At 44.6% G+C, this 63,137-nt stretch overlaps 2 protein-coding genes across 3 annotated transcripts; one reads left to right on the top strand and one right to left on the bottom strand.

Annotated features, from left to right (window-relative positions):
• The first annotated feature begins 11,800 nt into the window (after positions 1-11,800).
• On the top strand, positions 11,801-57,446 carry ASB2 (ankyrin repeat and SOCS box containing 2). 2 transcript variants are annotated; one of them, XM_066628604.1, is made up of 10 exons: positions 11,801-11,915; positions 19,066-19,357; positions 24,465-24,557; positions 27,952-28,118; positions 30,262-30,417; positions 31,838-32,083; positions 35,483-35,654; positions 47,548-48,109; positions 52,209-52,362; positions 53,206-57,446. In XM_066628604.1, the coding sequence occupies exons 2-10, from the start codon at positions 19,113-19,115 to the stop codon at positions 53,340-53,342; spliced, it is 1,932 nt and encodes a 643-aa protein (XP_066484701.1). In that variant the 5' UTR covers positions 11,801-11,915; positions 19,066-19,112; the 3' UTR covers positions 53,343-57,446. The 2 variants fall into 2 exon arrangements, with proteins under 2 accessions (XP_066484701.1, XP_066484709.1); XM_066628612.1 differs by lacking the exon at positions 24,465-24,557.
• A 4,478-nt stretch (positions 57,447-61,924) lies between these two features.
• On the bottom strand, positions 61,925-62,755 carry FAM181A (family with sequence similarity 181 member A). The gene has a single exon (XM_066612207.1). The coding sequence runs from the start codon at positions 62,753-62,755 to the stop codon at positions 61,925-61,927; it is 831 nt and encodes a 276-aa protein (XP_066468304.1).
• Between the last annotated feature and the right edge of the window lie 382 nt (positions 62,756-63,137).

Below are 63,137 nucleotides of genomic sequence, written 5' to 3'. Positions count from 1 at the left end.
GATATATCAACAGAAGGCAGACTCAACACTACTTCCTCAAGTGCATGGACCAAGAACATGGAACTCTTAACTGCATTTCAACCATTTTTTGCCATTATTTCCAACTGTATTTGGAGGGGGTAAGTGGTAGAATACATACAAAAGCCCCAGGTTCAGTTCCTAGAATTTCCATATAGGACAGGTTCATCTGAAACCCTGGAGAGCTGCTATCACTCACTATCGGCAGACTGAGCTACAGGGACCAATGGTCTGGCCCAGTATAAGGCAGCTTACGATAATTTTCAAAAGAAATATTTATGGATCAAATGTGAAACTAAGCTGTGTTAGTTTTCATGAGTTTTAATTTAGGAATAACTCTACATTAATTCAGACTTTTAATATGGGTCTGTACAGGTGTGTGCCACTTAACGACGGGGATACGCTTGTCTATCTCTGTTGTTATGCGATTAGGTCATTAAGTGAACGTTCCATCCAATGTCTTGCCTTTGTTGTGTCAACAGACACTCCCTGCCAGACACTAGCTGGCTGTACAGGCTACTGGAGATAGATTGCCTCTTCTTTGCTTTAAGAGTCTGTTGTGTAAACAGACACTCTGCTGCAGGCTATGGGAGATGCGATTGCCTCTTTGTTGTGCTTTGACCACCTTCAAATACTGCTAACACATACACATTCCTTGTTAGATATAAAGCCATTTTCAATGTTCCAGACCCAGCATTTTTGTTGGATGTTAATTTTTGTTTTACTCCCTTTTTCAGCAGCAGTAGTGCTTTCAGACTGAAATACACTATAGAATTTGAGCACAATTTTGCAGTACTTGGATTCAGGAACAGAGTATACCCACTGCATCCAGCTCCTTAAGAACACAGGATAAGATAGAAGATATAAGAAACCTTTACTGGCATATTTAAAATCCAAGCAGTATAAAACAAAGGATTGGATGGATACATGAATCAGACAGTTCACCTCCAGCCATGACCAACCAGGCCTTGCTGTCCCGTATCAACCATTTGAGACCATCATAGAAATACGTCTCTTAATTATCATGTTTATTTATTTGGCCACCACCCCAGAAAGCTCTTCATTTACCCCACTAAGCATGTGTATAATTTTATTCTGGTCATTCCAACCCAGAAAGCAGCCAAGATCGGCAAAAAGTAACTTATACGAAGATTCTGATATATAGGGAAATATAATAATAATAATAATAATAATAATAATAATAATACAGGTATTTATATACCACCTTTCTTGGTCATCAGATTTCTCCTCAGACTTTAATTCAAGGCGGTTTACATAGGCAGGCAATCCACTGTTGGCAACCTTCAGTCTCGAAAGACTATGGTATCGCGCTCTGAAAGGTGGTTCTGGAACAGCGTCTAGTGTGGCTGAAAAGACCGATTCGGGAGTGACAATCCCTTCCACACTGGGAGCAAGTGCAGTCTGTCCCTGGCCTGTCTCCCTGGCTACGGGCCTTCCTTCTTTGCCTCTTAGCCTCAGACTGTTGGCCAAGTGTCTCTTCAAACTGGGAAAGGCCATGTTGCACAGCCTGCCTCCAAGCGGGCCGCTCAGAGGCCAGGGTTTCCCACTTGTTGAGGTCCACTCCTAAGGACTTCAGATCCCTCTTGCAGATGTCCTTGTATCGCAGCTGTGGTCTACCCGTAGGACGCTTTCCTTGCACGAGTTCTCCATAGAAGAGATCCTAAATCCCAATAGGGATTTTTACAATTGAAGAAGGTTCTGTCTTTCAAGAACCACAACATTTCAGATGGATCTTTTATGATCTGGTATCACATTCTGGCCTCCATTTTCCTCCCACACAGGCTGACAGTGGCCAAAGAGCAGGTGGAAAAACTTGGCATAACTCAGCTAGGCTTGTCAGCTGCTTCAAGGTCTCGCCATTCACAGTGCCGGTGGCCTCGAACTGGTGATCTCCGGATGTTATCTTCAGGCAAACGGAGGCTCTACCCTCTAGACCAGACCTCCTGCCCTCTATAATATATGATAGAGTGTTCCTATATTACCCAGCCTGCATGGGCAAACTCTGTCTGCAGCTGGAATACCTCTATATCTTCCAAACAACTGCTCAGAGGGAATGACATTACATAAGAACCCAGGAAACATTAAGCCCAGAAGCTGAAACAAGTGTTTTGTGTTGTGTTGCACAGTGGTGATCCTGGCAGTTTTTCTACCAGGGGCCATACACCCATTTGCCGCCACCCTTCCCCAAGTGTCTAACTTCCTTTCTTTAAAGAGAAGGAGAGGAGGGTGGCCCTCAGATGTGGTTGGGAACTGTGTAGAATGGCTGCAGGAGCGCAGCCACTCTAGGCACTGTTCCCCATTGATTTGAGAGCTGCCCTCCTGTCCTCTCCTTTAAAGAAAGGGGAGGAGATAAGAACAGCCCTCAGATCAGCACCGAACCACAACAAAAAGTGGTGGCAGAGGGGAGCAGGTTGCGGTGCCACCCCTCCCAAGTGCCTAACTTCCTGGTGCTCAGGGCATTTGCACCCCTTGCCCCCCCTGGGTACGCCACTGGAGTTGCACTAGGCTGGGTTTTCCAGACAGTCTGCAACCATAAAAAATCTCTGGTTAAGAGCTGCAATATACTGATCGGTCAGATGCTCCTACCACACAATTATTACTACAGAACAACCAACAGCTCTGAGCAGCAATGGCAAAACCAATTTTCTGTATTCATACTGGGACCAGATAACGTCTTCAAAGGATTTCATGGCCAACTTGTTAAAAATAAGCTAGTTATGTGTGAGTCCAAAGTTGAAGCAGAGGTTACACTTCCTCTGTTCCAGAAAGCAGAAACAGTTCTGGAGAACTTTGCTGTTAGCTTAATGCTGCTACTTTCAAGTCCTCTACTGTCTTCCTCTTTCACTCGCCTGATTTCTTTTTTGCACATCCAGTTTGCCAGTTGCTGGTCTGTGCTCCATGCTAGTAGCCCTTGTTGTCTTTGCATAATGATACGTTTCTGCTTAAGCAGGCAAGGCTCTGGCAGCAAAAGTACAGCAACTGATTCCCCAAAGGTACTTCCAAAGTGATAAGAGCTCTTGAACTTATTTTTGCACATGATATTTTGCACATGCTAGATTAAATGCTAACAGCTACAATTGGACATGTTCCTGGGGGAAATTATGATTTTAGTCTCTGAAGAGCTAATAAATACTAATTATTGTCAGACAGTATTCCCAACTTGTTTAGTCAAGGCTTTGAGCTTTTGTCGGACTTTCAATCAGTGCAAAAGGCAGTGCAACTTATACACTGAATAGCAATTTGAATGATAACTTTTAAATGAGGAAATCTAAGAAAATGAAATTACTAATAATATACTCTGAAAAAGAAAACAAAGGTGTTTCATTGCAAGCCCAGGCAAATTTACTTTCAACAGAGCTATGAACAGACTGAATAATTTTTCCTGTATTAGAATTAATCCTGTTTGCATATTATCAAACCTTCGTATATGTTCCTGCTTTAGAAATTGAAATAATTACATGGTTTAACAACTAATAGCCCAATCCTACCAAAGTTTCCCCATGCTGATGCAGCAATGCTAGCACGGCTTGAACTGGATCCTGTGCGGGGAACTTAGCAGGCTGGAAGTCTCCTCAAGGTAAAAGAGACATTTGTCTTCATGCCTGGGGAAAAGCAGGAGGAGACAAGTAGGAGATAAGTAGCCCAATTGGGGCTACTCATACCCACATCAGCAATATGCTGGTGCAAGTCCAAGTTGATCTGTGCAAGAGGATTCAGGGCCCAATCCTGAACTCAGTCAGCGCCAGCACTGAACCCTAGTGCCAGTACTGGGTGTTATAAACGTGCCATAAAGCATGTTTACAGCACCCGATGAGTAAGGAGCACTGCCACTGGACTCATGCCAGTCAGGCTCCAGGCACAGCGTCGGCAAGAAGAGGATGTGCCAACGGCAGAGGTAAATGCAACCACCGGGTGGGGGATTGCCTCCAGGGGATGGGGGGAGGGTGGAAAAAAGGTGGGGGAGGGGAGGAGATGGAGTGGGAGGGGTGGGATCGAAGGAGCCCTGCTCCACCAGAACCTGAACTTTGTGTTGGGCCAAAAGGCCTGGCATGGAGTCTCTCATGTCTGCATAGGCAAAATAGCTGGCGCAGACTTGAGAAGCCCCATTGCAGGACTTAGGGCTTCCTAAGTCCCCTTGTCCCCTTTCCCCTGAGGAGTCCCACTGCTTCCCAGTGTTCGCTGGATATAGTGGTAGCCACTTTGGTATTGCTGTTCCAGCGGGCACCGGGAAGCTCAGGACTGGGCTGTAAGCACAGGAATGGGGATGAGATATGGCACATAATCTCACCCTTTCCACAGGCCTGATCTGCCCACCCTGCCACTGTCGCCACTCTCCCCCCCACCGTGTTACACCCCCTTGCCCCTGCAACTGACTGCTTAGCACAGGACTTATCTGCTCCAGCAGGCATCCTTTGCTATGTTGGCATATGCAGAAAGGCTTTGGCCTTCCTTCCAGCAGGCCTGGAAACTATGCTGTTCCAACATGCTTTACAGCCTATTTGTAACAGCAGAGTGACCATTCCACCAAGGAGAGGTAAGTATTGGATTGTGCTACAAACGTATAACACTTTCCAGGGAGTAAGTCCCATTGTATACAATGGTGTTTTCTTCTGAGTAGGCATGTATAGGATTCAGCTCTAAAGCTAACAATGCTACTCGGAGGGAAAGCCATTCATATTTATGTTTCCATTCCCTAAATTCCTTGGATTCAGACTCATCAAGCTATGGACATGGGTGGTGGAGGCTTCAATGTTGGGGTGGAGCCTAATCTCCTTTTCCTAGTTTTGTCAATGTGGTTGCTGTGAAATGATGGGTGATGGAAGTAGTTGAAGCCAGGAAGTTGAACAATGTGCACAGGTATTACAAACACCTAGAGTACATATTAATGTTCTGCTAAGGCTGCAAAACATGTTAAGGCCAACCCTGCTCCCAAGTGCACAAAATGAAATGGTGGCATTTGGGAGCAAGAGGCCAGATTTTCCTAATGCTCAGTAGTGTAGGTCAGTCACAAAAATGTTCTTTATCATTGCTCAAAGGTCTTGTATTGCATAAACAAATAGTTCCCATAGTCTGAGGTCTCATCACTGATGGTCAGTGGTATTTGATATTTCTGAGAAAAGCAATGCCTTTGCGTTCCTCGATACAACCAAAGAAGCCGTCACAGCCTGCAGAGTTCAAAGAATAGCACAAACAGATGCTCTCCTTGATAGATACATGCCTCGAATACAGAAACGATGACCTATATTTTGTTCCACTAATGGCAGGAAATGTCATTTCTAATTCACTGCAATGCAGCTAGACTGCTCAAGTTTTGCAGAAGAACAGGAAAGCATGTTAACACACAGAAGGGTATTCACACGTATTCACAGGACAAGGAAAGTGGAATTAATTGGCTCTCATCTGTGTGTTATCATGTTTCCCAGAGTCTTCTCTTAATAGAAGCTTTGCTCACATTATGAACCTGCATTGCAAACTTCATTGCAAGCTATTGAGTAGTTTGCAGAGTTGCTGTTCAGAATTTGCCTGGCTTGGCCATTTGCCTAATCCCTTTTTAAAATTAAGGCCACTGAAGTTCAGGTAAGAAGTAACAGACCAAGAGAGGATGTTGGCAAGCCCAATCCTACCCACCACCAGCCTGTCTGCCACCTGCTGGAGGAGTGCATGATGCATGTTGTTGGGGGCGGGGGTGACCAAACAGCCTGGGAGAAGTAAGTAAAATTAATGTTTACTTACCTCCCCATGAGCTGCCTGGCTGCAAATGGGTCTCATTTGACCTACATCAACTATTTAGCTGGTGCATGTCCAAAGAGCCTCAGGGGATGTGGAATGGGGAAAAGGGGGTAGTATCTTAACATGGTGAGATTCTCTGCTTCCGAGATCCTTCACTTCTCACCCCCATACGGCTCTGGTTCCTCCTGCTTCTAACCCCATAAGAACAGCCTCACTGAATCAGGCCTGTCACATCAGCAGGGGAGGATAGCCCTTGCTTTCCCAATAGCAGAATGGCACTGGAGCGTAGGGAGATAACAAAAGAAGCAGGCGATCCCAAACAGAGCCAAAGAAGCAGACACAGGCTTGTTTGTTGCAGAAGCATGTATTGGTAAAAGGAGCAGGCAGAAGAGTAGTAAGTCAAACGGTCCAGAAGTCAGATACAGCAGGTCACAGTCACGAGAAGGCAGTCCAAAATCAGTACACAAACCAGCAGCACAGCATGCAGAAACTCCACCACAACAACCCACACGTTGGTGTCTGTGCTTGCCCCATATATACCAGGGTCAGCCAATCAGAGTAGTGCAACCTCATAGTCACAAGACAGTCTTGTGACCCACTCTGATTGGCTGTCCAGTGGTGCATTGCACCATTCCTCCATAGCCTACGTGACTCAGTACACATCTTCCCAGGGTCACGTGACTCCCACCTGCAGTAGGCACAGTTGATTGCATCAGCTGTGCTGCCTTGCTGATTGCTTCACACCAGGCCCAGATATCAGGACCTCCCACCACATCCTGGCTAATAACAATCTCAAGCCTGGGATGCCAAAAACCTGACAAGGCCATAGGCCCATCTAGTCCAGCTTCCTGTATCTCACAGGGGCCCACCAAATGCCCCAGGGAGCACACCAGATAACAAGAGACCTGCATCCTGGTGCCCTCCCTTGCATCTGGTGCCCTCCCTGGTGCCCTCCCTTGCATTTCTAAAATCAGGAGGTTGCACATACACATCATGTCTTGTAACCCGTAATGGATTTTTCCTCCAGATATTGGTCCAATCCCCTTTTAAAGGCATCTAGGCCAAATGCCATCACCACATCCGGTGGCAAGGGGTTCCACAGACCAACCACACGCTGAGTAAAGAAATATTTTCCTTTGTCTGTCCTAACTCTCTCAACCCCAATCCTCCGTCAAACTGCTCCCGCCACCACTGTACCTGCTTTGGTGCAGGCTGGGCGAGCCAGTGCACAGGGTGTCTGGCCATTTGTGCCAGCGGCCCTGAAGTATATAATAGAAGTGTGGTTTTTGCAGCACTGGACCAAAACTTATGGAAACGCATAACAAGATTCACTGTAATAGGTCCTGGATAGAAGTTGTTTTCAAACCATTTCTGCTCAACGTTGCGTATACGCAACAGGGATCAAATGTGTACACCTGTGGGTTGGGCAGAAATGGGTTAAGTCACATCCTTGCAATTCTTGTTTCAGGGATTAGTGGGCACCCAATCATCCAAGGACACGTGTCCCATCATGCTTTTTTCTGTCCTAGCCCCCTCCAATGGGACTCAGATGAGCAGTGCAGTCATGCTCAGAAGCTTTCTTGGATGACAGGTCACAGATGTCACTGCACCATCCTCTGTGCACCATGAGAAAGTTAGGTTGCATTCCATAATTCCTAGTGGCTGAAGGTAAAAAAAAAAAAAAAAAGGTTTCTGAGTGGGGCTTAGGACTTGACCTCCCATTGTTAGGAAAGTGGCAATTCCTACTAGCAGAATTCTGCAGGCAGGAAAAGGACATCTCCTTGCTTTTTGCTAAATATAAGGGTAGTGTGACAGAAAGTCCCCTACACACTTGCTCCACAGTTGGACTGACCTTGCAAGAAGCAAGGAGGACCAATGGTCATATTTAAAAACTGTGCTTCTGTTTTAGAGCAATGCTGAAAGTGGATAAAGCCTTCATTTGTAAGAGGGGAGATCAGTCATTCTCTTTCCAATCCCAGATTTGCAACTCACAGTGAGGCAAAAGCAGCACCAAGAAAAAGCAAAGATGGGCTCAACTTTGTTTTTCTTTTTTAATAGATCATGTGATAAAAATGACCTCATTATTACACACCATCAGAATGATCAGAAAAAAGCCATTGGGGAACGTGATAGCCAAATGCGCATTTTGGGAGCTGAAAACCTACCACGTAGAATAGCCCTTCACGTCTCAGCTTTTGTCCTTTCTAGCCTAGTAATCTTGCTTCATTTGTATAGTATTTTTTTTCTTTCTTTAAAAAGTGTTTATTTTTAATTTTATAAATACAACATTTAAAATTGCTGAAAGAACAAAAAGCAAGGAGCAAGAAAGAAACACTTCCATAAAACTTGACATCCTCAAATTATATCGGATAGTATGCAAAAGCTAAATATAGAAGCCAACATCGATACGTCACAAAACACTGGTTAAGCACACCATCAACATTGGATTCCAATTTTATACAAGTTGCGTATAATGCCCAATTTCCCGACACTTTTAAATAACATAGGCCTGCAAATTTGAGATGCTTTTTGAAAATTTATGATGGTTCTATACGAATTTGAGATGCTGATTCCAAAAATGGCATCAATTTTGCCCTATCACATCTAGTCTCGGAGATACAGCTTTGTTAGCGAATGGTTCAAGCAGGTTCCTCGTGAAGAAGCTTATGCCATGGCTTCCTCTCAAGGAAACTGCTTGAACCATTCACGAACAAGGCTATGCCATATTTTTGAAAATAGAGATGTTGGGCTAAAACCAATGACATTTTTGGAATCAGCACCCCAAATAAACATAGTTTATCTTTTAAGAGAGCAGATTGTGTTGGCCTGTGTAATTTATATGTTGGTTTTTAAGTTGGCCTCGGTTTCCTCCTGTAGATTGTTCCTCATCTCTTTGTTTTTGAAAAGACAATGCTGAACTTATGTATTTCCATCAGATAGTAATAAATGCTGTAAATGCATCTTCTGTGATCTCCACAATCTGAATGGATTAAAAAATAAGCTTCTGTAGCTTCAGACAAATCTACTACCACTGTATCTTTAATAGTAAGGACCTATTTAGGCACCAATGATCAATCTGACCTTTATCATCCTATTTCCTTTTTATCACCTGACAAGTGACAAATGGGTGATCAGACTGTACTCTTGTCCAAGTTTCAGCTGTATGGCTTGCCAACTGAGAGACTAGAAAAATGTAGTCCATTCTTGAATGAATTTGATGTCTTTGGGGAAAAATGTGTCATCTGTGACAATTTTCATACAATTTTCACCAGACATCTACCAAGTTATGATTGTCTATTAATGCAAAATAAGAAGGTTCCCACTGGGCAACAGAGGAGGGAAGCTATTTTGACTTACCTTGAACTGGATTTATTAGCAATGGTTGTTACCCTTCATCCTTTCCTGAATTCATCTAGGTCAAGAAATACATTTTCCCAAAATGCTTTCTATTTCTACACTTGGCATGTGTAGAGTGCATTTAGTCAATGGCAAACATTGCCAGAACCCTGTAATAAAAAGATAACATCCTTGGTGATCAACTTTTGTTGCTGGGACCAGGAAAAAAAATAATGCAAAAATCAAACTGCTACTCTGAAACTGCTACTCTGAACACTTTATTTTTTTTTAAAGATTTCTGTACCACTTTTCTAACATTCAAAGCAATGTAGATGATCATAGTTTCTTAAGACACCTAGCATTCAGAGGTGAATATTGTGTTCGACTTCTCAGAGCCCCTGCAACCTTCTGAGCACAGCACTGTGTTTGGAGGTTTGCATGGGCTCTGCAGAAGTCAAAAGTCTCCTTCCTGGCTGCCTTTTGGCTTCTGCAGAGCTGAAGCAAACCTCCGAACACAGTGCTGTGACTGGAGGTTTGCAGCAGCTCTGCAGAGGCTGGCAGCTGGGTAGTTACTTCCCTGGCGGCCACCATCATGGCTGGCCTCCTGTTGTGACTGCCTCATGTGACACTCCAGGGTGACACCAGGGCAGCCCACTCCCACACCCTTTGCTAGCTACACTATTGGCACAGTCTGAATAAATTACATCCTCCTTTCCCACAAACTTAAAAATTAAATTATTTCTCTCTTATTTCAGTCCTGCCTTTTCCAATGGATTTTCTTAACTTTCTTAATTTCAGTTTGTTCTTATGAAGATGTTGGCAGGAGGCAGGGGGATCTTTGCCTAACCACTACAGCAAAGTGCAACTTTCACTCTTGTTATTGGCTATCACTAAAGTCCAGGGACCGCCCATCAATAAGGCCAACTGAAGTGGTTGCCTCGGATAGCAGATGCGCGGGGGGGGGGGCACCCATTTCTGTCCATCTACTTGCCTCTAGTGTTCCTCTTTCTTATTCTGCTCCCTCTGCCAGAAAAGGGAAAAGAGGGGAACAGAGAGGAAGAGGACATGTGGATGGGAGGACAGTGCTGAACATTGGAGAATGGGAGGAGCAGAGGCCCAACTTAAACCCTTTGGAAGGTGACCAGAGCTGTGCTCCTATTGCCTCCAGATGGTTTTCTGAAGCCCTTAGAGGCCATGCACATTCACCCACAGTCTCTGCAGGTTTCAGAATGACCCTGGATCACAAAAAAGTGACTTCCAGTTTCCCTTGGGAAATGTTTTTTACCCTTGTAAGGCATTCTGAGGTCTTCTCATTCTGAGAAGCCCTCCAAGGCCCAAAGGCAGCTCTGGATGCCTTCAGAGGGTTTAAAGGTGACAAAACAGCAGATTTTATTATCTGCAGTTTTTGGTATCCACAGGTGTGGGAGTCTGAGAACAGATCCCTCACGGATACCAAGGCTCCACCTGTAATATCTTTCATGCCTGCAGTGCAGCATTGGTGGTACAATATCTTGAAAATCATGATGACAGAATCCTTAAACTCTTGTGCTCTGTCTTGTGCTTCCTTGTGCAAGAGTCTAAGAATCTAGCAATAGATTCTTATATTGAGCATTAGGAATTGCATGGCACAACCTACTTGTTCTGGAATGTCGGTGTCTCAAAAACAAAGGGCAATACTGGTAGCACCAGATCTTCAGCTATCTTAATAACTATTGCTCAGCGATTTTCATCCACTGTGTGATGGCACATTGGTGTTCAGCAAATGGTCCACAGGTGTATCGCAGGATTTTGTGGGGAGGTTCATTTATTAGTAGGGCCATTGGGGGATGTGAGCTCCAGACCAGCAATTTGGTGTGCCTTGTCAATTGTCAAAAACCTAATGGTGTGCCCTGACAATTTCAGCACCTTGTCAGTGTGCCATGAGATGAAAAGGGTTGAAAATCGCTGCTCTAGCTAGTTGATCTCAATAGCTGCCTGTGATACTTTGTTACATAAACATGTTAGAGTTTTTCAAATAGAGTACTTGAAAGCCCTTAAGTCTTTTCACTCTGTACAGTTGTCTGGTTGTCTAGTCTAATACATTGTCTTGTTAGGATTTCCCAATTTGTGTTAAGAGCAGAAGCCTTAATATGATGAATGTTAGACTCACATTGGAATGACCCACGTTCCGGCCCTTGCTTGACTATGAAGCTTCTTAGTGACTTTAGGCCAATCCCTGTCTCTCAGCTTCTCCTACCTCACAGGGTTGTTGTGATTGTAAATGGTGCCAAAACCATTTGTGCCTCCTGAACTCTTCGGAGGAAGTATGGGATAAAAACAGATATTCTAAAAAGAAGCCTTGAGAAATTTCAAGTCCATTTTTTTCTTGTTTCCAAAATTATATGGCATTTTTTCCTCTATCCCCTTAAGTTCAGCAACATGACCATATATGGTTGACTTGTCCAGAACAATAAATAAATAGTGATGTAAGGAAAAAGGGCAAGTTTCTGTCATTTAGGGAAAGGAAGAGAAGTTCTGCAGATTATAATGCAGACAAGAGAAATCCTGAGAGGAGAACAAGTTACTTTGCCATAAACTTCACACAGGAAATTTGAGATTGGGAGCCACTTATATTTTGGCTGGTAATCGCTGATCATGGGGTGATCCAGATATAAACTCCAGACTTCAAAGAGCGACAGTTCAGAGCTGCTCTGCAGTTTATCAACACAGGGAGACCGGAGAGAGATGCATGCACAAGGGAACTATCCGAGTTAAGATTTCACCAAGAAAAGTAACTCTGAGTAAACTTTATTTGCTACAGAGACTATAAGGTAATGCAATTCTGCCTGCTTTAAATGTATTGCTTTGGTGCACAGCCTGAGATATGCTTACAACATGCATAAATGCTCCTCTCTCCAAATGTTGAAATGCATTTGAATTAGCTATGGAAGCAGCAGCCATGTCCAGTGTCATGGAATGCAGTGGTAGAACTTTTGCTTCTCTAAATGGCTTTCTCAAATGTAAACGTGGGATTTATTATTTCTCCACACAAGGACACTTATGCAGGCATATATACTGGGATGTTTTATGCCTTCACTTCTATAACATAAGATGCAGAGGTAGATGATAATGTGGAAAATAGTGCCCTGTCACTGAAGGGGGTGTTGCAGGGAAATGTTACAGCCATGTTAAAGCTACAATTCTATGCACACTTACCACGGAGTAAGCACTACTGACTATAATGGGACTTACCTCTGAGTAGACATGCACAGGATTGGGCTGCAAGTTGCACTTTCTCTCAATCAGAGTTCAATCCTAAGCATGTCTACTCAGAAATAAGCCCCCTTGAATCCAGTGTGGCTTATTCCCAGGAAAGGTCACAGAGAATTGCAGCCTCAGAAAGTTATAATTGTCTCAATGACTGTTACAAAGATGCTACAATTATGCTGATGGATGAAACCTGCTAGTGAAATAATGCTGGCACTCAAAAATCAAATGAGCGGAGTCAGGAACGGATGGTGGTGTCTGACTTGTGCCAAACTAACTTCATAAACAGTTCGATGTATCTAGACAGCTGGGGATGGAAGGGATTTGTTTACTCAGAAATGTTTCATCATCTGGAAACTTTGTTCCCTGGCTTTACCAGCTTTCAGAAATCATTACGTAAAAATATATTTACCTTCTCCTGACCTACATTTATATGTGGTCGATCTAGAAATCCTAGCTCTGGAGGTTTGCATGTTCATTAATATATTTGGGTGTCAGGTGCCTGGAAATTTACAGATGATGCAGTGGAATTCTGGACAACAGATATCTGGCCCAGGAAGAACATCAAGAGAGCTGAAACTAGCCAAAAAACCGAACTTGAAGATGACTTTACAGCTATGACTTTTTCGGCTCACTTTCCACCTGGGAGGACCCAGTGTTTGTGTGGGGGGGGGGGCATGAACACTACCTTAACTCCGGAGCCCAGGTCAACTAGGTGGGTAGACCTCGGCTCCCGGTTGAACTACCAGCTGAGTAGATCTGGGCTCCCATTCCGCCTCTTCCTGGGCTCTCGTCTGTTGTTGCCCATCCCGGCAGGCACTTCTCTGCTGGAGCAACAGTTTGGGGGGAGGCCATGCACCCATGGCCCCTGCTTTCCATTGAAATTTTCATTTAAGTCTAGATAACCACCGGACTCAGACGTACAATAAAACTTTTATAGTGTCCTTCCATTGGTCAATCTCTACTCAAAAAAGAATGTGTGCACATTTAATTTCTGTGCAAATGTATATATATTTCATCAGGGAGCAGGGAAGATATTTCGAGAACTTATAACAGTGGTGCATTGGAGTTTGTGTACCCTGACAAACATTGTGGTGTCTAGATGCAGTTCTGTTGCTTTAAGACCAGTTCCCTGAGGGCCTCTGTCTAAACCAGGGGTGTCAAACTCCTTTCATACAGAGGACCAAAGTTAGCATTCATGGTGCCTGCTAAGGGCCAGAAGTGACATCATTACGCAGGAAGTGACATCATTAACTAGCTTATGGCCAGAAATAAGCACTTGGTTCTCACAAAGAAACTCATTAGCTGCATATGACAGAAAAGAAAATGTGCAAACCTTGTTCATATTTTCATGATTTGAGAGAGCCCAATTATAATAGGGACTGGACAAATTGCTCCTGGGGCTGCATTTGGCCTGCTGGTCTTATGTTTGACACCCCTAATCTAAACAGTCTTATCACATGACCAGCAACTAGCAGTCCACATGGGCTGAGCCAATGAGTTTTCTAGCTGTGCTTTATAGAATAAATACAGATTTACAGTTGTGCTGTCTTCATTTCTGATTCCTGACCTAAAAGAAAACAATAAGTGTTATCTGCCAACAAGTTTTGATTGTCCTAAAAATCAAACAAGCTTGTAGTCTGACGGTAGTTGCAGACAACCATTTAACCTGCTTGCCACAGTGCTCATGCAGCTATGCAAAAGCAGTGATCAGAGAAAGAGCCCATTCTGTGGTGGCACCATGTGGCACCTAAAATTCCCTCTTCATAGCAATCAGCTTGGTTTCCACCTCCATTTGCAACTGGGCATTGAAAACCTTTTGGTTTCAAGGCTGTTAATGCCGCATAGATCTGCTTTTATGCCTGTTTTATTATTGCTGTTACTCTGCTGGGTTATTTTTGTCTGCTGCTTATTTTATATGTTCTGTTTTTGTGAGTTCAGTGTGATTTTTGTAAGTGGCTTTGTGATTTCAGGAAGGAAGCATAGGGTAGAAATATGGAGAAATACATAAAATCCCAGCGTAGTACCGGGTGAACAGCCAGACATATTCACAGAAAACCGACTTCCCACACGGCTACATTCAGATTGTGGAAAGTGACCATGGGTGAAATAGTCATGTGTAGTTACCCTAAGACTTCTCCTGGTGTGTGAGAAAAGAAGTATCCTGTTAACAAGCTACTTAAATAGCTATTAGAAACCAAATTTATTGGCAGGATATCCTGCCCTTGAGCCCTTCTGGAAATTGGGAAAGGTCAAGAGTTTGTCTCCAATTCCTTTGTCCTCAGTGCCCAGTGAGTTTAATCACTGGGCTGGGAGAAAAATTAATTAATTTACATTTAAAATTTGAATAAATTTACATAAATGAATTTATTAGAGATGGAACTTGTATGAATGAATGAAGCTCTTGTAATAGCTCATGGCCTATAAAAGGCCTTGCATGAAGCAAGGCTAGCCTTTCCTTCGTTGCCACTGCTGCATCACAGACGTGAAACAGCAAGTAGTGGAGGGAGACTTCGTCCCACAGCTCAGGTAAGAGATCAAACTGTCGTCCTCATGCTGAGAGCAGTTGCGTTGGGCCAGCACAGGCTCCAGCAAGTCTTCAGAGGGCCAGAGGCTCATTGGAGGCTGGGAGCTCCCCGAGGGCCGGATTGGGAGCTCTCGAGGGCCGCAAGTGGCCCCCAGGCTGGGGTTTGGGCTCCCCTGATATAGACACTATACCACATTCAGCCACTAGATGGGATTAATAATGGACTCTAATGGAATGAAATTATAATTATTTAACAGCACAAAGATGGGAAAATGGATTTTGGTGCTTTTTTCCTTGTTACAAGGCATTTAATAGTGGACCTCGGTATCAGTGGTGAGTCAAATCAGTGGATACCAAATCACTGGATACTGAGGTCCCACCTATAATCAGATTAGCACATAGTATCAGCATGGGCTTATGCTTCAAATCTGAATTTGCTTGGCCTAAAACATAATTTCCTGAAATTGACCAACCTCTCTTCCTTCTGTTCCATAATGCACATGAAGTTGGAAAGTGGCTAGAGAATGGTCAAAAAAATACATGAGTGCAAATGAAATGTGTACCTGGTGCAGCTCCTTGAAGCTGAAACACTGGTATGGATTTGAAGGCTGCTTAATGCATTAAATCTGCTAGATGTGTATGTTAAATACATATACCCTAAATCATATGATGTGTAAATGTGACAAATGTATGTCATATAGGTATACATTTTAGTGAACCAAAATACTGCAGCTCACTATTTTGTGTACACTAGGTCGGGGACCCAGGTGATGTGTGAAGCTGCATTTTAGCTGGAAAGTACATTGTGATGGGCGCACAGCTAACACCTTATTTATTTATTTATTTATACCCTGCCTTTCCCATGCTGAAACAAATGTCCAAGGTGACTTACAAAGCTCTATAATAAAGTATCATAACAGGTAAGAAGGGGAAAAAATTCAAATCAAAGCATTAAAAAAACATGAATTTAAACATGAAACAGTGAAACAAAACAAAAACAGACCTAACGCATATTGTTGAGCTATTGGGGGACAAATAAATAAATAAATAAATAAATAAATCCAGGGAGGCAGTCAAGTCACAGCAGTATTTCTAAGGCACAGCAGGCACTCAGCAACGAAATGCCAGATGAAACAGGTATGTTTTGAGCCCTCACCGAAAAGCCATGAGGGAGGGAGTAGTTCTCAATTCCCTGGAACGGAATTCCATAGTTCTGGCACCACTACAGAGAAGGCTTGCCCCTGAGCTGCCATCCCTCTCATTCGGGACAAAGGCAACACTTGTAGAAGAGCCCCCTCAGATGACCTAAGAGGGTTCCATTGGTTGGTTTCTTTCTGAAACTGTGTCAGTGACCTAGCCATTTGAAATTAACACACTGGCTTGCTTACTATGAATAGAGAGGCCGACATTTTGGGCTATGTCAGATGCAAGGGAGGGCACCAGGATGCAGGTCTCTTGTTATCTGGTGTGCTCCCTGGGACATTTGGTGGGCCGCTGTGAGATACAGGAAGCTGGACTAGATGGGCCTATGGCCTGATTCAGTGGGGCTGTTCTTATGTTCTTAAACTACAATTCCCAGGAGGCCTTGCAGGTTTCTTGTCATCTGGTGTGCTCCCTGGGGCATTTGGTGGGCCGCTGTGAGATACAGGAAGCTGGACTAGATGGGCCTATGGCCTGATTCAGTGGGGCTGTTCTTATGTTTTTAAACTACAATTCCCAGGAGGCCTTGCAGGTTTCTTGTCATCTGGTGTGCTCCCTGGGGCATTTGGTGGGCCGCTGTGAGATACAGGAAGCTGGACTAGATGGGCCTATGGCCTGATTCAGTGGGGCTGTTCTTATGTTCTTAAACTACAATTCCCAGGAGGCCTTGCAGGTCTCTTGTTATCTGGTGTGCTCCCTGGGGCATTTGGTGGGCCGCTGTGAGATACAGGAAGCTGGACTAGATGGGCCTATGGCCTGATCCAGTGGGGCTGTTCTTATGTTCTTAAACTACAATTCCCAGGAGGCCTTGCAGGTCTCTTGTTATGTGGTGTGCTCCCTGAGGCATTTGGTGGGCCGCTGTGAGATTCAGGAAGCTGGACTAGATGGGCCTATGGCCTGATCCAGTGGGGCTGTTCTTATGTTCTTATTTTGTCCACCCCATTGGGGGATTAAACATCAATTTATCAATTTTGATATCAATATCAAAATTTATCAATTTATCAAACATCAGTATAAAACATCAATTTCCTTCTCATCATGAACAGCTCCTCCCCAAGTCAGTGGTGGTCACCACTGGTTTAGAAAGTAAAATGGCTGCCATGAGTGTGTGTGTGGCTGCTGAACACAGATGTTCACCCCCTTCCAGTCTATTCTAGACAATTGTTCAGGACTGTAAACAAACATCCTTCATGAGTCACACTGTGCCCCACTGAAAGGAATGTTTTGCTTTGCAATGCTTCTCCTCACACAGTGACCTCCTGTAAGCTGTTTATTTTGTTTTCTGTGACATATGGAATACTTGGCTAATGGCAAGTGCAACCTGACCCAAACAGTATTTTTAAAGAGTGACAGGGGGCGGGGGGGGGGATGACAAGAAGGAGTAAGAAAGGTGGGAGCCTTGATATATGACAGCTCTGATAAAAGGTCCTTTCAGTTTGGTAGGAAGCATATAAAAGCCTGAAACTTAACACTGGTGATTTGAAATAATCTGTCTTTCATGATAAAAATCCCTCCAGGCTTTCCCATATACAGGTTTTCGTTTTTTGCTATTGCATGTTGTAACAGCTGCTCAAAGGGGAGAGTTAGTCTGACTTCTTGAGCAGAACTTCCTCCAAGAAACTTCCTTCTAAATCCAAGAGGCTTTGGAGCATTTAGAGGCTGTCGCATCTCACCCAAGGAACTTGGGCAAGAATGAATCTGGTGCTCATTTCTCCTGTAAGAAGGGCTGATTAATGAGGCACGTTCACTAAGAACATAAGAACTGTGTGGTTGGATGACACCAAAGTCCAGAATGATCTAACAAACCTAAATGCTGAAAAGCAGTAGCAAATGAGATCCTTGACGGATGAAAAAGCTCTAGAGCTAAATCTGGAAAAATGGGCCCAAAGGTAATTAATAATGCATACATTAACCTGCTTTCATTATAATTAATTTCTGCACGGATCGTGTACCCTTTGAGATTCTTTCTTCTTCCTTGCACCATATTTTTTCTGAATGTTTCTCAGCTGGAAAAAAATAGGAGTGATGCTGCTGATTTTATTAAAACCAGCTTCCCTTGAAATTCTTAAGACATTTTGCCCCAGTGGGAATCTCTAAATTCCTCAGATTTCATGTTAAGCAAAAATCTCTCAAAATCCTAGGGATGTGTGGAACTTTGCTCATTTCTCTCTGTAAAACTTGTTTTGCTCTCCACAAAATTTCTCAGACTTTTGGCACACCAGGGACACCTACAATTGCCTTAAGGTGACATTCAGCGACGATTCTAATTTCAAATGATAGTTTGGAGGATTAGAAGTGCTGGCTGAGAAGTGCTGGCTGAGAAGTGCATATCCTCACTCTCTGGATATGCAAGTACCTTATGCTGCCTGCTCACCTGCTGATCCACATAGTTGACTAGGATTAGTTTCATACAGAGCCTGCGTGACTACATAGGCTTTACATTGCCTGTCTGTCTGAGGTTTTTTTTTTTGTTGTTGTTGGTTTGTTTTAAAAGCAAGGTGACATGTGGACATTTTCAGGATTTCAATCTACCCTGCCTTTTGACTTCAGTGGGTCCTGAAGGCAGTGAGCATATATCACCAAAAAGGCAGTTTAGAACAGAATCAAACACATCAATATCATGGCAGAGCCCAGCAAAGGACATGATGGTACAACAACATATTCCCTCAGCAACTACACCAGAGGCTTTAGGAAGATGCTTAGATGTCCACCAGATTCCACCGGAATCTAGGGGAGAAGATAGCACACTGCTCTCAGCTTTTCTACCTTCTCCGTAATCGGGATGCTGGGAAGAAGAGTGTGATTTCACCCAGCTTCCCTTTTGAACTGAAGCATAGTGTCCATGTGGCTTATTTAACAACATAATCCTATGGATGTCTACTTAAAAATAAGCCCTATTGACTTCAAGGTGATTCACTTTCAGGTAAATGTGTATAAGAATGCATATATAAGACTGCAGGAATAAGTCTCCTTTGTCTCCAATTCAGGTTTTCAGTTTTTGACCATCTCTTTTGACCTCACCGGAAAGTGGGAGATGGCGACAGAGGTGACTGTGGCGAGGAATTCCCAAACCGGAACAATAGGCCATGAAGACTACAGTCTGTACAGCAGTATGAGTGAAGACGAGCTCATTCAAATGGCCATAGAGCAGAGCTTGACGGAAGATCCTCCAGAGCAAATCACGGCACAGAAGACGGCCACAGCAGCTCCCACAACCCAGGCTTTGCCCACTCAAATCTGCAACCACAATCCACCATTCCCGATTTACCCTTGGCAAAGGTAATTGAGCAAAGCAAAGCAAAAACTTGCTACGTGAGACTTCAATAGATCGTGTACATCAGTTCAAATTATGTGCTGACATAATTTGCTTGCAGTTCCTCTGTAATTACCTTGCAGTGATGTCATAGCCTCTTGTTTTATGTTCTGCTCCCAGATTTTGATATACCAGCATTTTTATTTTGGAGAGAAATTTGGTGGCAGCAGATCAGAGAAAAATGAACTTTTTACACAATCAGTTATCTTGGAGTTATCCTGAACACTGATTTGCTTGCACAGAGACTGAATCAGAAACTGAAGTGAGCTGAAAGAAATAACCATAAGATCATAGGCTTTTCAATGTAATTATACCTGCTAGGTGGAGTGCCCAGTCCTGTAAAAAAACACAGTTCTGTCAAGAGTGGAATGACCTAGAATGCTGCCTGATGCTGCCTCAGCGCCCCTTATCTTGCACTCAATATCCTGCCCCCTCCCCACACCCACTGCATCATTTTGTCCAGCGGTTCTCAAACTTTTTAGAGGCCCTAGAGGCTACTGCCCGATTTATAAATGCCATGGGGTGTGGCTATAATGGTGATTGGGCAGCAGTGCTCCCCCCAAGGAGCAGCTTGTTGAACCCTTGATGCACATAGCCTAATCTGCCCTGTCAGTTTTGTGGCCCAACAAAAATTGGGTCATGACCCACTGGTGGGTCCCAGACCCACAGTTTGGGAACTACTGATCTAGACCCATGGATGAGCCACCCATGCAGTTCTAAATGAACCAAGAAAGCATAGAAAGGAAATGTGGCTTAACGAGAGGATGTTATCTCAGAATTCAGAATTACAACTTGGGCAGTCCAATCTGTCCTGGAGCAGGCAGGCCTGTACATAAGAACATAAGAACAGCCCCACTGGATCAGGCCAAAGGCCCATCTAGTCCAGCTTCCTGTATCTCACAGCGGCCCACCAAATGCCCCAGGAACACACCAGATAACAAGAGACCTCATCCTGGTGCCCTCCCTTGCATCTGGCATTCTGACATAGCCCATTTCTAAAATCAGGAGGTTGCACATGCACATCATGGCTTGTAACCCATAATGGATTTTTCCTCCAGAAACTTGTTCAATCCCCTTTTAAAGGCGTCCAGGCCAGACGCCATCACCACATCCTGTGACAGACCAACCACACACTGAGTAAAGAAATATTTTCTTTTGTCTGTTCTAACCCGCCCAACACTCAATTTTAGTGGATGTCCCCTGGTTCTTGTATTATGTGAGAGTGTAAAGAGCATCTCCCTATCCACTCTGCCCATCCACTGCATAATTTTGTATGTCTCAATCATGTCCCCCCTCAGGCGCCTCTTTTCTAGGCTGAAGAGGCCCAAACGCCATAGCCTTTCCTCATAAGGAAGGTGCCCCAGCCCAGTAATCATCTTAGTCGCTCTCTTTTGCACCTTTTCCATTTCCACTATGCCTTTTTTGAGATGCGGTGACCAGAACTGGACACAATACTCCAGGTGTGGCCTTACCATAGATTTGTACAACGGCATTATAATATTAGCCATTTTGTTCTCAATACCTTCCCTAATGATCCCAAGCATAGAATTGGCCTTTACTGCCGCCTCATATTGTGTAGGACTGTAGGCCTGCTCCTCATTCAGAACAGGGTTGGAGGCCAAAAGCAGCTCAGCTCAGGGCAAGGGGAATCACTTCCTCTTACCCCAGGTAAAGCTGCAGCAGCCCCAATAGGGCTACTCAAATCTGTGCTGCCTAAAGAGGTGGTATAGATCTGAGCAGCCCAGAGCTGCCACGGTTTGCCCGGGACCAGGAATAGGATCCAGCATAAGTGCCAGATCCTGGCAACACCCCCACTCATCCACTGACCACCCATGGGCATGCCCACTACCCATCCTTCCCCACCCCAAAACGCCTTCTCCGCTCCCTCCCCATGCCCCCCCCAAACCCCCTTGCCAGCCTGGCTCAGATGGCACAGACTTACCTTGCTTCGGCCTCCTTGCTCTCCAGGTGGTGTGAAAGTGCTTTATGGCACTTTTATGACACAGGTTGCGCTGGCTCATCATCACTTCAGGATTGCACCCTGAGATAATAACCCCAGAATGTTGATTGTGTAAGGAAGCTAGCCTTATTGGATTACTGATGCCACCAGTTTTGGTACGGTTGTATATCAAATCTGACGTCGATGGCTGATGTTGCTCTGTCTCAATAGGTCAAGCAGATTTGGCTCTGGCTAGTAAATGGACTGAAGGCTGCTTAGGAAGTTCATGTATGTTACTCTCCAAGCTCCTTAAGAGAAAGGGCAGAAATGTTTTTAATAAAAAAAATTCAGGGTTAAATGCTGAACTAGTGGTGCCAGGGATTATCTTCCAATCCCAAAATAACTATTTGAATTTCAGATGAGAAATCTGACCAAAAATATATGCTCTTGAATATACTGATGTGGAGTCCAAGCTGGATTTAAGCTATCATAGTACTTTCCACAGGTAGTTTTACTCCCATTCCCAGTTTTTCACTGATTAATCAAGTAATGCTTTCATCCCTGGTCATCTTATTTTACTCTGGATTTGTTTTGTGACAAGGAAGATGAAAACAGTTCTCCAATACAATTTTTTCCCCTAGTAAAATAAACATTTGGTCACAATCCTGTACCCTTGATTCATCTTTCAGTGAGATATGCAAGCAGTTCATTATTGATCTATTTGTGCTAAAAACGTATACCATGAAAAAAGCTTATAAAAAACCCCAAACCAATTAAAACAGTAAAAGAGCAATGTTATTGATGAATATGATATCAATATAGCATAAAAACAATGGTGGAGCAGCAGATAAAGATTGATCAAGATATTTCACACAAGTCTTAACCCCTGTCTTTAAATGTTAGTTTAAAATGGTTGTGCATATGTCTATTTTACTGGTAAAAAGTACATTTGATCAGCCTATAAACCAGTTAGCAAAACACATGTCCTGCTGGCTTGAGCCTGTAAACACCTCCATAAGCCCTTTGATGGCCCAATCCTGTGCAACCTTCTAGCACCAATGCAGCTGTGCCAACAGGGCGTGTGCTGAATTCTGCTGTGGAGAGGTAGTCATGGAGGCCTCCTCAAAGTAAGGGAACATTTGTTCCCTTACCTTGGGGCTACATTGTGGCTGCATTAGCTTGCACTGGAAAGTTGGATAGGATTGGGCTGTTTAAATGTCTTTGCCTGGTACTCTAAGGGAGTGTCATGTTTATACTCCCCCCCCTTAGGTTAACAACAGAATCAGCTGACTCTGGATCAAGAGGGTAATTGCATGGATGCATGAAACTCCCCTCAGGGGAAATCTCCACTGAACAGAGAAAACTTGATCACTTTTAAATTACTCAGCAACTTTGCCATTGCTGAAATGGGAATCAAATATGACCTAAGCAATAGCTGAAAAAAAAAAATTGTTGGCTTTCTGTTTTCCAGACTCGCAAAGGCTAATGCCAGTCTAGCCTTGCAGAATTATTTGTATTTAATTCTGCAATGGCTCTTTTCAGTGGGTCATTTTGAGCAATACATCAGACTGCCCCGCTTACTCCTCCCTACCTGGCATGCCATTCCATTGCTGCATAATCACGTAGGGGTAAAACATTGGAATCATTGCACAGTACAACTTTATATACCACTACTACTTAAAACATGTGGCAAGGGGAAAATTCAGATGTTCTACCACCTACATGATTATGCAACAGTGGAACAATGTGCTGGAAGGAGACTTGTCTATATGATTTGGCAAGTCAGTTTGGTGGTATTATCCAAACTTGCCCAGTATATTATAGGTTTAGTAGCCTGGTTTAAATCAGGCTACTGATGCGTGTGTGTGTGTGTGTGTGTGTGCCTGTAAAATTTTAAGTATTTGAGTACGTATGTATTTATAAAACGGCTAAAATTTCTGGAAACTGCACAAAAGTTTAAAAACAACATCTCTGTTCTTTTTAACTTTTTATACAGTGCCTACAAATTGTAGGTGTGTATGTACAGGAAGGCAGATCAAGGCTGGGAAGGGGGATAGGATATTAGCAGCACTGCTGCCACCGATATCACCCCCTTCCAGGCCGTGATCCGCCCTCTTCCCTGCCCCAATTTCCTCCCTGTTCCTCCCCCTCCTGGCCTTGTTCCACTTACCACCCACCTACTCATGTCCCCTGTACTTACCGGCACTGGGGCTCTTTCTCATTCCGCTGGCACACAGACCTGGCCACTTAGCTCTTGCAGCTTCAGCCAGGCTACGCTATATGGTGTGTTGCACTTTGTAACAGCCATAAAGGACCTTATGCAGCTGGAACACTAGCATAAGGCCCGCTTGGGATCAGGCCACTAAGGACCAGGAGGTGTTTACCTTCTGGTCCTTAAAGATCTAAATGCAAGGATCAGAATGAGTTTCCTAAATAACTGAAAGCCCAATCCTAAGTGGGTCTACTCAAAAGTAAGTCCCATTACGTTCAGTGGGTCTTGCTTCCAGAAAAGTGTACATAGGATTGTAGCCTGTGAGGACCAATATATTATCACTGGGAGATCTGTGACAGAATCTCCTGACTTTTTATTTTGCTGGAGGAAAAACTGCAGAATTGTGATTTGGAAAGCTGCCTTTGATGAAATATGCATACCTTCTGTGCAAGTCTGAAATGCACAGGAGCTTCCTTAAATTTGGACCTGGCAACCCCCAAGATTTTATTTTTGTCTTTACTCACATCAGTTTCCTCAAGACGTTCTGCCTTTAGCTGCAGCAATATTCTCAAGTCTTTTTTAATCCGTGGGGTGAGGCAAGTCTTAAAACCTTTTCACTGCCTTCCACGCACTAGTGGTGGGATTAATCTCACTGTTGTCTTATATGGTCATTTGAATCCCCTGACATTTCCTCTGAGAGCCAAAAATAATCCAGAACTGAGAGAGCGGTTGAGACTAGGGCTGGAGCAAGCTGGGACCTTCTGCTTTTGTTCTACACTCTAGAGAGACCACAGGTTATTTCTGTGTCTCTCTGTCAGTGCCTTTCTACATCTCCAGGCCCTCCTTTAAACAACCCAACTATGACTGGCTTTTCTTATTCAGAGTATTTTTCGTTATTTCATTCGTGCCATCATCACTTCAGGCACTCTGCACAGACCGGAAGCCAGACTCAAGCTTCCAACTCAGGGGTCAGACGGAGGTATGATGGCAGCCTGTTCATCACACCCAAGCCAGAGTAAGTTCTCCCTTCCAGTCCCTTCCCTTCTGTTGAGAGCAATGTTGTGCTACCTGCTTAATGTGACTAGGCAGTTGGACATTATTTGGGGTGTATATATATGTGTGTGTGTGTGTGTGTGTGTGTGTGTGTCATTATGCTCTTCATGATTGATTCACATAACCAGCTAAGGGAAACTGCTAACCTCCTTTCCCTCATCCTTGTCACTCTTCAACCAGTCCTCCCAATCTTGAGACCTCCTGATCTTTAAAGCACTTTTATTAGCCCACGTGAGTATTTAAGTGATCTCTCCATTGAATGGAAATGTTCAGAGGAAACAGGATGCTTACAGTGATTTATTTAGACTGAGCTGTTCCCATGGCAAAATAGCAAACAGTTCTGCCTGGTGACAGCTTTATTGCCTTAAGTTCTATATTTTCAATGTGGTAACAATGAATTAAAGATCATCAGAATTATGGAAAAAAAGGGATCTGATTTTAGTGACATTTGGAACATAGAGACTTCTGTGTTCACTGGAGTTGGCAGTACAGGGCTGATTTGTTCAGGCCTTTCATCCCATGCTAATTGTGCTTTTCAGGAGAACAATTTATGAAGTTTACAATGTTTGATAGCCTGAAACATGTTATTGATATGACTGACAGTAGTTTTTGAAATGCTTAATTTCTCAGAATTGATTAGAAATAGTTCTGATCAATTAATCATAGCAATAAAGTAAAAGCACTTTTAATTGTCTAAAAGACACCCACAATTAATTGGGAAACACTTTTTTTAAGTGTTAGCTCAACCAAATAATGATGCTTTTAAAAACTGCAAATGTTGGACACCATCTTAGAAGAGGCTTTCCCCCTTCATACAGAAAGGAATGCCTCTTCTAAATCAGAGCTTGCTATGGCCTTTACATGTACCATCCAAAGACATGACTGAGTCCTCTTCCAATCCCAGAATGCCCTGCCTAGCCTGTGTGTTTGATTCAGCCGATCTGAGGGCCACCCTCCTCTCCTCCCCTTTAAAGAAAGGGCAGGAGAAGAGGGCAGCTCTCAGGTCAGCGCAGATCTGCTCAGATAGTGGCTGTGCTCCTCCAACCACTGTCAGTATGTCCTGACCATGCCAAAAATCCCCCCCTAAAAATTGGGGGGAGCAAGTCGTGGCAGCACCTTCCCAAGCCTGGCGCCTGGGACATTTGCCCTCATTGCTCCTCAGTTTTGCTCCACAAAACCTCATTGCTCCTCATTGTTCCTCACTGCTCCACAAGCACCACTGATTGCTTGTGGCATATTTCATTTTTAGATGATCTTTAGTTTGTCTGTTCAAATTTGCAGACTTGCATTGTCACAATGTTCCCTCCAAGTCAGAAGGGCAGGGTCTGTGGGCAGGGTTTGGTGTCCATGTTTTGGCTTTCCTTGTACCTTGTGGCTGGCTTCTTTTGCTTTAGTCTTCTCCAATTTTGTTTTATGTGCATTCTTGTGAACAGTGTTTCTGCTCTCTAATTCTGGCACATGTAACCCTTGTTATGGAATGGGGCAGGGGAAATTGGTTGGTGTTTGGTCCTGCTCTACAGCAGATGGTTGAACCTCATGCTCCTTTGAGCCTTTCCAGATCAAAATCAAAATCTCCAATCGAGAGTCATATACTCAGTTCTGCAAGTTTAGCCCAATTTTTGACTCTCCACCTTATAACAAAAGGCTCTACACTGCCTAAAATTCTAAGGGTTATTTCACACATTTCATTTTTAGATGGTCTCCTAAACTGATTTAAGTGTGCATAAGAAACGTGTGACGAACACATATGCAAATATGCGTATCATATATTTCCATGTGAACCCAAGATTGGTCATGGCTCTCTGTCAAGTATACACTTGGTGGAAAATATGAGTCAGCTTTTGTGTGAAATTGCCTTCAGCAGTTTGCCTGCACAGTACATGTATTTGCAAATATATGGTTATCATACTTTACATTTTGAGATCTGCATTTAAAAAAGGTGCACCCTGCATTTTAAAAAGATGCATTTAAAAAAGGTGCACCCCATAACATGTAATATGGGAAGTGGACCTAAAGCCAAAACAATTATGTATTCTTGAGCACTCAAAATAATTCTCAGTGTGTTTAGGGTTATTCTAGAAAATACAGATTTGACAAGTGCAGTTTTATTAAGTGTAACTCATCTCTTAACAATCCAGTCCTATCCCCACCACACATCTATGGGAGGGGGAAACAAGATGGCTGTTTTACTTACCTCCCAGGAGCCTGCCTGATTTGCCTATGGGTCTCTTGGGACCCACAGTTATTTTGCTGGTGTAAGTCCAAGGAGCAAAAGGAGATGGGGCAGGTTGGAAAATCATGGATAGGATTCAGTGTGCACTTTTGCTGCCAAGATCCATCCCCTCCAGCTTACTTGACATCCCCAGTCCTCTCCTCTCCCCTCTGAACCTCCTCCTCTCCACCCACAACCCACCCCCTCCACTGCCTTACCTGTTCCAGTTCAGAGTGGTTGGGCCATTGACTCGCATGGCAGCCATTGGTCGTTTTCTCTGGCAGCTCCTTTCCTCTTGACTGTCGTGTACCATTTATGACAACAGAATGTGAGTTCCAGGGTCCAAACTCCATGACAGATTCAACTGCAAGACTGGTAACTTTTTCCTCAATTCTTTGTGGTGCTGCAGGTTATTTCGTTGCTTCGATCAAATGAACCATCCTCCCTGCTTCACTGTGCTTCTTCTGAAGATTTCAGTCATTTCCTGCTTTCCCTCAAATGCAGAAAGAACGGTGTCTCCTGCTTCCTTTGATTTTGATTTAGACCAGTGTTTCTCAACCAGTGGTATGGGTACCATTGGTGGTACTTGAGGCAATGTCTGGTGGTGCTTGCAAGATCCCTAGACACCTGCCGCCCAGCAGCGAGACAGGAACACAATGCAACAAACAGCAGTAGGAGGCTTGGTTTGGCGGGTAGAGCTTCAAAGCATGCTTTTCCATGCTCAGAAAGGCCCTCTTGTCCACCCTGAGCTTCTTACTGGCGTTTGACGCTTCGCACCTGGCCTCCCAACCCAGATGTAACTGGCAGTGATGTCATCACCAGTTACTTCTGGTGGGACTCCAAATAGGTGGGTCATGTGAAGTGGTACAGTGGAGGACAAACCTTGAAAAATACTGGTTCAGATAGGTTTGAGAGGTGCATTTTATCTATCTATCTATCATTTTATCATGTTAATCATTTTATCTAGATTAACTATCTATCAGGTACAAATAATCCAATAGGTTGAACCATGGTGGACTCCATAGCAACTGGGACACAATGAATATTGCTGGGTTAACACAAGGGCCCCCTGGTTAATTCTATACTGTAGCAAATATCAGAGCATTTCTGTAAAAAGTGACCGGTTTTCAACTTTGTTTCAAAGAGTGGTGGATCCTCTGGAGTCAGCAATCAAGGCAGGAGATGTGGAGAAGCTCCGCAGTATGATCCAGTCAGGAAGAAACCTTGCACAGCCTAACAAGGATGGATGGCTGCCACTTCATGAAGCTGCTTACTATGGACAACAGGAGTGCTTGAAACTGCTGCAAAGAAGCAAGTATCAGAAAAAGAACTGATTACTGATACAATAAAAACTCAAAGCTGTCCCAGGGCATAGACTTACAGCTCAATCCTGTGTAGGTCTAATGCTGACAGATCTTGCAACCCATCAGCATAAGTCCCAAACTCTGGCATTCTGCTGTTTGGCAGGCTGTGGCAATCAGGGTAAATGACCTCCTCTGTACCCAATCATTGAGTCGGTGGCTGGGGCGATTTGGAGGAAGACTGTGAGTAGAACAGGATGGGGAATAAGCCAGGCTGGGTTTGGGAGTGAGTGGAAGGGCGAGGAACTCTGTGGGAGCTGCATATGCCGAGATTCTATCCCCCTTCCTGACCCAGACCTGTCCCTAGGAGTCTCCAACTAAGGAGCTGACATAGGTCTGAGGAGACCCATTGGAGACCAAGTGGCCTACAGAGAGATAAGTAAAAAAGATTTTTACTTGCCTCTCCTGGGCCATCTGGTTCCCTCTGCACCCATAGGATGCAGAATATGCTCCTTCAGCAGCGTTCCAAGTTCTGGGCTGGCAGGGGATAGGATTGGGCTCTAATCCATTAGATTCTATTTAATAGAATCTAGTGAATCCAGTTGTCAAACTGGTGGGTCATGACCCGCCAGCCCGGGAAGCACTGGCCCTTTAAGGGGCGGGAGTGATGGAAGGCAGCCACAATGGGATCCCCAAGATTGCGTTGCTGCCAGGGAAAAGGGGGGGTTACTTACTGACAGTCAGCTCCGGCCTCTGGGGAGCACCAGGAGCCCTCCACGGGGCTCTTCAAGCCTCTGGTAAGCTCCCCGCACCCCCTGGAGGCTGGTGCTGACTGTCAGTAAGTAGAACCACCACCCCCGTCCCTGGTAGCTGTGTGATCCTAGGAATCGTATCGCTTCCTTCCCCCCTTCCCTGCACGCACTTACCTGTTGTTCTATTTCATTCTTGTGGAACTCTGATGAATGGTCTGTTGGACTGGGCACCAGGAGGCCAAAATGAGAGGGTGCAATTGGCAGAAATGTGAGGTGTTCTGTCATAAGCATGCCTTCCCTTCCCACAAAATTCCAGTGATGACTTTGCTGCCAAATGTGGAACAAGAAAATCACATGAAATTGTGTCATGTTATGTATTTAGCTCGTAATATAGATACGTCTAGCCCATTCCATTCCTATTTTATTTATTTATTTTAAAAAATTTGTATCCCACCTTTCCCATGCCGGAGCAAATGCCCCAGGTGAATAACAAGATCCAACAATAAAATTTTACAATAAACCAATAAATAAAATTAATTTTAAAAAAAAACAACCAATAAAATCATTGAGGATGACTGTGGCTCTGGGAAGCTTACAGTTTAAAGCAATCCACATTTTAAAATCAGTACAAATATTTGTACCTTTGAAAACCTGGTCTTGACTATTTGCATTGTTTCTGAAAGATGTTCAGATAGGTTTGATGGTGTCTAAAGAAGGTTCACAGTGGTAGGTCATGAAGGATTCCTCTCTCTCTCCCCCCCCCCCCCATGGCCTTGCTGTTCAGAAATAGTGCAAAATGTGCTAGAAAGTTCTCCCAAGCAAGCACCAGAAGAATAAAGGCAAAAGGAGTTATTGTCCAGCCTCTGTTCATTTTCATGGGATTTAGTGGGATCAAAGAAATTTAGTAAAACCAGGTTAAATTATGTAAAACAACAAAAAATAATTTTTTTTAAAAAAACCACAGAATATGTCCTGGAGCACAATTTGGATTGCCTGGGCAATCTAAATTAAATGGAAATTAAAATTCTGTAAAGTGCAACATTTTATCCCTGATGGGAGTATATGAACTTGCCATATGAACATGGGTAGCTTTCGATCACATAAAAGTTTGACTTGGTAGTAGTAGAATTAGGGCGCAATCCTAACCAACCTTCCAGCATTGACCTAGCCGCAATGCAGCCCCAAGGTAAGGTAACAAACATGCCCTTACCTTGAGGAGGCCCCCTTGACTGCCTCCACACTGCAAGATGTAGTGCATACCCCATTGGCACAGCTATGTCAGTGCTGGAAAGTTGGTTAGGATTGCACCCTTAATCATAGAAAATTTGCAAGAGATTGATGTGAAAATTAGCTACAGGCACTACACACTTTGTTAATTGCAACTTGGTGCCTTCCCAACAGCGTATCCAGGGACAATTGATCAGCGTACCCTTCAGGAGGAGACACCATTGTATCTAGCAACCAACAGGGGTCACCTCGACTGTGTGCTTTCATTGCTACAGGCTGGAGCAGAACCTGATATTGCAAGCAAAACTAGAGAGACCCCACTATATAAAGGTAAGGTGCTTTATTTCCAAAGGTCTTGCTTGAGCTTACACAAATAAGAGGTCTACAAAATGCTTGTTTGTGTGTTCATATTGAGCAAAAAATATGTTTTACTTTCCTCTGCCCCCCAGTAGGCTGTCCACTTGCCTGTGGGTCTCCCTGAACCTACACCAGCCATTTTGCAGGCATATTTCCAAGAAGAGAAAGGGGATGGGGTGACCTGGGAAAGAAGGGGTAGGTTCTGGTGCATGCCATGCCACCAAGATCCACCTCCTGCCTCCCTCTCCCTAAAGTTTGTTTTGGAAAATCAGTTAGAAAAATCTCCTTATGCAACAAACAAGGGATGCAACAAATTCAAGAGATTTAGTTTCAAAAGAAGAATCTGAAATAAAATTGAAGACTGCTTGGCCATATGTGACCCATATAGTGGTGTTGTTAGCAGGGTGCGGGGGTGTGTGTGTGGGATGTAGCAACGCAATGCTACTTGGGAAGCACCCAGGGCTTAGAACCTTGGTGCCTGAGGGAGAGTGCTAAAAGCAGAAGCACTCTGAGGGTTTGAAAGTTAGAACTCGAGCAGCAAGGAGTCAGAGCAATGAATGAGACACAGCAGACATTCATTCAGAGGGTTGATGCAGGAAGAGCTGAGCCGGAAGTAGGATGGTATGAGATCGAGAGAGAAGTCCATCCTTCCAGCTAGCTTCCTCAGACTTTTATTCATTCTCAAAACACATGATACAAAGCTATGCAATAGGGAAAATTACTGAAGGTTGCTAAGATTATACTGGCTGCTTACTAGCTAGTTCTAGCTTGACCACAATACACATTCCTGAGATATGCACTTCTTCATAACATCCTCTGTTTACCGGCTCTGGGCGAAGACTCAGCATGATTTCCAAGGCTGCGCCGAGTGTGCTCTTTGCGCAGACGCAGAGTGTGCTCTGCCTTGTTGCCAATATACTGAGGCTAAGGCCAGCGCCTCTACATAAACACTACAGTGGGCCATACCAGGTGATGTGCACAGGGGGGTGACACCACTACTCATCAAAATGATGGTATTTAGAATAATAACATCATGTTATATATCAATCTATGTGTAATTTCATGCAGAATGAATGGAAACAAGCAGCGTTGAAATATCTCTTTTCTATCAAATGTTATGGCCAAAAAACTAACAGGGACAGGGCGATGGTACATCACCACCACCATTGCATGGGAGAAGGTCCATAATAGGAGTGATGCACTGCAACCCGCACAGGATGAAGCAAACTCTGGTGACACCACTGGGCCCATGTCATAGCTAGTGGACAATGTCTCACAGACATTGTTCATCGCTATTCATTGTGACGTTTTAGTTTGTTGACAGCACTTCAGCGTTTTAAATGATTGTCAAGATGCAGATTTATAAGCTTCACATCTTCTTTTCTCCCAACAGCTTGTGAACGCAAAAATACTGAAGCAGTTCGGGTGTTGTTGCAGTACTGTGCTGACCCAAACCACCGGTGCAATCGTGGGTGGACAGCTCTCCACGAAGCTGCTGGTCGGAATGATGTGGAAATAATAGACCTTTTGATTAAAGCAGGTGCAAAAATCGATGCTGCAAATTGCTATGGGATCACCTCTTTATTTGTGGCTGCTGAAAGTGGGCACTTGGAGTCCTTGCGACTCCTTGCCAAGTGTGGTAAGTAGATTTTGCACAACTATTTCTTGTGCCATAACTTAGGCTGCCATCCTGTGCACACTAATCTGGAAGTAATTCCCCTTGAACTCAACGGGACTCGCTTCTGAGTAGACATGCATAGGACTGCACTATTAGATTGCGACTGGCCTGACAAAGAACCCACCAGCCAGCTATAACAGCATGAAGTGAGAGATGCTTCCTGCAGTCTGAAAAGTCTGAAATATGAGGTTTGCAATAAGACACGCAATTGGTTTTGTGGAAAATGAGCAAATTTGCTTGCAATGTATCTGCTTATATATTTTGTACACACCTCTTTTTTACCAATAAAGTTGAGTTTCCCAATCACAGAGGAGTATGAACCCTATGAGGGCCCAATCCTATCCAGTTTTCCAGTGCTGGTGCAACTGTGCTAATGGAGCATGCACTGCATCTTGTAGTGAGGCAGCAGTCACAGAGGCCTCCTTAAGGTATGGGAACATTTGTTCCCTTACCGTGGGGCTGCACTGTGGTTGCACCGAGGCTGGAAAATTGTATAGGATTGGGCCCTGTGACTATGAACTGTCATCATGGATGGTTGAATAATGCTTGCTACCTATAAGGAAGGACAAAAGCACTCGGTAATGAATATTTTTACACATTTTGTTTAAGAAGGCGTAGAGACCTACCCACTCATTTCCAGTTAGTTAACTCTATTTTATTCTTTGCATTTGTAGTTTGGCTTAATTATCTTCAGGTTCAATATCTAAAACATTAAAGGTAAATTGAAAGAGCAACTGAAATTGGCTTTTAGTTTCTAACGTTCAATTACGGAAAGGAAAAATCCAATAAAACCCTTCAACCCTTCCAAACTTTAAAAGCCCCTCTGAGAATCTTCATAATAACGTCACTGCATTTGTACAATGCATAGTGTTTGCCATAAAATAGAGATGCCATTTTGTTCTTGTTAAGAAGTCGCCCAGCACTGGTCTCTTTAATTGTAGCTCCTAGTTACAGTTACAGTTGTAACTAGTTACTGTAGCTCCTAGTTACAGTTGTGTTAAAACTACTCAACAAAGAAGAGAGTTCACAGCTATGTGCAGAGGAGGAGCATGTTTTCCTTGCCAGAGTTCTGCAGCCCAATCCTATGCATATTCACTTGGAAGTAGGTCCCACTCAATTCAGCAGGGCTTACTCTCAAATTAAGGGCACAATCCTAACCAGGTCTACTGAGAAGTAAATCCCATTTTTTTTCAATGAGGCTTACTCTCAGGAAAGTGTGGCTAGGATTGCAGCCTTTGTTTGCATATGATTGCAACTTTTTAATCAAGCAGAAATGGAGAGAGAGAACTGACTAGCTGGTCAGGATTTCATAACACAGGATTTAATGGATTATAACTTCATTAAGGTACCTTTAAATGTAGGAGCAACATACCCATGACCACACACCTGGGAGAATTTGAAAAGACCTGCCCGACCACGTAGGCAGGGTTGCTCACATGGATCTTGCTCTCCAAAGTGGCCATGGTGATTCTGTGGGAAAACCCCACTCACACAGGTGGGCCATTTCAAAATTCTTCCAGGTGCTCAGGAGCTGTTCAAGAATAAGTAATTTCCACTTGACTGGGAGAGGGTGTACACAGTAGTGAAACAAATTGCTGCTGCAAGGCTGGAGAAAATGTGTAAAGGCCACCTTAAGATACATGGAGCACAGATGAAAATGATGTAGAAGAGGGCAACCATGAAGACATGCACACTCAATAGTGTGTGACTATGTTGATCCAAGAATTTAGTGAGGCATAAATATTCTGCTGGGCACATAGACCCCTTTCACAAAGGCTGCTTGGTTCAATTATAAGAGGGGCACTCTGTATACATAATGTGGCATGCTTTGTTGGTATAAATGTGGTGATGTCTCCTCTGTTTTAATGGACACAAGAAGGGCAAAGTGCATGATTTGCCCTGGCATCTCTAGGTAGGGCTGGATTAAAATAAAACAAAACCTGTTTGAAGACCTGGAGAACCCTTGGCACTTAGCACAGGTAGTACTGAGCAGTACTTAGTAATAATAATAATAATAATAATAATAATAATAATAATAATAAACTTTATTTTTATCCCGCCCTTCTCCCCAAAGGGACCCAGGGCGGCTTACAACATATTAAAAAAAAACAGATTAAAACATAATTTAACAGATAGAAACATATTAAAAACACATTAAGAGAAACCATAAAAACAGTAATCAGATAAAAGTCAGAATAAAAAGAGCATAAAACAGCAGTTCAAGGAGGAATCACGTCTGTAAAAAACTAAAAGATGTATAAAGATGTTAAAAAGGCCATAGAAGGCTTGTGTAAACAACAAGGTCTTCAGGCCTCGCCGAAAGGTCTCGAGGGAGGGAGCCATTCTCAAGTCAAGGGGAAGGGAGTTCCATAACATTGGTGCCACTACTGAGAAGGCCCTATTTCTTGCCGCCACCCCACGTACCTCTTTAGGCGGCGGCACATGCAAAAAGGCCTTCTCTGATGACCTGAGAGGATGAGCCGGATTGTACGGGAGTAGGCAATCTCTAAGATAGCCTGGCCCAGAGCAGTATAGGGCTTTAAGGGTCAAGACCAGCACCTTGAATTGGGCCCGGAAACGAATGGGCAGCCAATGCAGCCCCCGGAGAAGCGGGCTGACAGAGTCAAACCGCCTAGCTCCAGTGACCACACGGGCCGCCGCATTCTGCACTAATTGCAGTTTCCGAACCGTCTTCAGGGGCAGCCCCACATAAAGCGTGTTACAATAATCTAACCTCGATGTCACTGTAGCATGGATCACCGTGGCCAAGTCTGCACGATCCAAGTACGGCCGCAGCTGGTGCATCAGCCGATAGTACTGATAGTACTAAAGATAGTACTGATAAGATTTAGTATAAGGCATCTCCTATATACCTCTGAACAAAGCAGCACCTGATCTTAAAGGAAAAAATTCTGTGCGCCCATTGAAAACTGCAGTCCTGTGGCACCTTAAAGATGAACATGTTTATTGTGGGACAACTTTCATCCATGTCACAAGATCCTAATAAGATCAGATGCAACACTGATACTAAATTTGGATGTTTTATATGCTTACGTATTTTATGTTTTTAAAAACATTTTGTAAGGTGCCTTGGGCATTTGGCCTGGCAAGGGGAAGGCAGGATAGAAAAATTTAAATAAATAAATACTAAATTTGGCTACCCCTCTGGTAGTTGTGGGCACACTGGAACCAATAAAGAGCTCATGGTTGGCATGATGGCATATGCCACTTCACTTGCGTAGATAAGTCATGTGGTCATTTTATATTACTGGTTCTCTTGTTGTCAAAACTTCTGGAACGCCATAGAGACATTTGCTATTCCAGATCCATTGAAACTGAATATTGCTCGTATTTTTCTAGGTGCTGAGATCAATACTCAAGCTAGTGACAAAGCCACCGCCCTCTATGAAGCCTCTAAAAATGGACACACAAAGATTGTGGAGTTTCTTTTGTCCCAAGGTGCTGATGCAAACAAAACCAATAAAGATGGGTTCTTACCTATACACATGGCCGCCAAAAAGGGCTATTATGAGTAAGTTACTTTCTTCCTCAAGTTTGATGGTGGATTTGAATCTGTGACAATTAGTTTTCCACTGTACTAAAAGAGATCTTTAAGAGAATCACAGCTCAATGCTAAAGGCCATTTACATCAGCAGAACAAGCATTCTGGTGGCATAAATAGCTTTAAGGCTTTTACAAACGCAACAGCACCAGTGAGTGTGGCCTGGTCTGCTCCACCACATGTGGCAAATGGCCAAGTCCGTGCAACAACAGATCTGATGCCTGCCACTGTTGGTAAGTTTGTGCAGGTGTCAGGAGAGAGATGGGAGGGGTGGAATGTGGTGGTGGGTGCTGAAACTCCCCCCACAAGATACAGCTGAAGTAGTGTTGGCACCCCTGAATCACCACATGGGAAGTTACATGGGTTCGGGCTGCCTGACACCTGCATTTTGGGAACTCAAATTTTGGGAACTCAAAATCACCATCCATGTTCCGTCAAGGAACATGGTCGGTGAGGTACTGATAGGGTCTGTAAGCATGACAGAGTATCCAAAAGAATTAGTAGTATTTAAAAGATCTGGGAATGCAGTGTAGTTATATGGCCTGCTTCAAAACATTTTCACTCCATCATGTCCTCCATCCTTTCTTCTTGTCTTATGTCTGATATACAAATTCCTTTGCATCTGAAGAGGTAATGTTTTACTGTTATTTATACAGCAGCAGCAGCAGCAGCAAAAAAAAAAAAAATGTGCCTGCTCCCAAGGGGCTTACAAAGTGGATAAGATAAGACCTTTATTGGCATACATAACAAACACAAACACAACAACACAACAAAGAGAACAACAGTAGTGAGTACAAGCCTATGATATATAATTCATAACCACTGAATAAGTCAGGTATATTTGTCCCATATAAAACATAGTGGCCTAACATACAAAATATACTGGATCTCTTGGGTCTACTTGCCACTATCAGCTGCAGATAGACTGCCACCCTCTCAGTGATAGGACTGAACACATCATTCAGCTGTTATGGCTTATCACCACCATCATGAATTTTGAAACCTTTTTCAATTCTTATTTGATTTTTTTTCTGTAAACCGCTTTGGGAACTTTTTGTTAAAAAGCGGTATATAAATTATTATTATTATTATTATTATTATTATTATTATTATTATTAGTGCTTTTTTGTAAATAAAAAGGTGCAGGAACTCACAACTTGTTAATCTTTTATTTATTTATTTATTATTTTTAAACCATTTTTTATTGGAGAAATAAAATATTTTTTATGTGCTTCCCCCCTAAAGATGAACTTACTTCTGAGTAGACATGCATAGGATTGGGCTGTCAATCTCCACATCCCCTTCCCCCTAGCTATTTTTTCTACACATGGGGAAAAATACTGTACAGGTGCACTTGTAGCGTGTAGTATGTAGTGTGGCACTACTTCGAGGAGAGGAAGCGGTGAATGGATTCCGGAAAATGTCTTACATGAGTTCCATGTAGTGAAATTACTCTAAGCAACTGTGGGAGTAAGAACAAAAACGGAATTCTTACATGAGAGGGGTCCTGAGGTGCACATAGAAACAGCTACGTTTGCAAACAAGCGATTAAATGTGGTTTAATTCAGGTATCAGAATACTCTGTGTCTTTGGGAAGGCACTTGGCATGCAATTGTATGTTCTCTGTTGCCCTGAGCAGCTGCTGTGCATTGCTGGAGAGGAGCTGCAAACGCTGGCTGGCGGAGGGCATGCTTGTGGGGGAAGGATGAGGAGGATCTCTGGCAAGGCTGGATAGCACATTGTACACAAGGAGAATCCCTTTTCACCTGCCCTTAGCATGTGAAAATGGGTGCAAATATATACCTCTGCCAGGATTAAGAGCCCAATCCTAGGTATGTCTACTCTGAAGTAAGTCTTGTTCTAGTCAATGGAGCTTACTCCCAGGATAGTGCCTAGGATTACAGCCTAAGAGCCCAATCCTATGCATGTCTACTCAGAAGTCCACTTTAATGAATGGGGCTTACTGTGGATAGGATGGCAGCCTCAGGGCCCAATCCTGTGCCTGTCTACTCAGAAGTCAGTCCCACTAGAGGCAGTGGGGCTTCCTCCCAGGAAAGTGTGGAGAGGACTGCAGCCACAGAGCCCTTCCTCTGCCTGTCTACTCAGGCTGCAAGGCTATGACACTTTCTCGGGAGTAAGCCCCATTGAACACAGTGGAACTTACTTCTGAGTAGACATGCTTGGGCTCTCAGGCTGCAAGGCTATGTACCCTTTCCCAGGAGCAAGCCCCATTGAGCACAATGAGTCATACTTCTGAGTAGACACGCCTAGGCTCGTGCTGCAGATTGGCACGGGGCTGCACCAGCCAGTTTCCTTCCCCTCCTCCTCCGCCAAGCCAGTTCCTGGGCGTTCCATGGGTGCCGCAGCCCGTCCTCCTCCCCCCGCGCCCTCCACCGGCTTGGAAGCTGCGCTGGGAAAGCAGAGCGCGGGGGGAGGGGAGGTGGGCTAGGCTCAGGTGAGAGCTTGGAGATGGGGGAGGAGGGGGTCATTGTGTGGTCAGGCAGGGGCCAGGCACCCTCCCACCATGCACCCCCCCAGCACCCACCCAGCAAATGCCTCTGTTTTGCTCCCCCCCCGCCGGAATGCCTCCAAAGGGGAGGGGCCCCTGCAAAAAGGTGCCGGAACTCCATCCCCCCGCGTTCCATTAGAAAAAAAGCCCTGATTATTATTATTATCATCATCATCATCAAACCAAGAAGATGGCTTTGGATTCTTTCTATCAGTTGCTTACAAAGTATGATTGTGAGGAGAGAACAGAGGAAGAGAGGGCAGAAGCAAGGGTAACAACAGTTGAATGTGAACAAATTTAGGGCACAATCCTAACCCCTTATGTCAGTGCTTTCCAGCACTGGCATAGCGGTGCCAAAGGGACATGTGCTGCATCCTGCAGTTGCATGTCACTCATGGAGGCCTCCTCAAAGTAAGGGAATATTTGTTCCCTTACCTCAGAGCTGCATGGCCCTTATGTCAATGCTGGAAAGGGCCCTTAGGGCCCAATCCTATCCAATTTTCCAGCACCGGAGCAGCTGCACAAATGTTCCCATACCTTGAGGAGGCCTCTGTGACTGCCTCCCCCACTACAGGATGCAGTGCACACCCCATTGGCACAGCTGCACTGGCACTGGAAAATTGGATAGGATTTGGCCCTTTGTTGCCTATACTTGCTTTTTTGTTGTTCTATTGCTACCACTGACTAGTTTATCTGGTGGTTTGATTTTGCTTTGTGATTGATTGTGTTTTAATTTTACTATTGTTGTGTTGCTGCAGGATGCTCTGGGTCTTTAGGGAAAAGGGCAGCATAAAGTTAAAAAAAAATAGATAAATCATGTTTGGGAATTAAAGCTGGGGGCTTAAACAAGGATTATGGAAAAATCTGAGTGGGTTGGTTATTTGCCACTTCGGTTGCAGAGACAGTCATGAGCAGTTTTATCTCAGCAGTTTCTTTGTTAGCAGGGTGATACAGCCTTTTCTTTAGCTCGGACAAGTTAAGATCTCTCTGCCTAATCTATATCAAATGGTTGGTATGCTGATTGTCACCAGATGTAATGCCATCCATCCTGAGGTCCTGAGATAGGGCAGATCAGCAAATATAATGACAAATTCCTACCAAATTACTTAATGATTTCAACTAATCATTGAAAGCAACACTTGGAACTGGGTTCAGCTTCTTTCAAGTGCACTTATTTCCAAACATGTACATTTTGAGTCATAACCACAATAAATCATGCTGTGTTACCAGGCTGCAAGCAAATAGCCTGTACTGAGGCCAGGTTGCTGGGGTTCTAGGGAAACACCTTGCACTGGACTTTCTTGGTGACCCCATCTGCCTCCTGGTGGCATTTTGGATGCTATCACTGCCACTGATATTGACGGTTTGGGGGGTCGGCCTAGCCAGGTGGGCTGTTTGATTGGGCATGGGTCTCAGTCAGTGCCTGGCCTGGGCAGCCTCCGATGCCACCCCTGCAAAGAGCGCATGGGACTCCACAATAAGGGAGCACCAAACAGAAAATTCCATAGGCACATGGTTGGTTTCAATTTCTCCCAAAAAGTACCAATGGGTTTACTTGATAAAACCCCATCGGTTGATGGCAGCCTTGCCAGAAATTATTGCAGCAAAATTCCTCTTTATTTGAAAACATACAAAACTCATTCAGCCTAAATTTTACTTAGTACAAATTGGGTAACACTGATTGACCCCAGTACATGAACTCAGAATTAGGTTAACCATTTAACATTTCTTAATATTTAAAAATGAAGTACCTACTAAAATTGTGACATGGAAGTGTTAAAGGGCTTCCCATCTTTAGCGATTTGAACAAAATATTTATCCAAATGGCCAGCTTGGCTTCATGTGGTTAGTCATCTTTAATCCATTTGGTATTCTGAATAATAACACTCTTCACAGTGACCTCTCTTTCAGTGGCATCACTAGGGTTCGCGTCACCCAGTGTGGGAGGCCAGCACGTCACCCCCCTGCAGTGGGCGGAGCAACATGCCAGGTGGTGGGCGTGGTGATCTACCATCTCCCCGCCCCCACTGGTTTTTTGGCTGTACCTTTTGATAGAATAAAGATATGTCAATGCAGTTTGTTTCATCGCATTCTGCATGAAATTATACATTGATTGATATATAACATGATGGTATTTCTCCTAATCACCAGGATTTTAGCACATCACCCTCCCAGTGTGCGTCACCCCCGTCTCGTGTGTCACCCGGTGTGGTCCACATCCCCCGCACCCCCTTAGCGACATCACTGCTCTCTTTGTAAGCATTTACTATGGATTTACTAGTGGATTTACTATGTAATTCTTCAGGAATTCATACCCAGACTTACTGCCAGGACATGAAGGCTTCATAATCTCAGAAAAAGTCAAGGAGCTGTTTCAATTTTTTTTTTTTTCTAATCCTTGTTGCTTGGTGTTTGTTTATTGTACATGAAAGTCCCTCTCTGTTTGGGAAGATTTGTGTCAGTACAGTATCTTATTAGTCCCATGACCTTAGTGGAACACAATTTAATGCTTACAATCGTGAGCAGGTGTAGTTGTGAAATTGTTAGGATTTGTTTATGTATGCATTTCTGGGTGTATTACTATGAATGTAATTGTATTGGCAACCTTCAGTCTCGAAAGACTATGGTATCGCGCTCTGAAAGGTGGTTCTGGCACAGCGTCTAGTGTGGCTGAGAAGGCCAATCCGGGAGTGACAATCCCTTCCACACCGGGAGCAAGTGCAGTCTGTCCCTGGTCTGTCTCCCTGGCTATGGGCCTTCCTTCTTTGCCTCTTAGCCTCAGACTGTTGGCAAAGTGTCTCTTCAAACTGGGAAAGGCCATGCTGCACAGCCTGCCTCCAAGCGGGCCGCTCAGAGGCCAGGGTTTCCCACTTGTTGAGGTCCATCCCTAAGGCCTTCAGATCCCTCTTGCAGATGTCCTTGTATCGCAGCTGTGGTCTACCTGTAGGGCGCTTTCCTTGCACGAGTTCTCCATAGAGGAGATCCTTTGGGATCCAGCCATCATCCATTCTCACGACATGACCAAGCCAACGCAGGCGTCTCTGTTTCAGCAGTGAATACATGCTAGGGATTCCAGCACGTTCCAGGACTGTGTTGTTTGGAACTTTGTCCTGCCAGGTGATGCCGAGGATGCGTCGGAGGCAGCGCATGTGGAAAGCGCTCAGTTTCCTCTCCTGTTGTGAGCGAAGAGTCCATGACTCGCTGCAGTACAGAAGTGTACTCAGGACGCAAGCTCTGTAGACCTGGATCTTGGTATGTTCCGTCAGCTTCTTGTTGGACCAGACTCTCTTTGTGAGTCTGGAAAACGTGGTAGCTGCTTTACCGATGCGCTTGTTTAGCTCGGTATCGAGAGAATGAGTGTCGGAGATCGTTGAGCCAAGGTACACAAAGTCATGGACAACCTCCAGTTCATGCTCAGAGATTGTAATGCAGGGAGGTGAGTCCACATCCTGAACCATGACCTGTGTTTTCTTCAGGCTGATTGTCAGTCCAAAATCTTGGCAGGCCTTGCTAAAACGATCCATGAGCTGCTGGAGATCTTTGGCAGAGTGGGTAGTGACAGCTGCATCGTCGGCAAAGAGGAAGTCACGCAGACATTTCAGCTGGACTTTGGATTTTGCTCTCAGTCTGGAGAGGTTGAAGAGCTTTCCGTCTGATCTGGTCCGGAGATAGATGCCTTCTGTTGCAGTTCCAAAGGCCTGCTTCAGCAGGACAGCGAAGAAAATCCCAAACAAGGTTGGTGCAAGAACACAGCCCTGCTTTACTCCGCTTCGGATGTCAAAAGGGTCTGATGTGGAGCCATCGAAGACAACAGTGCCCTTCATGTCCTTGTGGAAAGATCTGATGACGCTGAGGAGCCTGGGTGGACATCCAATCTTGGGGAGAATCTGGAAGAGGCCGTCTCTGCTGACCAGGTCGAAAGCCTTTGTGAGATCTATGAAGGCTATAAAGAGTGGCTGTCGTTGTTCCCTGCATTTCTCCTGCAGTTGTCTAAGGGAGAATACCATATCAGTGGTGGAACTGTTGGCTCGGAATCCACACTGCGATTCTGGATAGACGCTCTCTGCAAGTACCTGGAGCCTCTTTAGTACAACTCGGGCAAACAGCTTTCCTACAACGCTAAGGAGAGAGATGCCGCGGTAGTTGTTGCAGTCACCCCTGTCACCTTTGTTCTTGTACAGCGTGATGATGTTTGCATCCCTCATGTCTTGAGGTACTCCACCTTCTCTCCAGCAGAGACAGAGGATTTCATGCAGCTCAGTGACGATGATCTCTTTGCAGCATTTTAGGACTTCAGCAGGGATGCTGTCTTTTCCAGGTGCCTTGCCAAAGGCAAGGGAGTCCAGGGCCACGTGAAGTTCTTCTAGGGTTGGTTCACTGTCAAGCTCTTCCAGCACAGGCAGGCACTCAATGTTGTTCAGTGCTTCTTCGGTGACTACATTTTCTCTGGAATATAGCTCAGAGTAGTGCTGCACCCAGCGTTCCATCTGCTGCGCCCGATCCTGGATGACCTCGCCTGTGGCAGACTTCAGAGGGGCAATTTTCTTCTGTGTTGGACCTAGGGCCTGCTTGATACCATCATACATCCCCTTGATGTTGCCCGTGTCAGCTGCTATCTGTATCTCGGAACAGAGCTGGAGCCAGTAGTCGTTAGCACATCTCCTGGCAGTCTGTTGGACTTTGCTGCGAGCAATTCGGAGGACCTGCAGGTTGCGCTCACTGGGACAGGCCTTGTATGCTGCTTGAGCTCTCCTCTTTTCCTCAATGACTGGTGTCAACTCCTCAGAGTGGGCTTCAAACCAGTCTGCCGCCTTGTTGGTCTTTTTGCCGAATATGGACAAGGCGGTGTTGTAAACGGTATTCTTGAAATGTTCCCATCTGTTGGATGCATTTGCGTCGGCCGGATGCAATTTGGATGCATCTGTTGCATTGCGTTGGCCGGATGCAATCTGTTGGATGCATTTGCGTCCATACATATTACATTGTATGAATGTAATACAATGGCTCATAATTAGCGAGAGTGATATTGGGCCTGGCAATGTGGGATTAGGTGAGGGACGCAATCAACCCATCATTGTATATACGTAGATGGTGAGCCCATCTATATGAAAGAGAGAAAAGAACATAAAGAACAAAACAGGGAGACACAATACGGACCACACACACAAGTAGAAAAGAAACAGGCATTTCCTCGCACTGATTCACATGATCACTCTGTGCATGGATTGTGTTATGCACATGACAAATGGATTGCCTGAATAGCTGATCACAAGCATGTACTGACACCACTGAATGCGTGTCGTGCAAGTTTGTTGTGGCACACCAAACCATGATGTATGACAGTAAATCCCAGTGGCGTAGCTAATGATTGTGTATCCCAGTGCCAAGCTCAAAATGATGCCCTGGAAGTGACGTCATGTCCAGGCTTTTTAAAAAGTGAAAATGGGGGGAAAGCCATCTCCTCCCCACAGCAGCTCGCCACCCACTTGTTCTGCCACCTCCCCCCAGGCTCCTCCCATATTACCAACTTATTGGCTCCCTGCTGTATCAAAATAACACCTAATGGGCTCTCAGAACAATCATTCTCATTGGTCAGTTTTTAGAAAAATTCAGTTCTTGTTATATAATGCAGTTTTTAAAAAAAATTTCTGGTTATTTGGCTATAACTTTTGATAGAATGGAGATATTTTGATGCAGTTTGTTTTGTTGTATGCTGCATTAAATTCCACATTGAATGGTATATAACAGGATGGTATTTTTCTAAAATACCAAGGTTTTTACAATTTTGACCACTAGTGTCAAACTCAGGTTGTTGCCCCTGTAAAACCTGTTGCCCGGGCCAATTTGTACCCCCTTTACTCCCTTAACTATGCCACTGATAAATCCTTATACTTTTTGAGTATAATAACATTCTTCCTTCACTATTCCTGGAGTTCCTTGAACAAGAGTTTTATCTCTCATCTACCAAAATCTACCCCTTTTAAAAAAAATGATATCACGAGAAGGAAAGAGTCTCAAGCATGTTCGAGGGATGTGCTTTTTGTATTGCACATGTTCCCCTTCCGAACTGGGAACAAAGCTTGTAGTATCACCTTAACTCAGCAATGGGGAGCCTGACTGAACAAGCAAACAAGCCCAACTCTGACATTTTAATGAACTCCAGTAGATCATGGGATGACTAATGTGTCACTTGGCATACACCCCTCTTAGCACCGTGTATGACTTTTCAGCTATTATGGCTATTACAAAGCATTGTTAGTAGTGGACAGCTGCCAACCAAACTGCACCCAGGCCTTCCAGCTTCCAGGGAGCATCACTGCTGGGTGAGGTCAGCCTCCCTGCTTTGAGAAATGATCTGTACATGAGTTTCCTCTCTAGGCTTTGCTTATTTTCTTCCAATGAAGTTATAATGTCTCAAGAGCATGCTTAGTGGCAGGCTGGCTAGTAGCTGTTCCCAAGGCTTTTCCATTAGTGATCTTGCTCCAGAGGATTACACCTTTCCTTTACTTCAGTTATTCAGGCTTGAATAGACTATGCCACGAACTGAGCTGTTCAAGAATGATCCCAGTAAAACAGTTTATAATACTGCCTCTTATTCCTGTCCCACTTTGAGCAGTCCTCTTGAGTGCGTCTTCATGAACCAAATATACCATGTCAGTAAGTTTTAACCCTGCAGTCCATATGCTAACTGGCTTAAGGCTGCAATCCTAACCACACTTTCCTGAGAGCAAGCCCCATTGAACAAAATGGGACTTACTTCTGAGTAGACCTGGTTAGGATTGTGCCCTAAGCCATTTCTGCCAAACGTTGCATATACACAACAGGGACCAAATGTGTACACCTGTGGGCCAGGCAGAAATGGGTTAAGCATTTGTCAGTTCCCCACCTACCTGCATTACAATTTCTGGTAGTTCTGGCATTTTGTGCCATTCATGAAATCCATGGAGGCAGCCGTGTAACTAGAGGGGATGCAAAGCACTAAGTTTTGCAGGGAGCCTCACCACAGCGTGCAAGCAGCCCCTCCCCTTCAAATGCCTCCATTTTGCTCCCTTGAAATGGCTCACCTGGAATGGCTCTGAAGGAGAGGGTTCATCTGCATGCTGTGGTGAGACTCCCTGCAAAATGTAGGGCTTTGCACCCCCTCTAGCTTTGCCACTGTTGGAGGGATTATCATGCACTACAGTATATGTAGTTATCTTTTTGAAAGTGTAGCTGAAGGCTTTCAGAGAAGTGTTTGAGTTCTTCACAAGTCATCATATATGTACCTTATATAGACCTATATGTATGTCATTTTTTGCAGGGAAGGGTTTTCTTTCCAGACTTCCAGCTGCAGCTAAATATCTTGAATAGAAAGCAAGGTGTGCTCTTATGTAGACTTGATGTCTCTTTGTTATGCTTTGTATCAATTTAAGACAAATTTAGTGAAGATGAGGCCATAGGCATAATAAAATCTAACATACAAAACTATGCATGGGAAGGATAAAGTGGATAGAGAGATGCTCTTTACACTCTCACATAACACCAGAACCAGGGGTAGCAACTAAAATTGAGTGTTGGGAGGATTAGGACAGACAAAAGAAAATATTTCTTTACTCAGTGTGTGGTTGGTCTGTGGAACTCCTTGCCACAGGATGTGGTGATGGCATCTGGCCTAGATTCCTTTAAAAGGGGAGTGGAAAAATTTCTGGAGGAAAAATCCATTATGGGTTACAAGCCATGATGTGTATGTGCAACCTCCTGATTTTAGAAATGGGCTATGTCAGATGCAAGGGAGAGCACCAGGATGCAGGTCTCTTGTTGTCTGGTGTGCTCCCTGGGGCATTTGGTGGGCCGCTGGCTGTGAGATACAGGAAGCTGGGCTAGATGGGCCTATGGCCTGATCCAGTGGGGCTGTTCTTATGTTCTTAAGTGATGGTGTATTTCAAGTCAGTGGCATCACTATGGGGCTGCAATTGGTGCTGGTCACAGTGGGTGTCACCCTCAGGAAGGGTGACATCACACTGTCCAAGCCTCCATTTGTTGACCTTTGGCCTGCTTCAGGTCTAGCTGCCTCATGCTCTCAATGATGATCATGCTTTCACCACTTGCTGGAGTGAACTGACCCAGAGTGGGCCTAAGAACACCAAATGGAGGTGGTCCAGTGGTGGGCTTTTTGCATTTAAAGCAATGCAGTAGCCCAGAAGGTCAGAGGAGCTGGGATTACATCATTATGTTTTCTGGAGCTACAGGACATCAGCACCCCTCCCAACAGCCACTTAGTGGTACCATTGATATATTACCTTCACCTCCCACTACCACCATCATGCTTTGCTACTGCCTCCAGTGTTCTCAGAGTAGCATGTATTTTTTTAGCTCATTTTATCTTTATAACAGCCATGCAAGAAAAGTTAGCTGGAGAAACAGTACCTGGTTCAAAGCAAGCCACTGAGCTTCATATCTAAGTAGAGATTTGAATCCATTCCAATGCTGGCCCCCAGTGTTTCTCAAACTGTGTGTCAGGACCCACTACATGGGTCGTGAACCAATTTCAGTTGGGTCCCCATTCATTCCAATGTGTATTTTAATATATTAGACTTGATACTACTATAGTATATGACTGCATTTGGGGAAATGTAACTGATCTGTACTTTTAACAGGCTACTATGTATATGCATTTAACAATAATAGTCAGTGGGCTTACTCCTGGGTAAATGTGGATAGGATTGCAGCCTTTGGGATATTTGGGGAATTTGTTTTAAACAGATTATCACCTGTTTGGTAGGGTGATAATCTGTCTTTATTTTAAATAAATGTTTACATTGTAAAATTTTAATTTACTTGCTTGATTTGATCATATGAGGGTGTTAAAAATTTTCTTGCTTGATGATGTCCCTTCCTGCCATGGCATCATTTCCTAGTTCATAATGTCGGTTCTGGAGGGTCCTGACAGACTGTCGTTCTAAAAAGTCCTGGGGGTGGGTCCTGGTGCTAAAAAGTTTGGGAACCACTGCTCTGCCCGGTTTACTGGCTCTCTGTTTGACTTGCGGTCATAGTGTGACAGGAAAAAAATGCATGTAGTATAACCTGTGGGATACTGATCATTCCATCATACTGCCTTCAAGCCCCTGGGGATAAAAATCTCATCTTAGTGATTGAGGTCATTGCTCACCCCAAATCTGTCATAGCCATTTGTCTTCCCTTGCCTGCAGTTTCTATATCATAAATCGTAGACAATTTGAGGGCAGGGACAATTTTGCTGCTCTTCTCTATTTCCGTAGCACCCAGCACAATGGGACTCCTGGATGCTGCAGGGACAAGGATAACCTTGCTGGGAAAAGCAGACTAAACCTAATGACTTTGATTCATTTCTGCCAGGATTGTGAAAATGCTGCTTCCAGTGACCAGCCGCACTCGAATCAAGCGCAGTGGCATCAGTCCTCTGCATTTTGCGGCTGAGCGCAACCATGATGATGTTTTGGAAGAGCTGATTGAGGCTGGCTTTGATGTGAATGCCACCCTTTCTTTTGAGCGTGCCCGACTCTATGAGGATCGGCGCACCACCGTCCTCTACTTTGCAGTTGTTAACAACAATATCTATGCTACTGAGCTGCTGCTGGAGTCTGGAGCCAATCCCAATGTTGACCTCATCAACCCGCTGCTCATCTCCATCCGTCACGGCTGCTTGAAGACAATGAAACTGCTTCTCGATTATGGAGCCAATATCGATGCTTACATTGCTTCCCACCCAACCACTTTCCCTGCCACCATCATGTTCTCAATGAAGTACCTCACTCTGCTCAAATTTCTGATGGATCTGGGCTGCGATGCTAATTCCTGTTTTAAATGTCACTATGGATGTGGTCCACACCCTGCCATTGATACTAGGAGGGACAGATATAATGATAACCAGGTGGAGAAAGAGCGAAAGGCTGTACAGGTAAGCCTGTTGCTACTATATTGACTCTTTGAGGCCATCTGGAAGGAAGTGTGGAGAAAGCTGATAACTCAGCAGGGACATATGCTTTCCTTAGACACCAGGTGCAGTGCCCAGCATCTCTAGCTTAAAGTATATCAAGCAGTAGGACAGGGAAAGGCCTCAGCACTCAACCTGATATCCTGGAGAGCCTCAGGTAATCACAGAGTCAGTATAGCTCTCAGCCAAACGAACTGTTGGCCTAGCTCAGTAGAGGGACGTGTGACAAAGTCAATGAGAAGTGACCAATCACCAGTAGATGCCGAAATTTTTATTAACATTTAAAATTTGATTACTTCTTATTGGTTCAGTTTCATAAGTTTTGAGTCAGTGTTCAGTATTTCCTCTTGTGTAAAAATTCCTCAGTAAGTAGCTTTGAAAAAATCAGCATTTCTCAGTCTAACCTACTTCCAGCGCAATCCTAACAATGAGTTAGTTTGGCTCAAGTCCCTCGCACCAACCTAGGAGGGTTGCAAACGTACTGTAAAGCACATTTGCGCCTCCTCGGAAGCAAGCTGTGCCAGCACACAGAGGCTGAATCCAGCCTCCGTGGCGGCTTGTGGGGTGAGTCTTGCATCAGCCAAGCTCGGCCAACTCAAAGTTCTGGGGCGGGCAGGGAGGAGGTGGGAAGGAGGTGTTATGGGGCAGGGGGAGCGCAGGCGGAGGGTGGTCCCAGGGGTGCGTAGGTGGGGAGCGGAAGGCACTGTTTTTATCTGCTATGTATTAATGTTTTTAAAATTTGTTTTTTTAATATGTTGTTAGCCGCCCTGGGTCCCGTTAGGGAGAAGGGCGGGATAAAAACAAAGTTTTATTATTATTGTTATTATTGTTATTATTATTAAGGCAGGGCTGGGATCTGGTTATGGCAGATCCCAACCTCCGTTCCTGGGCAGCATGGAGCGGCTCCAAGCTGCTGCACTCTCCTTGGACTTATGCCACCTCCTGAGGTGACGCGAGTCCGAGGAGACTCATAGGGGCTGCAGTGGTTTACATAAGAACAGCCCCACTGGATCAGGCCATAGGCCTATCTAGTCTAGCTTCCTGTATCTCACAGTGGCCCAACAAATGCCCCAGGGAGCACATCAGATAACAAGAGACCTCATCCTGGTGCCCTCCCTTGCATCTGGCATTCTCACATACCCCATTTCTAAAATCAGGAGGTTGCACATATGCATCATGGCTTGTAACCCGTAATGGATTTTTCCTCCAGAAACTTGCCCAATCCCCTTTTAAAGGCATCCAGGCCAGATACCACATCCTGCGGCAAGGAGTTCCACAGACCGACCACACGCTGAGTAAAGAAATATTTTCTCTTGTCTGTTCTAACCCTCCCAACACTCAATTTTAGTGGCTGTCCCTGGTTCTGGTGTTATGTGAGAGTGTAAAGAGCATCTCTCTATCCACTTTATCCTTCCCCTGCATAATTTTGTATGTCTCAATCATGTCCCCCCTCAGGCGCCTCTTTTCTAGGCTGAAGAGGCCCAAACGCCGTAGCCTTTCCTCATAAGGAAGGTGCCCCAGCCCAGTAATCATCTTAGTCGCTCTCTTTTGCACCTTTTCCATTTCCCCTATGCCCTTTTTGAGATGTGGCGACCAGAACTGGACACAATACTCCAGGTGTGGCCTTTACCATCGATTTGTACATTAGCTGTTTTGTTCTCAATTCTTTTTCTAATGATCCCAAGCATAGAATTGGCCTTCTTTACTGCTGCTGCACATTGGGTCAGCACTTTCATTGACCTGTCCACCACCACCACAAGATCTCTCTCCTGATCTGTCATAGACAGCTCAGAACCCATTAACCTGTATGTGAAGTTTTGAATTTTTGCCCCAATGTGCATGACTTTACACTTACTTACATTGAAACGCATCTGCCATTTTGCTGCCCATTCTGCCAGTCTGGAGAGATCCTTCTGGAGCTCCTCACAATCACTTCTGGTCTTCACCACTCGGAAATGTTTGGTGTCATCTGCAAACATGGCCACCTCACTGCTCACCCCTGTCTCCAGGTCATTCATGAAGAGGTTGAAAAGCACCAGTCCCAGGACAGATCCTTGGGGCACACCGCTTTTCACTTCTCTCCATTGTGAAAATTGCCCATTGACACCCACTCTCTGTTTCCTGGTCTTCAACCAGGTCTCAATCCAGTAGAGGACCTGCCCTCTGACTGTGGAGTTTTTTCAGTAGCCTTTGGTGAGGGACCCTGTTGAATGCCTTCTGAAAGTCCAGATATATAATGTCTATGGGTTCTCCCGCATCCACATGCCTGTTGACCTTTTTAAAGAATTCTAAAAGGTTTGTGAGGCAAGATTTACCCTTACAGAAGCCATGCTGATTCTCCCTCAGCAAGGCATGTTTGTCTATGTGTTTTGAGATTCTATCTTTGTTGAGGCATTCCACCATCTTACCCGGTATAGATGTTAGGCTGACTGGCCTGTAGTTTTACCCAGAGGTAAGGGGAAGAGTTTCCCCTTACCTTTGGCTGAGCCACTTTGCAGCCCTATCTCGCGCTGGATAGTCCAGTGGAAGATAGGATTGCACCCTTGATAGGATTGTTGTGAAGTCAAGTTAGTTTCTAAGGCTGCAATCCAATGTGCACTATAAGAATGCCCCATTGAACACTATGGCACTTACTTCTGAGTAGATAGGCATAGGATTCCGCTGTAAGGATAGTTAAGAAATCTGTACCCTGACAAGCACTATTATTGCTGAATAATAATACAGTCTTCCATGCCAGTGAGAAGGGCAGGACATAAACTGCTTAATATATTAAGTTGGAGATGGAAGTATTTTAAATGCAACCTTGAGAGGCAATACATCTGAAGGCCACTAGGGGGCATTTTAACAATGTCACAGAGAGAAAGCAAAAAGTGTCATTTGCAGTACGTTTTTGCTTTTCGTTTTTCTTGCAGCAGCTCACTTCACGTTGCTTAGTTGCTTAGTGTCAGGGCCAGTCAGTCAATGATTTAGTGTTTAACCAAGTGAATATTATAAGATTTACTGTCAGGGCAAACTTGTTGGGATGTTTTCTGTTAATACAGAAAACAATTTTATAGGCTGGTTTAACAGTTCCCTTGCTACTGCTGCGGGTGTGTCAGAAACTGGGCATTGGACTGTGCAAGTAAGCATATCAAAGTCACACTGCACACAGACTTCAGTTTCCCACATTCTTTGGGTATACCTTGCACAATAATTCCATACACCCACAATAGCTGCCCATTTGCTCTCGTCTCACAATGTAAAATTCAGTCTTTCATTGTGGCCAACTGTCCTTTCCCCCTGATTGATCAAAGCATTGACTGGTATATCATTTCTCACAGAGCTGTGGGAACCTTTGCAAGACGATTCCTAAATTCTGAGAATCCTGGGACGCACACCAGCTATTTTGCTGACATAGGCTTGAGAGGAAGGGAGCACCCTGAAAAATCAGGATCTGGTGTGCGCCTTTTCTGCCAATATCCAGCCCCTCCAGTCTGCTCCCTGCCTTCTGATATCCCCACCCCAGATCTCCCCCAAATCCCCACAGCCCCCACCCCCCACCACCACACCTGGGTCAATGGAGAGTCTGGGGGAGTCTGACATGGATATAGCACCACTTGCACATGGCACCATCGGCCATTTCTGCTAGTGGCTCCATTGCATGTGATGGTGGCATGGTTTTCAAGCCACCATATTGGGGCCTACGGCATTGCATCATGAAGTCTGCTGTAGGAGGCCCTTGATAGGATAAGGTTGTCAGACTCTCAGTCTAGTCATGGAATAGCAGTCAGTGAGATGTAAGTCCCAGCTGTTCTCTGAGAGAAGACATTAATGTTCCCAGTATAACACTGATCACCCACTAGTGTTACTGGAAGGTGTAATGAGGGGCCTGTACCTCAACTGTTATCACCTAGAAAGGTCCTTCAGCTAAATGTAGTCATGCCATTTTCTCCATGCTACTTTTACAAGTTGGCAACCAAAGAGTCAATTGTCATTTCTTGGAGGGGGGTGAATATGGCCCAGGGACTACGAATTGCTGCCCCCTACAACAAATATTTCATATATCTTCTTGTTGCTTTTCCAGTTTTGTGAAATGGTTTCTGCCCCAGAGCTGAGTCGCTGGGCAGGTCCTATTATCGATGTTCTTTTGGATTATGTGGGCAATGTGCAACTTTGTTCTCGACTGAAGGAGCATATTGACAGCTATGAGGGCTGGTCTGCCATTAAATATAAAGCAGGTGGGTTCATATATTGAGTTGCCTGACATCAAGTACTATAGATTCACATTACTTTGCCTTATAAATAATCATTCGTTAATTCTTTCAATTTATATCTCACTCCATCTGATGGCTCCAGAACAACTTACTGTATTTGTTCTATGTGTCAGTAGTCTATTCTCAGGAGGCTTATGAAATTAAATCTTAATCTTCTGGCCTCTACAGAATCCTCTATAATCAGGTGTGTTCACTAGTAGCCTGGCATTACGGAAAAGTAAATATATTCTATTATAATCCTTTTTGGCATATTATAGAATTCTACAATGGGAGAGTTGGAAGGGACTGTGGAAGTAATCTAGTCTGACCCCCTGCTCAGTGCAGGCTTTAGCACCCTAGTAGAGCTGCTTGAAAACTTCCAGCGAGAGAGAACCCACTACTGCACCAATTACTCCAGGAGTGGACAGCTCTTTCAGTTCGGACTTTCTTCCTAGTGTCTAGCCCAAAACTGCTACCCTTCCCTCCTACTTCCTACACCTCCTACAACCAAGGCAGCTTCTAAGTGTAAAATGACATAAAAGATATGATCAAAAAAGGCAGCAGTTAAAAATAAATCTCATAGAGCCAAATATCTTCAAGTCTGGCTGTTCTGTAGCACGAGCACCACAGTCTATCTCTTGGACACACCTGCCACATCTCCAATGATAGGGGAACTCAGAGAAGAGTCTCAGTAGTTCAGCACACTGAAATCTCAAGGAAGAGCACTTCAGTTCTGTTGACAGCATAGGCTTCTTGTTGTAACACATGTGCTTCTATGAACAGTTCTTAAATGCTCTGTTGACCCAAGCATGCTTTCTCTTTTTTCAGAGCTCCCAAGGCCACTTGCTCACCTCTGCCGGATCAAAATTCGAAGCCTGGTTGGGAAGAGTCGTATTTCACTTATTGACTCTTTGCCCCTGCCAGGAAGGCTGCTTCGCTATTTGCAGTATGACTATACCCAATGACCTCAAGTGAACCTGGCAGTCATAGTTCCCTGGAGTGACAGCCATATCTATGACAGAGTACAATCATGTGATGGAGACGGACTTGTATGATGGAAGAAAAAACTGACTTTGCTATGTAAGAAAATGAAGGGGGGGGGGAAGATGCCTGCAAATAGGAGCAATAGAAAAAACTAATCCAACAGTATTTAGAGAATGTGGTGAGAGAATCAGGATGGAGGGTAGCCAACATAAGAAAGGGGCTGCATTATTATGCAGAGAAAAAATGCACAACACATTTCATTAAACACCTCTGTGCTAATTGGCCTGTAAGATGGAAAGGGTGAAAGAAAGCATAGCATTCATGATGATCTGCAAATATGAGTTCACAAAGGACAAATGGAATAACAACAACAACAATTGTAATGACACTTCTTCCAGTTTGGGTTACCATAAGACTTCTTGCCAATTCTTTTCATGATTTCCTGGTTTTTACATTACATTTATCTACACGGCTTGATCCTCAAGGACAATCGGTTTTGGTCACGTGGACATAAATGTCTTTTGTGAATGATCCCATGACCAAAAGGCATCTCATGCACAAGATCTAACCATCTCCAGTGAGAGTTAAAATTCAGCATAATGTTTCAGTTCACTGGTTGGATTTTAGTTTAGTTTCATGTGCTGGATTGATCTAATTTACTGACTGTGAATTCTTTCTCATTTGACACCACCTTTGCTAAGGGGGAAAATGTTGTGAACCTTGCTCACATTCTTTTTCCTCCAATTTATTTGGCCTATCTGTATGACTATGTACTTGACTATTTCTGAACAGTAAAAGCCCTGAGCCTTTCACAATATTTTTTGTTCCCACGTAAGTTATGTTGTAAATGTTGGATTTAAAGAAGAATTCATGATGACTCCAATAACAATAGCTTACCAAGTAAGGACTGAGAGATTTAACCCACAGGAAAGAACTGTGTATATTATCAAATAAGAATAAGAGCAGACAGAATTAGATTTTAAGTTCCTGTAGTTCATCCACTTCCAAGTTTGGTGCCACTGAAGCCAACAGTAGATAATCCTGTTAGTAAAAGAGTTTGTAGTTTGCATCTATTTGAGAAGATGGAAAGAAAGAATTGGGTCTTCTGTTGCTTCAGAAAAACTCCATAGGAAAAAAATCTTGTTCTGTTGCTGCAAAATAGAAGTAGGATTTTCACAATTGCACGTAGGTACTGACAGCCCAAACCTATCTACACTTTCCTGGGAGTAAGCCCCATTGATACTAATGGGACTTACTTCTGAGTAGACAAACATAGGATGGGGCTGTGAATCAGTTCCAGATCAAATACTTTGGCTAAATTGGGTTGTGGATTAGGAACTCCTGCTCCTTGCTCACCTCTGCCGGATCAAAATTTGAAGCCTGGGTGGGAAGAGTTGTATTTCGCTTATTGACTCTTTGCCCCTGCCAGGAACTCCTTGCTGGGTGATGCACAGACAACAGCCCAAACAGGATATCCTTAATACTGAACAATTGCTACCTGTGCTTATTGAGTATTAGCTGACTAGCAGTAGTAAATAATTCCTTCCATGATCTGGCTATGTTGTTTTAATGTAGGAGAGTACATCAGATCTTCCATTAACATCTGCCGCTCTCATTGATCAGCATTCTGTTTTGAACCCTTCCATGAGAAAGAATTGCAGGTGCAACTGTTTCTTATCCTCTTCACAACACATTTGGGCTACATGAATCTCTGAAGTGTATGGTTTAATTGGTGTAGCTCATGGTTCTGTTAAAAGCTTGAACTGTGATAATCCAACTTGATATAATACAATAAAGTTTTCTAATCCAACTTTGAGCAAGGGTGCCCAAACCCTGGCCCTGGGGCCACTTGCAGCCCTCGAGGACTCCCAATGCGGCCCTCAGGGAGTGCCCAGTCTCCAATGAACCTCTGACCCTCCGGAGATTTGCTGGAGCCCGCACTGGCCCAACACAACTGCTCTCAGCGTGAGGTTGACTGTTTGACCTCTCACGTGAGCTGTGGGATGAGGGCTCCCTCCACTGCTTGCTGTTTCACATCTGTGATGTGGCAGCAAAGGAAAAGCCAGCCTTGCTTTGTGCAAGGCCTTTTATAGGCATTGAGCTATTGCAAGACCTTCATTCATTCATATAAGTTCATCCTTAATATATTCATTTATGTAAACTTATGTAAATTTATTCAAATTTTAAATGTAAATTAATTCTTTTCCTCCCCCCCCCGGCCCCCGACACAGTGTCAGAGAGATGATGTGGCCCTCCTGCCAAAAACTTTGGACACCCCTGTTTTAGAGTGACAAGAGCAGTAGGCTTCTGTGATACTGAAGCTAAGCTGCCAAAGCCAAATCCAGCAGATTGAACTCGAATTCATGGTTTGCACCCCAGCGCTGCTTCATGGAGATGCTTGAGATAGACTGCAGGACATCTGGTGGATAGAACTTTGCGCAGCCCAGTCATAACCTGCATTGGTACAGCCAGGCTGCACGGCCTGTGTTGTATTCATCGCAGGTTAGGAGGTGGCTGGAGGTCTTCTAGGGCTAAGGGAATATACCCTGGTAAAGCCCCAGCCACCCCATGGGGCTTCTGAAATCTGCATCAGCTATATCACTTGTTTAAATCTGGGAAGCCAGGTGTAACACCAGGTGGGTCAGAAAAGTGGTTAGGATATGGCAAAAACTTCCACTGATTCTGCCGCCCTCCCGGGCCTGTCCCACTCCCCGTTCCACCCTTCCCCCACCCTGAAATGCCCCTCCCTGTCTCCTTGTCCAAGCCCACGTTCCACCTGGCACAACCTTACCTGTGCTATCTGGCTCTGCTCCAGGATGCTGTACCTCTAGGCCAGTACCAGCCCTTCCAGCTCACAAGTAGTCACAAATATGCTTTATGGTACATTTGCAACACTTTGAGCCGGTACAGGGACAGCTGCGCTGCAGGAATGGGGTAGAATAAGGAATTCATAGCACAGTTTTATGATGTTGTAAAAAGAATTCCCTTGTATAGTTACATTAACAAAGCTGCAATTTTGATTAGTGCTTTTAACAAAACTTGGAAATGTTCTAACTGGTTGTGAATGGAGCAATTACATACTAATTATTGAGCCTTCTGTCTAGTGTTTGCATTATATAGCTGGGGAGGTGGGTCAGCTTACTACTTAGGGAAACTCCAGATCTTGGAGAGAAATAAACAGAGCAAAGCCCTCCTTTTTTTTTCTCCCCTCCCATCATAAATACCCAGGTAACCTATAAGTTTGGATTCCTCATTCACATATCCATAAATCAGAAGCAACTCCAGTGAGGCAGTTGGATCTGCATTACTGAAGTTAGCACAAATCTCAGGAGATTCAAGTCTAGCATGCTCATAAATTGAGGGGGAAACAGTTTGCAGAATAGCTCCCCGGACAATTGTGCTGTCACTTGATTTTTATTGCCATCTTTTTTAACACGGTTGGTTTATGTTTATTTGTACATAGTGCATGCTACCTCGCTTACTCATTTGCCCCAATCCAGCAACAACAATCCATGTACAGAAAAAGTTCTCATGCACAAGTCAGCTGGACTGGGTTTGCAACAGGCTGCTGCAAGAGTGATTTAGTGAATCTAGTGATTTCCTAGATCAGGGAAACAGAATTTTCTACAAAAGTATTTTACCAATCATGGCAAACCTGTACAAATTCTACCTTTTTTTTAATAACAGTCAATGCAACTGTATAGAAGTGATTGTTAATTTGGAAAGTTAAGTATTTCAGATTTTGTTAACTCCTGTATTTCCAATACATAGAATGGTGGCATGTATTAACTGACAATGATGATGACAGAACATCCCTAGTCATCTGTTAGATATTCTATGAATATTCTAGCAATTTTCCAGGATATTCTAGGAATCTGTGCCCTGATTGATGTATTATTTCCTTTGGCATGTGTGCAGTGTATTTTGTGTTCTAATGCACTTTTGAGTTTTTGGATTTTGTTACAACTGCTTTTCTAAATTGTGGGGTCTGGGGTGGGGAAAATGGGTGTGAACAGTACTATATTTATAATGTTTTTAGGTTTTATTGTTGGCCTTAAATGTGAATAAAAATAAACTTCCAGATGCTAAGTGACTATTTATTTAAGATACTGCCCAATTCTATTCCCCCCCCATGCAGTCATGCTAGCAGAACACGCACAGCATCCAATGGGGGGAGACAGAGAGCCAACAGGAGGTAATTAAAAATGTTTCTAACTTACTCCCCACTTCAGTAGGCCATCTGATCACCTATGGTTCTCTTTGGGCAGGGCAGCTTGAGAAGAAGAGATAAGATCTGGCACACACTGGTGCTGCCAAGATCCACCTCTTCATCCCCCTCTCCACTGCCTGATTGTCCCCCTGCCATCCTTAACACACCAATGCCAACAACTTACTAGCATCAACAAAGACCTCTGTAGTCACTGCTGTGCACACTGCACTGCAACCCATTTGCGGTAGTCTCCCAGAAGTACGCGACAGCAGCCCAACTTTCATACCACCATAGAGGACCTTGCACTGCCAGAACACGAGGGGCTGTCTTTAACTTACACAGGCGGCAGCAGGCTCCTGGCTCCCCAAGTCTTGGAGAATGAAAAAATAACAATCACAACCCACTTGATCCTGGGGATCATGTCTCTCCATTTCCCCCTCTCCACCCCTTAAAGTAGTAAGGGTAGAGGACCTCAGGCTGGGGCGTCGCAACACCCTAGTTAGACAACCTTTGCTCTAGTGGTACTTAGCCCTACTGTTAATTCTCGTTTGCAAATACAGTACAGTATTTTCATGAAAGTTACTAGTCCACAACAAGTTTTACTAGCCTGCCCAAACATTGTGGCAAGTGGACAGACTTAGGGCCCAATCCTATCCAACTTTCCAGCGCCGGTGCAGCCATGCCAATGGGGCATGCACTGCACCCTGTGGTGAGGGGGTCAGTCACAGAGGCCTCCTCAATGTAAGGGAATGCTTTTCCCCTTTTCTCGGGGTTGCATTGCAGCGGCATCAGTGCTGGAAAGCTGGATAGAATTGGGCCCCTAAAGACTGTCAGCTCTCTTCCAGTTTACAAAAGTTTCCCTATCTGGTTTCCTAAACCCAATTCTGATACACCACAAGTGATCAGGCGAGAGGCTATATCCCAACCTGTCTGAATACAACATTGCACTTATTTTGCCCTTGTATATAAATTCATGAAGGATGCAGGCAGAAGTGGGAAGAATATGATTTAACACCTGTGCAGTCACTGAGGTGTGCAGCAGTAAATAAACCCATTGGATGGAGAACAGCTTGCAAACAAGATGTCCTCATGAAAAATGGTTGGTTACATTCACTATTCAGCTGTCTGCTTTCTATAAATATATGAAGTTTTGTGTTCCTGGTATTTGTGAAGGTGATCATTAACCTGATTCTTTTTAGCTGATTCTTATTATTTGCTTTTGCCACAATTTACATCTGGTGACTACAATCAGTATAAACCAAATAAAAAGTGTAAATCTGTTCTCAAAGTCTCTGAAAAGAGTCAAGCTAACTTCTCATAAAAGCAACCCGGTCTTCTGAATTGCAAGAGCTTGCCCAAAAGTACTATTTCAGGTTTTTATGGGGAGAGAGTTCAATGTTGGGAGGTAAGAATGACAGCAAGGCTCAAAAGCAGACATTGGGGTATATCTGAGATCACAGGTATATACATTTGATCCCTGTTGCACATATGCAACGCAGGGCAGAAACGGCTTAACTCTGCAAAACCAGTTAGGTTGCATGAGCATTGGGTGTGCTTACTTTTTTTGATGCAACACAATAACCAGAAATATAGGTGATATGGAAGCATAATTACACATGGTCTGACTCTGAACCTTCTTCTCTGCTCACCACCTTCCCTAAATGGTGCCCATGCTAATTTAATTCAATTTCACAGCATATGAAATAAGACAACACAGAGGTGGATTATTCAGACTGTTCAGAGTGTAAAATACCCTCTGGGCCATTAATCTGACTGTAAGTTCTTGCTTAATATTAAGAATATAAGAAAAGTTGGAGAACACTAAAGATCTACCTAATCCAGATCTTTCCCCCAGTTGCTAACCAGGTGAGTGCAGGAAGCCCAAAAACAACACTTGTGGCAATATCCTTCTCTTGTTATTGGTCCCCAGCAACTAATAATTACCTGTGGCTTGCCGCTTAGGAACCTGGAGATTCTAAAGATCCACCACAACTCATATCTAATCCCCTTTAAACAAACATTCCTCCTTTGTAAAACACTCACATCCATGACACCTCCAATCTTTTCAAGTCAGTCAACCATCAAGTGGAGCATGGGAGGCGAAGGGCCAGAGAGAGACCAGACCGGGAAGGAATCCAGCTGGAACGAGGAGTTCTATGAAAGACTAGAACTATTCAATTGTAAAAATCCCTACGGGGGTTTAGAACAGCCTGCCTATGTAAACCACCTTGGATTAAAGTCTGAGGAGAAATCTGAAGACCAAAGAAAGGCGGTATATAAATACCTGTATAAATATAAAAATAAATAAACTGTTGGTAACATCTGATTTGTATCTCTGAGCGTGCAGGCCAAACCCAGCCTACTATATACTCATCCAAGGCTCATTTGCTAGCAGTAGACTGTTTGCAATCAATGTCTTTCTCACAAGTACATCAAATTCAGTTCTTTAACAATGCAACTCAGGCTGCAATCCTATACATACGCTTACCTGGAAGTAAATTCCACTTAACGCAGTAAGACTTACTTCTGAGTAGACATGCATAAGGTTGTGTGCATGATACTTGCAGTATGTGTGATACAGTCAGACCATTGGCTATTTAGCCCAGTGTTGCCTAATGTAAGTGGAAGCAGCTCTCAAGGACTCAGGCAGAACTCATTCTCAGATCTGAACAGTGGCATAGCTAGAGAGGGTGCAAAAAAAGTTTTATATGGCACCTCACCACAGTGTGCAAGCAGTCTCTCCCCCTCTCCTTTGGAGCCATTCTGACTGCTTTAGCACAGGGGGGAAGGACCACTTGCACATCACAGTGAGGCAATGCTTAGTGTCTTGCATCACCTCTAGCTACGCCACTGGACCAGAGACCCTTTTAACTGAACCTAAGGTCTCATGCATGCAAGTCAAGTGCTCTGCCACTGATCTGTGTCCCCATCCTAAAGAAAGAAACACGAGTCTCCAAGATCATACATTTAAAAAAAGCAACCCAGGGCAAATCTCTGACTCCCAAATCTATCAAGTAAATTCCACTGTCCTGTACTACTAATCATGTAATGTATGGAACCAAAGCAAACGTAATCTGAGAGAGCAATGAGAAGCTGTTTGCTCTCAAATCATACACCTGGCGAATCATCGTGTTGGCAACCTTCAGTCTCGAAAGACTATGGAATCGCGCTCTTACCAAGGAGCATCTTCCATGCCAAACCCTCTGCCACAACAGCAATTACACAGAGGCAGTGGTTTCTAAACTGTGAACCATGGCTCACTGGGTAGCCGCAGAAACCAGCCAGGGGAGCCACGGAATCCTTTCAAAAAAAACCCTACTGCCCCATACAATGTATAGGATTGTAGCCCTAATGAGGAGCTGTGGCTAATGGCCCAGTAGGTCAAGGGAGCCGACAGTAATAAAAATTTGGGAACCACTGTATTGAGGTCAAAAGAGCAACTGCATTTTCTCTGGTTAGCTAAAGGTATCTCCTTTTGGCACACACCTTTCCAGCTGAAGGCAACTGGGGATTCAAAACAATCCTTTAGCTTTATTGTTTTGTGCATCAACGTTCTGAATATTTACATGCCAAACAGAACATAGTTCTTGTTTTTAAAAGCCTGTCTTATGCTCCTTATGTGTCCTTTTGTACAACAGGCAAAGGTAAGCTTTTTCCTGAACAGCTTCATGACTCCACTGTGATTTCTTCTCAAGTTCTTCTTGCTGCCAATGCAGAGGTGACAATCCAATACTCACTTTCCTGCAAGTAAACTCCATTGTGTCCAATGGTGCTTACTTCTGAGTAAACATGCATAGGTCTGGGCTGTCAGGTGCCAATCTATACTCACTTTCGTGGGAGTAAGCACCATTGGACACAATGGGGCTTACTTCTGAGTAGAGACACATAGGTCTGGGCTGACAGGTGCCAATTCTATACTCACTTTCCTGAGAGTATTGGGCACGACGGGGCATAATTCAGAGTAGACATGCATAGGATTGAGCTGTCAGGTGGCAATCCTATAGTCACTTTCCTGTGGGTAAGCACCATTGGGCACAATGGAGCTTACTTCTGAGTAGCCATACATAGGATTGGGCTGTCAGGCAGGTTCCTCCAGGGCATATGTAATTCCTGGTGAGAGTCCAGATTCTCACCCTCGCCTTCCCTCCTCTTTGCATTCCCACAAGCTAGGAGAGACCCTCCACATCAGGCGGGGCAAAGAGGGCCAGCTGCCTCCTGAGGCTGTGGAGGGGGAATCAGAACTGGCCTCCTCTGTTCCACTCCCTTCCTTCCTCACAGGCAGGGTGCCTCAAAGTGTTGCCAGGCAAGGGGTGGGTGGGAGCGGTGCTACTTCAGTGCCCTCATCAGCCAGCCCTAGATGTACCCAAAGACACTGAAGATGGGGGGCGGCGGCACGGTGGGCTTGGTGGGGATCGGCTTCCATACTACAGGCCGGTGCACCTGCTTGGAGAAGGCCTCGCCCCCCACAGGAGGGGACTGGGCTGCGTTCTTCCTCCACAGTCCCAAGCTCGGCGAGAAGGGCAGTTGGAGGGCGGCGGCAAGGGGCGGCGGGTAGACGCTGGCAGGGGAGGAGGCCTGTGGTCCGTGATACTGAAATGGGCAGCAGCTCCAGGCGCTCAGCACCTTGTCCGGCCCACTTGGTGGGCTCTCGGGAGAAGCAGCAGCACCAGCCCCACCACTGCCACCATTGGGGCCTTGCTTGCTCTTCTTCCCCTCATAAAGTGGGAGGTCCTTGGAGGTAGGGCAGAGCAGGCCCACGGGCCGTGGCTCTTCCCAGAAGGAGGCGGGCAGCTGCCTCTTCCTCATGGGCACCTGGTCGGGCCTGGTGGGTGCCTCAGAGGCAGCCTGCTGCTGCTCATCAGGCTCTGTGGCCTTGCAGGCCTTGTTGTCAAGGGAAGCAGTGGTGCGGCCTACAGGGAGCTCTGCACCATCCAGGCCTCGTGCTCTCTCCTCGGGGGGCCTCCGCTCCCTGGCGGGTGGCTGCTGGTGCTGGGGGTGGCATCGGGGCAGGCGGGAGTACCTCTGGGAGAAGCGCTTGAGCTGTTTCTGCAGGTACTTCCTGTGGTCGACGGAGCGGCGGCAGGGAGCCGACTTGTCCAGGGCCGCCTTGATGTCACTGGAGGCCAGGTTGACGAAGTTGAGGAGGGTCTTCACCTCACTGTCAGCCGCTGCTGCTGAAGCCATCACACTCCTCACAGGACCAGCAAGGAAGGGCTGTCCATGAAGGGCTGGCTCTTGCTTGGTTCACCTGAGGGGGACAGACATGAAGACACAGCAGGTCATGCTTAGTGGGGGAGCTACAGGAAGGAAGGATTGTCACACTACCTATGCACCACACACCTCCTCCTCACACACACACACCACCTTGTCCTCACACAGGGCAAGTGGGCAACAAAGACACATGCAGACGCAACAGGTGATGTCGGGGGGATGCTAAAGAAAGGAAGAATTGACTTACTACATATGCACCACATATCACACACATACCCTCCTCACACCAGGGACATGCAGTGAGTGGGGAGGCAGGTGAGGCAGAGCCTCCCCACTGGAGTCCTTTGAAAAGTGC

The sequence above is a fragment of the Tiliqua scincoides genome, chromosome 1, assembly GCF_035046505.1.
Source record: "Tiliqua scincoides isolate rTilSci1 chromosome 1, rTilSci1.hap2, whole genome shotgun sequence".
Classification (NCBI taxonomy): Eukaryota; Metazoa; Chordata; class Lepidosauria; order Squamata; family Scincidae; genus Tiliqua; species Tiliqua scincoides.
Note: the sequence above shows the minus strand (reverse complement) of the source record. Positions and strands in the feature narration are given on the sequence as shown.

What these genes read in the sequence shown, in the direction of transcription:
- ASB2 (XM_066628604.1), top strand. Translation starts at nt 19,113, where the DNA reads ATGGCGACAGAGGTGACTGTGGCGAGGAATTCCCAAACCGGAACAATA. An exon ending in CCGATTTACCCTTGGCAAAG is followed by an intron (nt 19,358 to 24,464) that starts GTAATTGAGCAA and finishes TCATCACTTCAG; the next exon opens with GCACTCTGCACAGACCGGAA. An exon ending in AGAGACCCCACTATATAAAG is followed by an intron (nt 30,418 to 31,837) that starts GTAAGGTGCTTT and finishes TTCTCCCAACAG; the next exon opens with CTTGTGAACGCAAAAATACT.
- FAM181A (XM_066612207.1), bottom strand. Translation starts at nt 62,755, where the DNA reads ATGGCTTCAGCAGCAGCGGCTGACAGTGAGGTGAAGACCCTCCTCAAC.